Source organism: Cornus florida, unplaced genomic scaffold, assembly GCF_030987335.1.
Source record: "Cornus florida cultivar Cherokee Brave unplaced genomic scaffold, ASM3098733v1 CherokeeBrave_3.0.0_Hap2_Chr02, whole genome shotgun sequence".
In the NCBI taxonomy this organism is placed as follows: Eukaryota; Viridiplantae; Streptophyta; class Magnoliopsida; order Cornales; family Cornaceae; genus Cornus; species Cornus florida.
Window position 1 is genome coordinate 15,106,022 of NW_026775572.1, and position 60,948 is coordinate 15,166,969.

At 35.6% G+C, this 60,948-nt stretch overlaps 3 protein-coding genes, 1 long non-coding RNA gene and 1 pseudogene across 5 annotated transcripts; 3 read left to right on the forward strand and 2 right to left on the reverse strand.

Moving 5' to 3' along the window:
• Positions 1–4,687: 4,687 nt before the first annotated feature.
• Positions 4,688–7,004, reverse strand: LOC132293818 (uncharacterized). The gene is made up of 2 exons (XR_009477921.1): positions 5,397–7,004; positions 4,688–5,163 (listed from the first exon to the last, which is right to left on the reverse strand). It is a non-coding gene; the product is annotated as an uncharacterized LOC132293818 (long non-coding RNA).
• A 1,863-nt stretch (positions 7,005–8,867) lies between these two features.
• Positions 8,868–10,361, forward strand: LOC132293819 (24-methylenesterol C-methyltransferase 2). The gene has a single exon (XM_059791449.1). It carries the CDS (start codon positions 8,935–8,937, stop codon positions 10,024–10,026), a length of 1,092 nt encoding a protein of 363 aa, XP_059647432.1. The 5' UTR covers positions 8,868–8,934; the 3' UTR covers positions 10,027–10,361.
• A 9,293-nt stretch (positions 10,362–19,654) lies between these two features.
• LOC132293820 (pentatricopeptide repeat-containing protein At4g35130, chloroplastic) lies at positions 19,655–22,344 on the forward strand. The gene has a single exon (XM_059791450.1). The coding sequence runs from the start codon at positions 19,804–19,806 to the stop codon at positions 22,243–22,245; it is 2,442 nt and encodes an 813-aa protein (XP_059647433.1). The 5' UTR covers positions 19,655–19,803; the 3' UTR covers positions 22,246–22,344.
• Positions 22,345–34,323: 11,979 nt separating this feature from the next.
• LOC132295695 (patellin-3-like) lies at positions 34,324–40,898 on the forward strand (annotated as a pseudogene).
• Positions 40,899–52,643: 11,745 nt separating this feature from the next.
• On the reverse strand, positions 52,644–60,267 carry LOC132293822 (V-type proton ATPase subunit B 2). Of its 2 annotated transcripts, none has more exons than XM_059791451.1 (15): positions 60,182–60,267; positions 59,657–59,721; positions 58,396–58,451; positions 58,180–58,278; positions 57,282–57,341; positions 56,528–56,639; positions 56,230–56,438; positions 55,534–55,662; positions 55,247–55,384; positions 54,806–54,956; positions 54,610–54,692; positions 53,967–54,014; positions 53,396–53,449; positions 53,220–53,303; positions 52,644–53,120 (listed from the first exon to the last, which is right to left on the reverse strand). In XM_059791451.1, the coding sequence occupies exons 2-15, from the start codon at positions 59,712–59,714 to the stop codon at positions 52,935–52,937; spliced, it is 1,467 nt and encodes a 488-aa protein (XP_059647434.1). In that variant the 5' UTR covers positions 59,715–59,721; positions 60,182–60,267; the 3' UTR covers positions 52,644–52,934. The 2 variants fall into 2 exon arrangements, with proteins under 2 accessions (XP_059647434.1, XP_059647435.1); XM_059791452.1 differs by lacking the exon at positions 60,182–60,267 and adding an exon at positions 59,999–60,162.
• Positions 60,268–60,948: the final 681 nt, after the last annotated feature.

The following is a 60,948-nucleotide window of genomic DNA, read 5'->3' on the forward strand; positions in this document are numbered from 1 at the left end:
ATTTATAGATATTAGTGATAAAAATGATATCGACAATTAAAAACCTAAATAAAGCTGATACATAACAACAATTTGTAATTGTCTGAGTCTATTTAATCCTAGACCATTTAATAATTTCCCCACCTTAATACATCTTACATTGACTAGGATCATATGCAAAGTGTTTAAAAGAAGTTGAAAGATCTATATAAAATTTCTTGAAATCGAAAGAAAATTTTCATTTAAACATACGAGACACCTGCTTTTATAGAAAAATGATTACTTGTAACCAAAAAGTTATACCGGAATGAATTTTTTTCAAATTTAAGGTGAAATTAATTCTAAAGTTTACACAAGATTCTGTTTTTTTTTTTTTTTTTTAAAAAAGAATCAAAATCTAGTTTGATTCATTAGAGTTTTATGTAGATGGGAAATTTTTTAACATTGTGAGTTAGTTTGATCCTCAAGCAACGTGTTAGAAGATGTTGAGGGGAAAAAAACTTGGTTGCTCTAGGTGTCCCCACTAATGGTGAGAGTGCATAGGGAGCAAGTTTTTTTTTTCGCCAAGTGAAGTCCACATATTCCTCTGTTGTTTATAAATTAATGTTCAAACCCTTATAATTATGTTAGTAGATTGTTCAAAACCTTATAATTATGTTCGTAGATTCAAAAGTTTAATAATTAAAAGGTTTGAACATCTAATATTAATCATTAATATACCAAATGGTTGAAGAAGAATTAGAAATAAATATATGCCTTATATCTAATAAATCAATGTACTTGAGTGTGTCATTAATAAATCATATCATTACATGTAAGCAGTATAAGTTAATAATATTATGTCATTAATATAGTTAGAGCATTAAAGTGAACTTATAATTCAAATGTATACATTCCACCGGACATGGATGCTGTCAATGAATTGTATCTTATCTTGTTAAAAAATTAAAAAAATAAAAATAAAAACAAAAAATTTGCTAATTGCAGTCCCATTCCTAATTAGTTGAGATTTCTCAAATTACACGCTGCTTAATTAAGTGTCTCCTACCATTACGAGACATTCAAAATATAAATTTATAGGACAAAAATACCCTTTTAATTATTTACTCTCTCTCCTTACTTGGATGGCATATATATATATATACATATATATATATATATATATATATTTATTTATTTATTTATTGAGTATCTATATATATAAACAGCAACTTTCATACATATAAACAACAACTTTCTTTTTCTCTATTATGAATCCATATAATATATATATACACACTCGGTATATAGCTAAAAGACAATTTTAAAAAGAAAGAAAATAATCCATAAAAATAACCAAAAAAAAAAAAAAGATAGAAAGAAAATAATCCATAAAAAAAAATAGAAAGAAAATAATCATAATCATAATCATAATGAGAATGTTATTGATAATATATAAACACACGTGTTTACATATGTATACAAATTAACTTAGGAGAGAATAAATAATATATTAAAAGGGCACTTTTGTCCTATAAATTTGTATTTTAAATGTTTCATAAAGGTACGAGACATTTAATTAAGGAACGTGTAATTTTAGGGATCTTAACCAATTAGGAGTGCGACTGTGCAACTGCAATTAAAACTCCTCAAAACAAAACAAAAAATTGTATCTTATCTTTGTAGAGGATTAAGCCACCGGGCACATCTCACGTCATCATCGTCTACTCGAGCCAATTAACACTAACAACACTGGATACCTTGACAAACTAAAAAACCAAAAACTCACGCGCCTTGACTAAGACACTACTCATCTTATTAATGAATTTCAACTACCGCCACTTTCGAAGGGATGGATATTTAATGTGATAGTACATATCCTCAAGATAAAAGGACCTGAATACCCATATTGTGTTTAATAGGGCATCATTGCTACCCTAGGATAAGTCTCGAGAGACTTCCCCATTTGTGCAAGGACCTGGGCCTATAAATAAGGGCCGAGGCGCCCAAGCCCAGGGACTGATTTTCCTTTGATAACCGCTTCATTGTATTTTGTACTCAGAAATTATCCTTATTATTGAATATATATTGATTTATTTGAAAGAAGCCCCACAATCTTATAAGCAGAAATGCATTTATTAGAATGAGTACTATTATTGCATGCTAGCATTTAATTACTTGATGATACCATGTGATAATATACCAAAAGTATTACTTACCAAAATTAAACATGAACGTTACCAGGTTGCCTCCATTTCCATTTGAATCAGCTAAGTCAAAGTGAATTGATAAATTTACCTCTATTTATGATGTGAAATTTAAATACTTATTAATTGTTTTAAGAGTAATGATACTTGCACCGAATATTTCTGATGAATTATTTATGCATAGTACATGTAAGTGGAAGGCTTCACTTGTTTATTTATGCGATTTGTTGTAATGAATTGTCGGTTCATTTATGCATAAATAAAGAAGTATTTCTTTTAATCGGTTAATTTATGCATAAATAAAGAAGTATTTCTTTTAATCAGTCCATTTATACATAAACAAAGAAGTGGGGTCATCCACTTACATGTATTGTGCATAAATAGCCAATGAGAAACATTCGGTGCAACAAATCGGTGCAAGTATCATTACTCTTATAGTTTTGTACATCATAGACAGAGTATCCAACTTGAAAGATATAATACCTATAAAGATGGGGCTAGAGATGAGGATCAAAAATGAATTCTTATCCTAACTCCAATTGGATATAGATAACTCTATCATATTCAATTAATTACAATAAAGCACTACAATAATATTATAATTTCACTATAGGATTCAAAAATTATAACAAGACCCTATCCTACTAAAAAAAAAAACAAAAAAAAAAAAAAAATAGCCCTTCTACTACCGAATACCCATAGATAGACCAGGAAAATATATATCGTCACGCCTAATGCTTACTTATATTTTATATTTCTTGAGTAACTAATTTAATTCGTATGATCACTGAATTAAATTCTTTTATAAAATAATTTTTCAAAATAAATATTTTTCTAAATAAATAATAGAAAAATAATTTAGTAAACATTTTACTAAAAATACCTGGCCAGGTTCCAGTGATCAAATTTATTAAATTGCATCAATGGGATATTCTAACTATTATAAAAAGTGTGGATTCCATGTTAAACATTTTTGTTCCCATAGTTTCAACATTAGTCACCTAAGATACCGTGATATTGACCTTAAAAGATCTCACACGTTGGTAAGTCAAAGTGACCAATACTAAAACTTGAGTCCACTAAACCTCTTAGTATGTAGAGCTTAATGTATCTAGTAGATAAGACTCACACCAAAATACTGACAGTAATTTGTATAGTGTGATCTTATGGTGATCCAATTTAGTATACTCTAAGTACACTAACACATTGACTTAGAGTCAACTACCCTAATGGTCGAGACATACTATCATATCTCATAAAAGTCAAGTGTGTTATAATTATATAGATAAAAGTGCCAAACTTTTATCCCTAATTGCGAACAATGCCAAGGCGCCAGAAACTGATGAGCCCAAATCTCACATCACACCGACCTCTAGTAAAACCTCACATCACCACCTCATCCATTATATGTGGCACGACGACTACATTTACCACCACCGCACTGCCCAAAGCTTTCGTGTAGGGAAGTACATCCACTTAACATTCACTTCATCCGTTCGATTTAATGATGATAACGATTAACAGGTGTTGCTACTAGGCACACCCTGAGAGGTATTTTGGGTATAAAATGGATTAAACAAGAGCACGTGGCATACACATGCTCCCTTTGGATGGCAGTTTAACGAAATGGGGGCATTATGATAACAGGTTTTTAATTTAAGGGGCTGTTTAATTTTAGTGGAGGGCTTTTTTGCATTAATTTAAAAATAGAGGGGGATATGTGATTTTACCTCAATAAAGTATACCAATAGTATAATTAGTATTACAGTATTTTTTCACTCTAAGATATGTCTCTTTAATGAAGTACTCCTTTTGTCCCAATTTAGTTGTCCATCTTTTCTTTTTGGATTGTCCCAAAATACTTGTGCACTTACTAAGTTTAAACAATATATTTCACATCTTTCCATAAAATATCTTTAAAATTTAAAAAAATTCAAACTTGTTTATATTCAAACTTGAAAATGTAGTTTTGTATTTTTTAAAGGGGACAATGCAATAATTACATGTCCCTTTTAAAAAATTTATTCCTAAAAAGAACATTTAATATAAGACAGAGAAAGTATAATTATTATGTAATCAGTGACGTCACTTTGAGATTCTCCCTCACCTTCATGAAGTAATCGGTGACAACACAATAAGATTCTCCCTCACTTTCATAAATTAAATATTGACTTTATTGATGAGAAATTTGAAATTTGAATATCTCAAAAAAAAAAAATGTGAACACTTTATATTATGGCATTAGTAAAATTTAAAACATCTAAAAAAATTATAATGTTAAGGGTAAAGTGCAATAAATTCCCCTGAACTTTACTCTCTCTCTCTAAAAACCCTCTTGAACCATTTTTTTTATAGTTAATCCACTGAACTATCATTTTTTTGCAAACAATGCCCACTGGCGAAGTTCCGGCTATTTCTCACCGTTAAATGGGGGTGTGTTAATAACGCGCCATTGCAGAAAATAAAAAATGACAAAACAACCCTTTATAATTATAAAGGTATAAAAAATCAAAACTTATAAATAAACCCTAAATATATTTATTTTATTTTATATTTGTTTGCCTATACAACAGACAACAAAACAAAAAGAAAACAAATCCCAACTCTGTAAATTGAAACCACCACCAAATTGACCCCAAATTTGTCTGTTGGAAGTTGGAACCCTATCCCTACCAAATCACCAGCCAATCAACCATTACAAACGAACCCTAACCTTTCTCTTAATTTCACACACATATATATACAATTGCACCTCTTTCCATCTTTCATGGAGATTGAGAACGGAACAACCGCGACCCGCTGACACCGCATCCAAAACTGAGAACAGCTGATTTGGTTGAACTTATTCGTCACCGGGAGCAGAGTTGGAGTGTTTCAAACTCACCAAACGTGACACCACTTTGACGACGGAGCTCTGAGCTGGCACCACCACGTTTCTCACCATGGCCTACATCCTGTAAATTGATACAATCAGTCTTTGCTGCCTCTTGGTTTATCCCTGTATTCCCAAGATCGAAGTGTTTTTATGAGTTGAAACTCAGTAATTGATCGTTTTAGAGAGATAATAAGTTAACAAATGATTATGTGGCGAATTTAAAGAGACGATCTTATGAATAGCAAAAGAGAATTGAAGGCTGGCACAGTGCCCGCCAAAGGGGATAACACTGGGACTATTTACGGCCACTCCAATCAAAATGAAGGTTTTTCCATTAAAACTGGTGAAAGCCCAACCTCAAACTCCATGACTGCCGACGCTGATGAGAAGCTCTACAAATCAACAAGCAGCGAAACCGGCGAGAGCCCAACCTCAAATTCCATGATCGAGTAAACCAGTGAAGTCTCATTCCGGTGAACACAAATAGATACAGCCGACAAACCTTTTTGGTGAGCATCATATAGACCAGGCGAAACCTTTTTGGTCGACAAACGTCGTCAACGAAGGGAAAAATAAAGCGTGGAGAGAGAAAGCCTTGCGTATAAGGCCGTGTTTGGCATTGACAAGGTTGAGGTGATAAGGTAATGATGTGTTGTCACAATTCTATTGGATGGTTAAGATTTGAGTTAAGACAATACTAATACGTCTAGTTTCACTTAGTTTCACTTAAGGGTAATATTGTAATCCTCTTTTTTCGGTGCCGAACCTCACCTGATGTCCTCAACTGCAACTTTATCATACTTCAGATAGGCAATTATTAATTCGGAGAGTTTTGTGCAATTGACTAAAAGTTCAGGAGTTTTATGCACTTTACCCTAATATTAACGTTCCAAAATATATCGTGGCGCTCCACCCATTGTTTTATCAAATTAAAATGACAAATTTGACCCTGGCAATACGTGTCAAACCTCTCATATTTTCTCTCTTCCTAAACTATTGTTCTTTCTTTTCTTTCTCGAACCAAACCTTAGCATTTCCTTTCTCGAATCTGATCACATATGGAGGCTTTGAGCGGCGGAAGAGACGGCAGCAGTGGCCACCGGTGGCAAAATTCTGCCGGAGTAAGAGGGCGGGCCCAGTGGCTTTGAAATTTGTGATTGGGACATATTTTCACCTAAATAAAATAAGGGATGAAAAAGATTTTAAAAAATAGCTGTTCGTGCACCACACCATGAATAAGAAGCCCTTGAAATTAGAGTGAGAAAGTAGAGAGAAAAATGCGATTTTAAGAACGATAAATATTTCCAATTAGACAAAGTAAAAAATAAAATAAAATAAAATTGTACACTTAATAATAATTAAAAGGAAAAAAATCAAATAACCTCCTGTACGTTTTTGTCCAAAATACCTCCACTAAAATTAAACACCCCCTTAACACGAGTAACACGGGCTTATTAATTTATTAATTTTTTTTTCCCCCTAAAATAGGCCTTCCCCTGTCCTCTGCGTTATATATATATATATATATATAAGCGTGTGTACCGCCGGAGCCCACTGCCAAAAACTTCAGTTTGTGTATTGTGTGGGTTAATTCACAGCCATTTTGTTACTTGCAACTGTTGTACTAAATCATATTTTTTATAGAAGCTCTATGCCCAAAGTAGTGCTGTTATTTAGAACTGTAATGAGATAAGAACCATTTACAGAAAAATTGAAGCTAATTCATGTTTATGGGCTGGTTTGTTTTTGTTCTCAGTTTGAATTCTTGTAAGATATCAAATTCCTACTGTGAGTGAAGAAAAAGCCAGGCTCTGAGAATAAATTGACAATTTCATTCTGGAAAGTGCATTTGCTTATGGGATGTGAAAACTTTCTTCGTTTTTTCTTTTTTCCCTTCAACATCCATATTTTTCCTTTTAAGAAAAGAAGGGAGAGGCAAATATGTAGTTTACAACATTTTTATTGGCTATACCTGAGGAGATTTCTTTTTTCCCTCCAACAACATTTTTACAACGCCGCCGGACACCGACTCCGATGCGTTGCAACAGAAGCTCGAGGACGAATTTGAAAACTTCACCGCCAGCAAGGTAAGAACCAAAGTATTGTTGTAAACCCTTCCTTCTGCGGCGGCGTTGCCACAATCACCAACCCGGTCAAATTAAAATTTCGATCTGGACCTCCTTGAGCGACTACGGCAACATTTTCCCTCTGTTTGCTCCTCTTGTAAGTAGCTAGAAACACCCCAAATTGCTACGAGAGAAATCAACTGACACTTCTAGAAGGATTTCTCTCTAACTAAACCCTAATCAAGATCAAGAATATGTAACCCAGAAAAGTCACATGCTCCGGCCGCGGCTACATTCGACGATAACGGCAATAGAGAATCGACGGCGGTGAATTGAGTCAAGATTGTGGATTTTCTTCGAAGAGCCCAATCAAAAGATGATCGCGAAGGGCGAGCCACGGCCACTCAACTGAAAATCAATGATTTTTCGAGATTAAAAGCTTCAAACTGAGATGGGTTCGATTGCGAAGCTAAGAGGAGGCTTTCAATGCCGTAGAATTGGGCTTCGAAGATGTGGTCTTCGAACGGCTGCGCTAGCGTTGAGGACCGCCGGTTGGCTTGCCTCAATTTTGCTGACTCAGCATGGCGGCTGCCGGTTCTGGCGACGGTTGATGCCAAGGACATCCAGAAGGCTCCAACCGAGGCGGCTGAAGCTTTCCGGGTGTTGGAAGATCAATCCAACGAGGTTTCCGGTGATGACATGACGCCGGAAAGAACGACGATTGTGATCGGTTATTGTCTTTTGTTGACCGGCCATCTTCCAAGCAGTCACACACATTTTGGAATGTTAACTACTAAATTTCCTTTTTTTTTTTTTTTTTGGACTGTTTACTACTAAATTTCCTTTTTTCTCTTTGGACTGTTTACTACTAAATTTCTTTTTTTTTTTTAAAAAAAAAAATTCTTTGCTACTGTAATTGACAAAATAAAATTTATTTTGTATTTTTTATATTATATTATAGGGGGTATATTTGTCATTTCACATGTATTTAATGGATTTGGACGGAAATGAAACAATGTGATGTCGGTTTAGAGGTGAAAGAGTTTAATTTTAGTGAAAGTATTTTGGACGAAAACGGGAGTTCATGTGATTTTTTTTTCCTAATTAAAAAGATTTGGAAGTTTGAAGATGAACCCGGCAGTAATGGGAACAGGAGAGAGGGGAAGAAGAAGACGAAGGACTTTATTGATATAAAAATGATATGGAGCGCGAGAGTACAATTGTTGAGCGCCAATATCACTACTTAATAAATAAATAATCTTTGTAATGGGACATACAAAAAGGAAAAATTAAAACACTTAATTTGGACTGAGGAAATATTTTGCACTTCATTTTTTTATATTTGTACATTAGTAATTTTTCAAATTAAAATGATAAAATTTTATTAAAAGATAAAATGTGTCAAGTTTATCCTATTTTTTTTTTGAAATAATTGTAATGTTTATCCATAAAAAAAATTAAAATTATAAAATTTTATTAAAAGATAAAATGTGTCAAGTTTATCCCTTTTTTTTTTTTTTTGAAATAATAAAAATATCATTTCCTTCGTAAAATGTGGCATTGTATGCATAGGTCTCTTACTTGAGTCGAATCGGACCAATCGGCCCATAACGGACGTCCGATTGGGCCGGCAGAGGTTGCATCACGAGGTCTGTGCTACTTGATAGTTTTAAATTTGCCAAATTGATGTTGACGTGTCCAGACGTGATTGACGCTAATCTAATCGGTGAAACGTATCTCCACCAGAGCGACACAAATCCCTAACATAAATATAGCAAACCCCCACTTCCACTTCGCCACTCTCTCTCTCTCTACTTTCTCTCACATCATGGACTCTCTATCTCTTCTCTGCACCGGTTCTCTCCTCGTCGCCGGCGGCATCTACTGGTTCGTCTGCGTCATGGGCTCCGCCGAACGGAAGGGCAAACACGCCGTCCAACTCTCCGGCGGCTCCATCGATCGCGAGAAAGTGCAAGACAATTACAAACAGTACTGGTCCTTCTTTCGCCGCCCCAAGGAGATCGAAACCGCCGAAAAAGTCCCCGCCTTCGTCGACACCTTCTACAATCTTGTCACCGACATCTACGAGTGGGGTTGGGGTCAATCCTTCCACTTCTCCCCTTCCGTCCCGGGGAAATCTCACCGCGACGCCACTCGCCTCCACGAAGAAATGGCCGTAGATCTGCTCGGAGTCAAGCCCGGCGCTCGTGTTCTCGACGCCGGCTGCGGTGTCGGAGGCCCTATGCGCGCCATCGCCGCCCACTCCGGCGCGAACGTCGTCGGAATCACCATCAACGAGTACCAGGTCAAACGTGCCCGTATGCACAACAAGAAAGCCGGATTGGATTCCCTGTGCGAAGTCGTTTGCGGCAATTTCCTCCAGATGCCCTTTGCCGACGACAGCTTCGACGGCGTGTACTCGATTGAAGCCACGTGTCACGCGCCGAAGCTTGAAGAAGTCTACGCCGAGATTTACAGAGTGTTGAAGCCTGGGTCTTTGTACGTATCGTACGAGTGGGTAACAACCGAATTATTTCGATCCGATGATCCCGAACATGTGGATATTATACAGGGGATTGAGAGAGGCGATGCGTTGCCCGGATTGAGGAATTACACTGATATTGCTGAGATTGCGAGGAAGGTAGGGTTTGAGGTGGTGAAGGAGAAAGATTTGGCGAAGCCTCCGGCTTCGCCGTGGTGGTCGAGGCTGAAGATGGGGAGAATTGCCTACTGGAGGAACCATATTCTGGTAATCGTGCTGTCGTTTTTGGGGATTGCGCCGAAGGGTACTGTGGATGTTCATGAGATGCTGTTCAAGACTGCTGATTTTCTGACCAGAGGTGGAGAGACTGGAATTTTCACTCCGATGCATATGATCCTCTGCAGAAAACCCGAGAAGACGGCTTCTACTTCGGATTAGAAGCAGGCATTGTAATGGGTAGAGATGATCATGGAGGTTCTTCTAATGGTGTCTTTGTTTTTCATCCTTTTGGCTTTCTGTTTAATTCAATGTCATTATCTGTCTTTTGAGTTCAATTTGCTCTTTCTTGATAATTTTGAACTGTTTACTGTTTTTTTGGGTTAATTGTTGATGTTGGGTTGGGGACTTGGAATAGTGAAGTAGATGGGATAATCTTTAGTTGTAGCTGGAGGAAATATAGCTGGAACATTTGACAATGTCCTTTTTAACTTATCCAAGAACTTCCTTTAATTTTGCTTGTCTTCAATGTTACTTTGAAATTTCATTTTTATTTAGTTTTGTCCAAATTTTTCATGTGAAAAACTCAAATTTCCCGATCCAGTATATGTGTGGTTGCATAATGTATGAACTTGGATGAAATCCCAATTGAATTCATTGCTAATATGTTCTTGTTTCATCTTTGATTCCTGTGTTTTTTGGGTTGGAAAATTAGTGTGTTGTGGGGGCACTTGGTTGATTTAGTCGAGATTAAGATGCAATGATACTTGCATGTGGCTGTAAATTGCTGTAATGGTCTTGCTACCAATAAATTATTGACTAGACAAGGCACGTGATACACTTGGCTATATTACAAAATATCACACTGGCAGACGAGTCATGTGAGGTCCACTTTTGGTCTCTGTGTTCCTTGGATGGCGATGCAACCTACGAGAACATGGAAAATTAGTTCAGATAGAGTATATTTTTAGTTTTTGATTACTAGTTTTCGCTATAGTCATGAGTTTGAGAAGTAGGATTAGGATCTGCAACAATATGGTGACCAAAAGCAGGAACTTCAACCATAAGTTGTGGTTCCAGGACAACATTATGCTCTCTGTAAAATCGAAGAACGTTATTAGATATTAAGTGCTTATATGAGAAGGGTTTGCCATATTAGAAGATTAATGTAAGAAAATGGCTGGACTTGACCACGAAAATCTGTCGCCTTCCAAATTTTTTATACGTGTTTTCCTTCGTTTATACAGGGAATTCTGGCTGCATTTTGTGTGAAAGGCACCAAGTAATACACTAACTTAATATTATATGCTGTGTCACAAAAATCTCAATCTCATATCTGATTACAGATCAGAACTAGGGCTTGCTAGTTATATGGCCCATTATATGAATAAATCAGATCCACTTATCATAATTACCTGGTGTTAACTAGGGCTGCAAATGAGCCAAGCCGAGCTTTAGATTGCTCGGGTTCTGCTCGCCTCAGTCAGAGGGCTGCTCGGGCTCGGCTCGGTAATTTTTTGACGAGCTCGGCTTGGTTTGGGCTTGTTTGTGGGTGTGTTTGTGGGTGTGTGTGTGTCTATATATATATATATATATATATATACACTATCTATCAAATAGATCTAAAATTTTGGAACATAAAAACACAACCATCAGTTCACACATTCAACACTCGTCAATGTCCAATTTATCAATAATATTATATTAAAAATTAAGCTAGAGAGAGAGGGGGAGGAAAGAGAGAGAGGGGAGGAAAGAGAATGGGAGAGAGATCGACCTAACCTTGATGTTGCCTCAGGACCTAGGAAGAGAAGATAATCACTGAAGAGTAGAAATGGTGATGCACAGAAATGATTTCCTTTGCCGCCAATGGTATTAGAGAATAGTGGGATTGGAGAGGCGAGGTTGCAACACTTTCTTTTTAGGGTTTTTTTTATCAGATCCTTTTAAGTTCAATTCAATGGTTGAGATTTGAGAGGAATCTAATGGAGCTATTTAATTAAATGGGTTTCTAAGTACCCAAATACTAATTGGGCCAATGAAGAAATATATGTAAATTTGGGCTTGATTTGTACATATGGGCTAGATTTAAAATATATTGATTTATATTTTTTATATTTAATTCATATTTATGTAAACAGTTTACTCACGAGCTTAACATTGTTCAAATTCGACTTGTTTATTAAACGAGCTTGAAAATTGGACTCGGACTCGGATCGTTTACTAAACGAACGAGCCCGAACCGAACTTTTAACAAGCCAAGCTCGAGCTGTTCATGAACAACTTGATTCATCTGCAACCTAGTGTTATCCTTGGCAATTGTGATTACATCCACAATCTGTACTCATGGTCCTTTTGTTCTTTCTATTGTCGGTTCAATGCTTTTAGCTTGATTTAGACGATCCATTCGTTTCCGTACCACGTGGATGACCCATCTTAGATGGACTTCCCTCCCTTGTCTTCTTTAGTTGGTTGATGTGTGATCAACTGATGGCTGTCACTGCTCACTTTCTTTGCATTATAGTAAATTTTAATATGGCATTCACATGGCATGCTTTTGGATGTATACTTGGCAAAAAAAGAAAAAGAAAAAGAAAAAATGCTTTTTGATGGTTGAATAATTTATTCTTTGTGGATCTCTAAGTTTTATTTCATTAGGAAGGTGCATCTCATAAATCAATGTAGCGGACATAGTTTAATAAATCAGTGTTTTGAGCATAGAATATTCACCATATTATTTTCCCTTCCTTGTTGGGAGTAGAAGAGGGATCTATCTTGTACATTATCAATGTCGTACCATCCATTCTCATCAATTGGGAGATTACGGAAGTTTTGGAAAAGAATCTAGAGGTGAAAAATATTTATTGATTAGGTTTTAAAGAAAGTCTAGCAATAGTGGAAATGAAGCAATCAAAAGCCCATGTGTGCTTCTGAATATTTCTACGTGTTCCATTGCTAATTTAGCGATTACACTGGTGCTTTTTGAACTCGTGAAAGGCAGTAAACAACTTTTTATAGAATTTTTATGTAGGGTTGTTTGGTTCTCTTAATATATGGCTATATGGTGTGTGTAAAGCACTGAAAATTATTAAACCTTAAAATCAATCCACATTCTGTTATGTGATCTTGTTTTTACAGTCTGTCCATGTTTGTATAGCTTGAAAACTATGGTAGTTAAGCTAATTTGTACACTTTTCTTTGTGCTCATAAGCTTTTTGAGCTGAAAGTTGGTGCAGGTTGCCAGTCAGTCCATTCAGTTCTGGCAGATTCTCTCATTGCCCTAGGATCTGCAAGGATCAAATACAACAAAAGGAACATGTAGAGTATGAATCAGCTTAGATTCGTCTTTTTTTCACTTCCACTCTGGTGGGGGTTTATAAGGTGTGCGAAGCTTTTAGAGCTTGGGGACATGTGCCTCGTAAAAAGCACATGACCTGTTGAACTTGGTTGGCTTTGCCGGTTATTGTTGCTGTCTGATATAGGAAATGGCTGTGTCTTTTCCCCTGTTTTATCGTCTAGCACGTGCCTGTTGTTCCCCTCTCTAGAAATTTTATTTTTTATTTTATTTTCTACTTGCTTTTTGGCTGGGTGCTGTGACCACTAAATGTGCCCGAAAGCTAACAATCACACATATGACTGACTATTAGCAATGATTTTGAATCTCTCACCTTAGACGTCTTTACCAAGGTTCCACAACCAAGGTGGGATGCTGATACTTTTGTTTTGAATGTGGGAGTCTTTTTCTTAGGACCACGGTTTGGTACCACTATCGAAGGTGATTTTTCTTTTGTATAATAGCCTTCATCCTTATCTGATTTTAGGACAACTCTCTTGGAGCTATTGCACAGTTTGCACTCTTACTTTTGCTTCCAGGATCTTTCTTTTCTTCCTCAAAGCAGAAGCTTTTCAAAGCTTATTCTTATCCGAATCTAACTCCATTTCCTTTCTTATTAGCTCACTGGCTCTGTTCAAGAGCAAATTGGCCTTCTTTGTTTTTGGCATTTCTATATTGGGATGAAAATATGCACGGGGATGAGGATTCCTTAGGGATGGGAAGAGAGATGAGGGGGATGTGGATTCCCTACGGATGAGAAGGTGTCTCCCTCACTTTTTGTTTTGTTGTACACAAGGGATTGTGGAAATGAAGGATGGGATGATATACAAGGGATTGTGGAAATGAAGGATGGGGTGATAGGAATTTTTTGTTTGGTTGGAAGGGAGTAGGGAATGAGAGTTTTTTCTTTTATATATTTTTCACCAATATACCCTCATTATATAAAATTATAAAAAAATATTATTATTATTATTATTATTTTTTTTTGAAAAGGTTGAAATTGGTATTTTATATATATTTAGGAGTTATTCCCTTTTTTCTTCCTCTCTTCTACCCGATTTTGGACGGATGTAAAAACTAAAAGCTGTTTCATCACTCTCTGCCCTTCCCTCTCTTCCTTCCCTTCCAACCAAATACGAGAAGGCTCCCTCTCTTCCATACTTCCTCAATTCATCACTCCAACCAAGGATAGCATAAGGACCACATTGAAAGCTATAGGACAACGAATCGTGGGGCAGAAGAAGCTACTTCAGGACACCACCTACCTTAGGCTTATCCTTCTCAGGACCACTCTACTTGATTGAAGGACTCATATTTTGTCTATTATTTGTGGGGGCTGTTGAGCCACTAACTTGTAAACTTTGGTTGAAATGTCTAGAAAAGATATAAATTAAAATCGAGAAAAGGTGCTTGTCTTATTATTTTGGTTGAAAGCGGAGTCGAATTTGAGTCTGTTCGGGCTTGGCTCGTGGCAAGTTCAAAAAAATTTGAGCTTGGGCTCTATCTTGATTTTAAAAGCTTGGCTCAGCTCGATGTAAAAAAAAAAATTAAATATTATTCGGAAAGTAAACTTGTATTATAAATGTAAGAATAATGTACATCAAGTCCATTGTATAGACAAGCTCAAATAAGGCTTGCTTTCAGTTTCAATCAGCAAAACCCAACCCATTAGCCAAAAAACAAAGCTCAAAGTCGCATGTATTCTCAAAGTTACTACCTTGAATCATCATATTACTTTATATATATAAATTTGTATACATATATAACAAGTCCATGTTCATGAACCTATACGAGTGGAGTGGAGCTCAATGTTGTTTAGGTTCGGCTGGTTTACTAAATAAGTCTGAAAATTGAACTCAGACTCAGGCTCGGCTCATTTACTAAACAAACGAATCTAAGCTGTTGATGAATAGCGGCACTAAAAAAAGGTGCATGTCTTTTAAATGTCATTACATATAAAAGTGCCTGGTTAATCAGTGCAAATTAAATAATTGTACATAACAAAAGTTGATCTCAAATTAGATTTTACTCTCTTTCCTTGTGTGTTTCTATTTACTTTCTTTGAAGAGCTACATTTATTTATTCTGGTTCCGTGTGCATCGAATTAAACTTGTGGGCATCTTCGGACCCAACTGCGACAGCCACTGCTGTTAGCAGTCCTTAAACCCTTGAGATCAGTTTCTTTGTTTTTTTTCATGCTCCAATTAGGTTCGAGATCTTTTGTTATAATAATATAAATAATACTTACGTAATGTAGATCAGGTTTAATTCACGTTGTTTGATACCTCTGCCTAGGTTCAAACGCGTGGTCTTCTTGATTTGAACCCGTGCCAAGGCCCACTGTCTTCAAACCCAAGTTGGAGTGGGTCGAAAATTTTCAATCCCAGTCCAATCCGAGTAACACAAAAAGAAATTGTTGAAACCTTTCTAAAGAATGTTTTGGTCCACGTTGTTGTTCAGGTTGGCCTACATTATTATTATTATTATTTCTGACAAATTAGGGAGGGATACTCAAGCATAGGTACACCTGCCTAAAAAGCTTGGCGCTCAACCAACTAGGCCACTTAGTATTGCCCAAGTTAGCCGCTCAAACTGAAAGCACCTGGAAAAAAAAAATTTGTAAAAAGTAAAAAAATTTAACAATGTTCTCCTCCTCCCATCATTCTACTGAAATGGGTCAAGAGTAATGGCCATTGACAAAAACCATAGGAATCTGGAAGAGTTATAAGTTGGCCAAGCCTAAAACAGGCTGTAAGCATCACAACATTGACAACTAGCTTTAGGACCCACCAAAATTGAATCAAGAGGCTCCAAAATGACACCTATTTCTTCATCATTCTATAGCCGCCCTCTACTCTTTTTTCAACACAACCCTAACTAATCTCATATTACAATATAAAGTATAAACTCACCCTCCATTCATTTCATTTTCGCGCAACATTCGGCTTTGCATGTGAGCTCGTCGGTGTATAAACAATAAATCACTTATTATATATATATATCATCATCAAATATATTACTTATTAGCATGACAAATGAGCTTCATTTGGATGAATCTTCTAAGAAAGTCAAAATGTTACAATACTCATTTTGTACTCAAAGCTCATTCTTAAATTAACATAACTTTTCATTGTCTCTGTGGATTCTTTAATGCCCAATCTTACTATAAGAGACTCCATGAGGTTTGGTTCATTAAGTCATACACAGAGAGAGAGAGAGATGGAGTTGAAGGTGCTTTCGAGAGCTCAGAATCAGAAGGCCATGAGGAACAACATTTTGTTGGATGCAATAGCCAACGTAAATGGCGGGAGTGTTGTTTCGCAGACTGGTGAAGATGGCGCGATGAGGATGAAAATTGTAGTGAAAAAACAAGATCTAAAGCAAATGCTAGAAGTGATGAGAGGTGCCAAGAACATTGCTCGCCAATCGTCGCTTGTGTCCACGCCTTCTCTGTCCTTAGAACAGCGCTTGAATATTATGCAGCGAAGGCATCTTTTGAGAGCCAGTCAAGGGAGAGGGACTTGCCGGAGTTCTTGGAGGCCTGTGCTCCAGAGCATCCCTGAGGAACTTCAAACTTAGACCCTTCTCATTCTAATGCTATATTTGGATAGCATGGAATTGGTATTTCAAAATTGGAACTCGAGAAAAATTAGTTCAAAGTTTAAACTAATTTTTCTCGAGCTTCAATTTCATGTTACTAAACATAGCGCAAGTGTATTTAACATGTTAACACGTTATTCTCGGCCTTTACAGAAACTTGTATAGTATTGAATCTTGAAAAGTAATGTTCTTACTCTTTTCTTTCTTTATGTAAATTGGTTGAAATTTGAAACAACCCAAAGCTGAGGTGTGCAATTTTTTAAAATAATTGCTTAAGCTTATGTGCTGATGAAATCTTGTTATGGCTTATGTGTTGATGATAAAAACTTCTATATCAGGATAATTAAACAGCTCTAATGTTTGAAATTAGTATTATTACATTTTAATACCATGTTTTGGGATTTTTTCATGCTATTACATTTTAATGGGAATCTAGAACAAGTCTTTCAATGCAATAGGTTCTATTTTGATAAGTAATATTTATAAAATATGTTTCTTATATTTCAGGTTATTATTAGACATTAAACTTTGACCTGAAAATTAATGATGAAATAAAAATGAATAATATAAAAATGAAAAGATTAATGCAAACAATGAATTTCCTTTGCTAGTTTGCCACTCTGTTTTCTCAAATATTAAAGACTGACATCCTATGCATGTTAGCAGGCTATAGGTTCAGCTTTTCAATCAGTTGTTTGCCACATTATTATATCATTTAATATGGGAATAATATTTTCATAATAATAAATTTAAATGTGGTCCTTAAGAGTTCTATGATCAATTTTTTTTTCTTCCTTTTTGTAACCCAAACCCAAAGTTCTATGATTGTTAGATGAGCTTATTTAAATATTTAATTAGCCCTCATTTTGTTACAACTGTAAAGGTGTTGGCAAATCTGGTTTACTATAGTATCTAATCTCAAGAATAATTAATCCTTTTTAATATTCAAACTTATTACCCACTCTTGAATTTTTTACTACAATAAGAGGTTGTAGGATTTGAATTAAAGACTTTCCCATTCAAATACCACCACCAGACATCGATTATATGCCTAAAATGCTATAAAAACACAGCTCATACCACCCATTTTTTTTCATATATATGTTGGAAGAGTTAGGTGTAATATGACAGTGAAAACCAAATATGGTTATCAAAATCTTCTCAAATCCTTGCTCTTTCTGTTGGCTTTTCTACTGCTAACACGATCATGTGGATAGAAAAAAAGATTGATGTTGAAGATTGCTAACGAGGTCGTTGTTCATGGCATATCAAGAAGATACTGTGATGGAGCCGAGGATCAAATGAGCATTTGTATTCTAGTTAAGTCTTGTTGACTTCATTTGAAATTTTTATTTTGAATTCGTTATACGATTGGAGTTTCGAGTTACTCGGTAACGGGTTTTGAAATTTCGGGCCGTGAGTCATTCTTATCTGTAAACTCATGAGATGTATGGACTACACATCAAGAGATACTATGAACATATCGAAATGATAACATTCTTAATGTGGCGTAAGAAATGAAATGTATAAATACTGTAGCTGCACTTGAGAATATAAAACTTCAGATTAATCATGTCATGTCATGTGTTTGTCGTGAATATTATTAAGGGAGAAAGAAAAATCACACCATGTGGTTTATTAAAAATTATATAGTCATCTGCATGTGTTTTTTTTGTCACATGACTAAGGATTAATATTATTATATCATGTAATTATAAGAATAATATTTAAATATTTAACTAGCTCATTTTGCTCAACTGTAAAGTTGTTGACAAATCTGGCTTATTACAGTATCTAATCTCAAGAATAACTAACTAATCCTTTTTAATATTCAAACTTAATGGCATCTCTCTATTCATCATATACTCATATCTCTATTACTACTTTTCTTTCATGGCTGCTTTCTTTTTCATCATTCATGCCTCTTGTTACTCTTGTAAGCAATAAACATCAAATTACACAAGCCACATTTGCCCAATTTAAACAAAATTTTATGGCTAATAAAAATTAGTGCTCTCTCTATCTCAAAAATAATGTCTCTTTTAAGGAACTCTGACTCTGCAATTTATGAAAGGTAAGGTTCTTAAAAAAAAACATTCATGACAGAGGAAGTATTATTTAACTTTCTAGATTATAGATTAGAACCTCTAAAGTTTATATTCTAAAGACAAAAAATTTTATGCATGTTCTCTCTCTCTCTCTATATATATATATATGTATGTAATCATTCGCAAGCATGATGGATTCTCTTTTATAGGGATGGAACATTTCATGTCTTTTTTTAAATGACTAGACAATGGAAGGGTTAAAAAGATTAAAACTGATACAAGTTGCACATTATTCATTAAAGCCATCCACTAAATTCAAAATTATATCTTTGGCACTTTCCAAATTCAATTTGAGATCATATTTTGCAGGTAGTAATTATGGAATAGAGGTAAAAATAAAATTTTTAATTGACAAATTATAAAGATATTGTTTGAATTTTGAAAACTCGCATTGTAACTTGTATTAATAAAAAAAAAAAAAACTTTAAAAAAAAAAAAAAAAAAAACAAAGTTTACTAACTGATCTTGTTAAGTTTATCTTTTACGATCACAAAGATATCAATCATTTAGGTGAAGGTACATAATGTTAAGTGCATTTACAATTTCTGACAATTATGGCACAGTTTTACCATATCATCCTTAAAAAATAATAATAATAAAAAATCAAATCCAGTTACTTGAGGCCATAGTTTAAGAAATAGGGATATAAATTTACACAGGGTACATAATTGGGGGATCTAAAATAAATTTTCTCTTAGCAGAGACTAGAGAGAGTTTCTTTATGTGCTGAAAAATTATTTAAAATGGGACCCACCATATTCCTGAGTTTCAAGACAAGTGAAAAGAGAGAAAATGAGGTAAGAGATCACGTGTCATGATTCTATTGATTGTTTTTAGATAAAATGAATTCGCCATGAACAATAGATGGTAGTAGACATAACGGTATTAACCAACCCGCCAAAAAAGAACCGAGAGGAACTAACTCCACTCCATGATTTTTAACGGCTAGTTTTCCAAATGGTTGCATTCGTCAATTTGAAGATGGCTACCACATTAGCTCTTAACTACTCCTGCAGATCCGACTTTCATGAAAGCATCTGGCAGAAAAGAGCGAAAGCTTCGAAAGCCAACCAGAACCATGAGCTCACTGTCAAGCAAAGGATCTCCAAATCAGCTCTCACAAATAGTTATCAATCACAGACTGTGAAAACTCCGATTAAACAGCACTATCTTTCACTCGTACGAGACCTTTGTTCGTATGTGAATTCTGGGTCTATGGATGATGCACTCTATCTGTTTGAGAATATGAGTAAATGCGACCCCTTCGTTTGGAATGTTGTGATCAGGGGATTAACCGATAATGGGTTCTTTCAGGAGGCCATTGATTTTTATTATCGAATGCAATTTGAAGGAGTTCGAGCTGACAATTTCACCTACCCATTTGTAATCAAGGCATGTGCAGGGACATTTTCTTTGGTGGAGGGGCAAAAGGTTCACTCGAAGGTTATTAAGATGGGGTTTGATTCGGACCTCTATGTTTGCAATTCACTTATTGCTATGTATGCGAAGCTTGGGCATATCAAGCTTGCAGAGAGGGTGTTTGAAAACATGCTTGTTAGAGACTTGGTTTCTTGGAATTCTATGATTAGTGGGTATGTTTCAGTCAGCGATGGTTGGGGTGCTTTGATGTGTTTCCGTGAAATGCATTCGTTTGGAATGCAATCCGACAGGTTCAGCATGATCAGCAGTCTCGGTGCTTCTTCCCTCGAGTGTTGTTTGCTGAATGGTAAAGAAATTCATTGCCAAGTGATTAGAAGTGGGTTTGAATTGGACCTCATGGTTCAGACATCACTCATCGACATGTACGGGAAATGTGGGGCAGTGGACAATGCTGAGAGGTTATTCAATATAATTTCTCAAAAGACCATTGTGGTTTGGAATGCTATGTTAGGTGGATACGCTTTAAATGCACGCCCACTCGAGTCATTTGCTTGCATGAAAACGATGCAAGAGGTTGATCAGTTGATTCCTGACACGATTACATTGATAAACTTGCTTCCTTCCTGTGCACAAATAGGAGCTCTCTCGCAGGGTAAGTCTATCCACGGCTATGCTATTAGAACAGGGTCTCTTCCTCATTTAATACTGGAAACTGCTCTGGTTGACATGTATGGAAAGTGTAGGGAGCTGAAATTGGCAGAACGTGTCTTTGGTCACATGAGTGAAAAGAATTTGATATCATGGAATGCTATGATTGCTTCTTATGTACAGAATGAGCATTATAAAGAAGCATTGGGATTGTTTCAAGAACTATGGAAAGAGCCTTTTAATCCAGATGCGATGACAATTACTAGTATCGTAGCTTCTTACACTGAGATTGCATTGTTGCGTGAGGGGAAGCAAATCCATGGGTATATCACAAAACGAGATCTTGGTTCAAATACCTTCATCTCAAATTCAATTGTTTATATGTATGCAAAATGTGGAGATCTCCAAACTGGACGAGAAATTTTTGAGAGGATGTTGCCTAAGGATGTAATATCATGGAACACGATCATTATGGCTTATGCTATTCATGGTTTGGGGAAAACTTCAGTCAGATTGTTTCTCGAAATGCAGGAAGAGGATACGAAACCCAATGCAAGTACTTTTGTTTCCCTACTATCAGCTTGCAGCGTCGCTGGCATGGTGGATGAAGGGTGGGAGTACTTCAATTCAATGAAAAGGGACTATGAAATTAATCCTGGAATAGAGCACTACGGCTGTATGGTTGATCTTCTCGGTCGCACTGGAAATCTTGACCTAGCTAAGCGTTTCATTGATGAAATGCCATTGTTCCCAACTGCCAGGATATGGGGAGCTCTGCTGGCTGCAAGCAGACACAATAGAAACCTAGAATTAGCTGAATTTGCAGCTAAGCAAATATTATCCTTGGAACATGACAATAGTGGTTGCTACGTCTTGCTTTCAAATATGTATGCTGAAGTTGGAAGGTGGGACGATGTAGAGCGGATTAAAGGTCTTATGAAGAAAGAAGGGGTGCAAAAAGCCATTGGACACAGTACAGTTGAGATCAACGGCATGATTTACGGGTTCACGAATCAAGATAGATCCCATGTAAAAACTAATGTGATCTACAATGTATTAGATATTATTTCGAGGGAGATTGGGGAAGACATTTATGTTCACAGCGTCAAGAAGTTCAGACCACTAGATGTGTTGAGAAAAAGAATGAACTCGCCCGAGTGTCACAGTGTGAGATTAGCAATTTGTTTAGGCTTGATCTCAACGAGAACTGGGGAACCTGTTCTTGTTAGAAAAAACATTCGAATATGTGAAAATTGCCATAGTACTGCAAAGAAGATCTCGAAGGTCACTAAAAGAGAGATAGTAGTGGGAGATCCAAAGATATATCACCATTTTAGAGATGGTCATTGTTCATGTAAAGATTATTGTTGAACACAGTTGCTTCAATATTATGTATAATTTATTGTATATGTCAATGTAAAAGGTTCCTTGATTGATCTGTATATTTTCTCAAAGGTGAAATAAAATCACTTAAAACAATAGATTTGTTATCAAGTACGTTGTGCTAGCATCTTTGAATAACAATTATAGGTCATTGTCAAAGGTGAAATGTGAATATCAAAACAGTCACTAGGTGCAAATAATGTCAAAGATAATGTCTCAATACATCCCAATCTACCCCTCCAATCCCTTTCATTAGCAACGACAATCTTTAGTAATGACCTTATAACCTCGTCCTTGCACAACACTCGCTACTGCAAACATTTTACAGGTCCTTTTCACCACCTAAATTGTTGAGGATTTTCATTAACGCGCTCGTGCTGAACTTTATTCAATCGCTATGTTTGGTCTACCGAATCAACAGTTAGGATTTAAAATTAGATAGAATCTCGTACTAAAATGTTACAATTCCAAGTTCGAAATTTGTAACTCTTATCAATTTTTGAAAAGGAACCAGTTTGTTCAAATATCCTCATCCATCATTTCGTATAAATATAATACAACAAAAATGGTCCTTTTTCCATTAAATCAAGTAATGACGTTGTGGGGGTAAAAATCTCCCCTTCCAATTAAGACAGGACACATCAGCACATAAGGAAACCACCACAAACGCTGAGACTATTCAATCTTCAAATTGGGCTTATACAAGAATCTTGGGCCGGGTTAACTAAGTCTAATGGACAGAACTCATTAAGAAGGCCAGAAATGATGAGATCCCAAGCCCAAGTACGAATACATTACTAAACTCATTTTATGAACAATTCTATTAGAAGAAAGATTATAGTTTATGGAAACCAAATAATGTAAATCCTTATTATAAAGCTAATATGATGTGATTCAGATTCTTAAGGGACAAGTAATGCGAATCCTAAAATGAATCGATTAAGGTTTTTCCTATATAAAAAAGGCTTAGGACCCTCAATAAAGGAGACAGAGAAAAAAGGGCAAAGCCCCCAAAAATATAGATCCAATTCTCATCGCTAGAACTACGTTCCGACCTGATTCCCACGCTCCATGAAGCGGGATACGTAGGCAATTTAGGTAATCCTAGGTTCGGTCATATCATCAAAGTACCTCTTCATCTCTATACAATTTCTCTAGTTCATTGTTTTTCTATATTATTATTTTGGGTGTAGTAACTGTGGAGATTTCGACGACTTGTCAAAGTCGAACGAATTTTTGCACTTACACTTTGGCGCCGTCTGTGGGAAACGGAGAAACACAAAAGTCACTCCAAGTCCCAATTCCAGCAACGTGAATTGAAATTAAAATTTCCAAGTCAGCAACGTGACGAAGTCGAATAAGAGTATGGATTTGAATCCAACCCTTTTCAGACATCCGAAGCACATGTTCCTTACACGGCCAGATCTTTCTTTGCACAATAAACGCAAACGTCTGAAGCCCGTGTTCCACACACGGTGTAATGTTTCCAAATTTTACTATTTTCCAATTTTTGAAATTTTTTGATTTTTCTAAGGTATAATCGTCTTTTCTCATTTTGCGTGCCAGATACCGTAGGGTGTGTCAAGTGTATCCGAGAGTTAATTGGAGCATTTCATTGAGTTCAGGACTCTTTGAAATGTAAAGGTTGTCATTTTTGTATTTTTCTGTTTTTCGGGCCGGACGGTCTCGTGTAGGACCCGCTACCTGAACTATTGTGTACAGAGATTTTTAGTTGGGTCCATTTGCACCTCATGCATTTTATTTATTATATTTATGTAGATGTGAATTATTAAATGTGTATATATATTGTGTGGTACAGGGAAGGAAAAAAAAAGAGGGAAAAAGAAAATATTTTAAATTGCCGTGGGACTCGCCATTTTAATGGTCATTACAAATGACTTTGTATGATCATTACTTTATTCCTCTCTTTCTTACGCAGCCAGCAGCGAGCTCCCTCTCTCCTTTCTATTTTCTTTTTTCTTTTCTTACACTAAAGTCTTGATTTCTCCTTCATTATTGGGAATTTTTTGGTGCCGTTTGCGGCAAATCGAAGAGCCCGGTGAGATCTTCAAGTAGGTGTAAGCAATTTATCATTTGATGCACCCTAGGAAATTCAAAATCTAGGGTTCAAATTGGGGGTTTTCATCATTTTGAGGCAGGGGTGCTCTAATCCACAATTTCTTAGATTTCTTGTGAATTTTTCCTTTAATTTGACTCAAAGCATGCTTAATTGTAATTATCTTGATTATGTTTGTTGTGGTTGTTAGTATTTAAGGTAATAAAGGCGTGCTATGTGTTAAGTGAGCTTATGAATATGATTAAATTCTTGTGGTGAAAAAGCATGCTTAGTGTTGATGTATTATATGTCCTATGATTTTAAATTGTTATGAAAAGTGATGTTGTAGTTATGAAAATAAATGACTTTATTTTATGCCTTATATATTTAAGTTGTTGGATTGTGAATTGAAAGTATGTAAAATGCCATGATTTAGAAATATGAAAATGTGATATTATGTGAAAATTCATGGTTTAAACATGCTTGAATGATATGGATGATATGTATGAAATTTCTATATTGTCATGGCATTGAAGAATTTGCATAATTCATGCATTACCATTGGGAAAGTAAAGGAAAAAGTTTGTTTTAAAAACAAATGAAATTGTTTTTGGGAAAGTTTTTTGAAAAGTGTTTGTGAAAACCGGACGCCTAGGAGGCGCCTAGCGGTCCGTGTTGTTAGTGTAGTCTAGAAAGGAGTATGGTTGAGCTAACTAGGCCAGATGCGACGCTTTGGAGGTGCCTTGTAGTCGTGGATAGTTAATCAACCCTCCATTCGTGACGCCTTTGAGGTGCTTTGGGTTGGATTACACTAACGGTTTGGAAGTTGAAACGGTATTGTTTCGGAAAGGGGGAGCGACATGGCATGGCAAGGCATTTCATTGGCATACATTGTACATTTGGTGGTTAAACGACTTACGTATATATTTGTTGATATTATCGTTGTTTTGTTTGTTTTCCCCGAGGCATGATCCCATTTACTTGTACTCTATTCCTTATGTGAATTCACGGGGTCGTAAGAAGTGTGTCTTAGACACTTCCTATTGAGTGTTTAGTTCACCCCATTATTTTAACATTTTTCAAGATACGGAAAGGAAGTGGCGGACAATGCTCTTCCACAGGTTTTGATGGGTTAGTGGACTATTTTGACATACTTTGTAGCAATGATCTCATTTTATTATTGTTATTTATTTATTTTATTTTATTTATAAACCCTGGGATGACACGTATATTAAGTATTGACATAGGAAAGGACGGTAACGTCTTTAGTTGACCTCGGGTTCGGGTAAGAACCTGGTTAGCGATTTGGACCCTCGGGTTTGAGTCATTATAAATTTGGTATCAGAGCCATGGATCAAAAACCAGTAGGACGACAAATAGAGGCCTACCTAGGGTTGTGTGGAAGGTGGATTGCATTGTTTATGTGTTTATGTGTTAAAGTGTTTGTTATCTGAGAAGCATGCATACTTGCTTAATTGCTTATATGTTTACGGTTTTAAAAGACATGCTTATTTGCTAAGTGTTCACATGCTTACATGTTTAATTGCTAAAATGTGTGTTATATGGTCATGACGATGAAATATATAAATAATTGAAAATATATTAATTATTATATGATGACAAGTGTGACTTAGGTGGTAACGGCAAATGGTAGGCACGGTGTGTGCAATTTTATTTTAGATGATAATGTGGCAAGTACTAAGCACGGTAGGTTCAAGCATGTCTCGTATGTATTGTGATGGTTATTTAGGCATGGTTAAACAAGTATTTAAATATATATATATATATATGAAAAGACGTGGTGTTTCAATTTTTTTTTTTTTTTATGATGGGACACGATTATATCATAGTATGGGATACGGTTATTATGTATGTGTGTTCACGTGTGTACATAAGGTTGTGCACGGGATGGATGCTAGCACGATAGAGTACTTGTTGCGGCATTGATGGTTATGTGAATTTTGACCTGAGTAGGCGAGGAGCTAGGTTGCTCAAGGGTTGTTTGGGTGTCTATTCTTATCGAACTAATGGCGTAAGTCTTTCGCTCGTGGATCGAGCTATTCGGTGCATAGTTGCTTAATTTTTTTTTTTTTTTTTTTTTTTGGGATGTAGCGCTTGGGGCACGACTTTTAAACGATTGTGTATGGCACAATGCGATGTCTAGGGTGAGACGTACAAGTTTCAGGCGTTAATGTATGGGTTTTGTAACTGTGGAGGTCAGGTGTGCACTGTGGGGGAGAGGTATAACCTTAGGGGGTTAGTATTTGTGACTTGGGTCACAGTTTGGTACTGAGGTTCTCTTCGAGTCGGTTTGTGGTGAGTGTGATAGAGGTTGCTCGAGTCACGAGTGTAATCTATGGGTTGTAGACATGTATTTCGGGTATTCTAGTACGATCCAAGGAAATGTGTTGGTTTTGATTGTCAAGGGGACTTGTTGGACTCTGTGAGTCTAGGGTGGTGTAGGCATTGACTGGAGTCATGTCCGTGCCAGGTGATCGATTGTTTCATGTGATTCAGTTCGTGGGTTGTAAGGGTCTATTTTAGAGACTGGTTTGTCAAGGAGTGATTCTCATTTTGGATAGTTACAGGAGCGTGTTGTGGGTAATTAACTTTCGGCGAGTTGATTGCATGGCTCGGTGGATGAGCGGGGTTATAGGTTATCACGATTGTCGAGAGAGTCTCGAGGTGAGGTACAGTGGTCATTTTAGCTATATAGTGCAGGGTTACACGATAAGGCAGGTAGTATGGGGTCATTGAGGTGCTAGTTGTTTGAGGATCCGAAGAGATAGATTGATGATTAGAATGATTAGGACGAGGGTGATCTCGTAGGTTTAGTTCAGGGACGGAGCCAATGAAGGCCTAGGGGGGCACGTGCCCCCCCCCCCCCCCCCCTCGAGTTGGCCAGCAACCTATAACATATGTGGTAATTTTTAAAAAAATTTCCATATATATGAAAAAATTCATATAGCGCCCCCCCTCAAATTTGTAGTTCCTAAAATTATATTCGTATTTTTTCTTTATTTTCTCTTTTACTTTTTACATTCCTTAAATTTCTTTAGTAGAAAAAGTCAAATTTCTCTTCCTCAATTGAAACTTTTTAACTATTTCCTATTAAAGTTCTTTCATTTTTCTTTCCTTTTATATTTTAACAATTTTCTTCTTCTTTGTCTTTTTGAATTTTATAGTTGTTCTATATATATATATATACTCCGTATTGTTTTTTTTTTGGTAGTGTGCCCCCCCTCACTTGAAATCCTGGCTCCGTCACTGGTTTAGTTAGTAGCCCCATTTGATTTTTGTCGGGGCTAAGGGTGTTTAAAAGAACGATAAAGAGGGAAAGTAATGGTGTTGACGCTGGGGCGTAAGGTTTCTTTGGTTGAGTATGTAGATTGTTTTGGGAAGAATGGTCGGAGAAACAGATTAAGTGTTAGTGACTGATTGTGTTATAGATGGTTTGAGGAGACAGTGGGGTATTGAGCATTCTGGTTTTTGTGCTCATTCATTTTCTTTGGGATCTGTCGGCATGGCATTGTCGTGCAAAGGTTCTATCCTAGTGGTATGTAGTGGTTACTATGGGGAGTATCGAGAGTGAGGCATACTATCTTGTTATGATGGTGTTATCCTAGGGATGCTTGAGGAGAGATCGATTGGCGGTAGCCTGTTGAGTCGGTGAGACGTGAGTTTGAGTTGTCATTCGAGGATGATGGTAGCAGAGGCATTATGGCATGATGCTTAGTACTGATGAGCAGAATGGTTTCAGATATGATCCGAAGATGGATTAGAGATTGTGAGTTGTTTGTTATGTGTTGTCAGGTAGGTGATGGGGTTGTGCGCTAATCGAGGCGATTGTGGACTGTTTAGCCTTTTAGAGCTAGTGGGGATAAATACCTTTTTTTTTTTACGAGTCAGTGGGTTGTTGTGACTAAGGTCACGAGTCGGGTGTGCACGTTAATTGAGACAATATCGTCTAGGAAGGTAGTAATGAAACGGGTGATAAAGTGTCATTTTATGGCATATAGGTTGTCATTTGGGAATGAAGGGATGTGGTGTCCAATGGGTTGTGATCGTTTCTAGTGTTGGTATGTTATGAGCATTGATGCTCTTGTCTGATGGTTGTGTTGTGAGTTGTATCTCAGTACTCGACGAATGGGTGGTAGGGATCTGATTGGTTTTGGTTAGCATAGGCGTTGCAGGGTATCGTATGCGAGTTTTCTGTGTTGATAGTGTATGACGGTCCGTTAGTGGCGAGGGCGCCTAGAATTGAGTTCGTAGTTCTGTACGGGTATCCATTTGGTTCTTCTCTTTGTGTTTAAGGAGTTTAGTTCATCTCAGGTGAGATTGGGTGTCCATGGTTGGACAGTTGGTGTGTAGCATGTGACAAGGTGTTAGGTGCATTCAGGTGTGAGTCGTCAGTCTCTTGTGAGAGCGGGGTTTGTTACCCTTTCTGTTCGTTCTAGTCCTGCCAAGGACGTCGTTTGTCGTGAGTCTTTTTTCCATTTAGGAGTTGTGCGCGTTCGTGAGTGGACGGACCTGTGTGTGATTTGTTATGTTGTTGAGTTCATCGGTAAAGGTTTGGCTGATTTGGTCGACCCATGGAGGGAGATAAAATCATTGGTTTTTAGTAGTATTTGTTTTGAGGGTGGTTTTAACGGCACGAGTTGCCAAATAGGGATTGTGTTTCCGGTGTCTAATACTTTCGTGATGGCTAGGGGTGTGTTGTGAATTGTAAGCTTGAGGATGGTTAGGTGATATGATGCGAGTCATGCACTCGGATGTTTTTATAGGCGTTTGATTCGAGCAATGTCTTGAGGACAAGTGTTGATGTCGCATTAGAACTATGTGATTAAAGAAAGTGAATATGGGATTCCGTTGAGAAATAATAGGAATGATTGATTTTGGTTTTGAGGTTTCAAGCATGAGATAGTCATATTGTGTGTTTTGAAGAAGTAAGAATCTAAACTATGCTGAGGGTCTCAACCTGAATAGAAGGCAACATGCAAAAATGCACCTGAGTGGGCATGACTACCTAAGCCTAACAGGGTATACCTCAACCAACATAGCTAGCTATGCATCCTACTGCATATACGCTCCCTAACCGTCGACTATGAGACTCAAGCTCAGATCGCAGTACCATAATTATATATATAAAGTCCAATCCTATCCAACCATAAGAAATCCAGCTAGTCGTTCAGCTTGTTCAGCCGCACAGACTAACGTACATTAAGTGTATATACAACCCATCCAAATACAATGTTGAGCCGATCAACTATTCATCGTCAAAACACAACATATAATTAGGATTTAAATATTTTAATTAAATCCCTACCCTTCCTATTAACAGAAAATATAAACAACCATCTAATATGTCGTTCAACTATTTTAGTTGACAGGACATGAAACCATGTAGGATTTAACTATTTTAGTTAATCCATTCCGTATGTATGAATGGATTGGAATTAGCGTTTTGATCTAATCCATTCCTCCGTATGTCACCGTCCCATACCGGTACATACCATACATATGATCCGTAAATGATGCAACAATATAAGCAGTACATCAAATAAAGTCCACATTATCCATATAGTTGATAAACACATAATTTAAACAAGTTATCAACTACAAATCCAGAATCCATCCATGTAATCAAACAAGACAAAGTTTACTAATTCGTCAAGTTAAATTCCAGCATTCATCCCTGTAATTGACAGAAAATATATATTTAATTCTTCAATTAATTCCAGGCCAACATCCAATTAGATTGACAGAACCTAAGTACTAGTTCAGCAATTTAAGTCCAAACCCTAATCCAAGTAATTGCAGTGAAATGCTTAATGTTACCGCAATTAAGATTACAAGCTTAAGTCCATGCATTCCAGAAAAGTATTTAGTATTTCAACAATTAACATCCAGGATATGCCTAGATTAAACTTGTTAATTAAATGATCCTAGCATGGCACCCCAACAAGATTTATAAATATATACATATTCCGTTAAATTGCTAAACTAAAAAAAACAATTAAACTTCTTTCATTCGTTAACAACCTGCACTGCTGTATACCTTCCCACGCTTAAACCCCTGAGTATAAAGACCTTAATTTATTAAACATGGCTCTAGTATAGCATAATATAATGCTTGGAATCCATGTTCCAACTCTTTTTAATTTCTAGACGCAGTTTGCACAATTAAGTCCTTTTGGTCCGCTAAGTCCGTAAACTGCCTGCGTCTTGCCTTAGATTTTCCTACGGTTTAAAACCTTAGCATATAAATAAATTAATACATCCTAGGGCTTTAATATTTCTTGAATTAATATATAAATCCATCTCCCTAACCCAAACACAGCTCAGAAAAACCACCATCGAACCAAACAACACACAAACAGCCCCAGAACACAAATAGGATCACAGAGCCTTCTCCAAATAAATGGAGCAGGCTCTAACCTACCTAGAGCCGCCTCTTTTAGATGTAGAGCCCGCTCTACTTCCTCTAGAGCAGGGTCTACTCATGGGGGAGCCGTCTCCTCCCTCCGTGGAGCCGTCTCTTTCCCCTTCTGCGAGCTTCAGTCTGTTCCTGCTTTGTTTCAGTCCGTCCTCTTCACCTCTGGTCTATTCCTAACACTTTGTTGGTCTTTAAAACTGGTCTTAGGAGTTTAATTAACACCCAGTAGCATCCCATCAGTTTGCTATAACAGTAGGAATTAAAACAACAACAAAAACAACAATCGTCTTAACACGCTTTTACGATCAAACACTGAATACAATCTTGCAACTACAGTTCCATTCCAACCCTCTGCTCCTCTTCAAAACTGAACCTAAGATCTTATAACATCCCATTAACATCCCCATGACTTGTTCATAATAGTTCAATTCAATTACAGTGTTTAAAACCTTAACCAATTAAACATGCTTCCACTCCAAACTGCAAACCAGAGGTACCAGAACTTTAACAGAATAATTCCACACATATAGACATCTGATTTAGCATATAACAAACATGTATAATTTAATTATTGATCAATTAAAACCCTAGAGACAGTCTAAGGATGCACAGAACACAAGCAACGGGAGAGAGAAAGGAAAGAACTTGCCTTTACAGTTTTGGATTCAAAACTCTGTTGCTGTCGTTCTAAGTTTTTCCGGCGATCCTATTCACTATTAAATCTCCTATTGCTCCATCTTCCCTTCTCCTACGTCCGTCCTGTAAGCCACGGCCAAACCCTCACCAAAGTAGCTCTGTTTGTTTCTCAATACTCTGAACATAAATAAGGTCTGTGATTGCTAAAACCCTAAGGTGACATACTGCTCTATATATATATAGACTTAATTGAAACCCTATTCCTTGTAGGATTAAAAACAGAGCCCTAATCTAAATACTAGTCGGCCCATAAACAGAGCCTACGTTTAAAATCTATGTCGGCTACACTTAGGTGACGTCTAAAAACTCACTTAACTTAATTACAATAATTTAAACCCAATAATGAAATTTACGCAACCAATACCGATAATCACCAATAAATCCATTCAGTCAAATAATAATATCATTAACGCAAATAATTTCAAATAATTACAAATAGGTCCAACAATTCAAATAATAAAATAAAAATCCAATTAATTTAAATATCACAATTACCAATTAAACCAAGGAAAAATAAAACAACTAACATATCAATTTAATGTATAACTATTTAAATTCACCCAACACTTAATTTAATTCAGAAAAGCCTAACCACATAAATACCAAAAACAAATAAAATAAATAATGAAAACAATAAAAGGAATATTAAAATTCCAATTATAACCCTTTTAAAACTAGGGGTCTTACATAGTGAGAGCACGGTATTGCGCGTTGTGTCGGTGTGACAGTGTGGATTCAGATGATTTGTTTTGGGTGACGAAGTGTATTAGGTAATACCAAGTGTCTGGTATAGGGTTTGCGATTCGATCATTAATTATTGAATATTTTGTTTTGAGGATTTGTGACTGGGTACAGGATAATTGGTTTTATTGTTCTGGTGACTCATAATTATGTAGTCGTTGGGAGATTCATTATTTAGTCATCTTGAGAATGATAAGTTTAGTGATTGTCACTTGGTGTGGTGGTAGTCATTGTACGGGTATGTAATGGTGTAGTTAAGTGTTAGGTAGTGAGTGTTTGGTCTGACAGAGATGTGTATATTAGAGTTGAGCTTTAAATTGCTATGAAAAGTGATGTTGTAATTATGAAAATAAATGACTTTATTTTATGCTTTATATATTTTATTTGTTAGATTTGCGAATTGAAAGTATGTAAAATACCATGATTTAGAAATATGAAAATGTGATATTATGTGGAAATTCATGGTTTAAACGTGTTTGAATGATGTGGATGATATGTATGAAATTTCTATATTGTCATGGCATTAAAGGATTTGCATAATTCATGCATTACCATTGGGAAAATAAAGGGAAAAGTTTGTTTTAAAAACAAATGAAATTGTTTTAGGGAAATTTTTTTGAAAAGTGTTTGTGAAAACCGGACGCCTGGGAGGCGTCTAGCGGTCCGTGTTATTAGTGTAGTCTAGAAGGGAGTATGGTTGAGCTAACTAGGCCGGATGCGACGCTTTGGAGGTGCCTTGTGGTCGTGAATAGTTAGTTAACCCTCCATTCGTAACGCCTTGGAGGTGCCTCGGGTCGAATTGCACTAACGGTTTGGAAGTTGAAACGGTATTGTTTCAGAAAGGGAGAGGGACATGGCATGGCAAGGCATTTCATTGGCATACATTGTACATTTTGTGGTTAGACGACTTGCGTATATATTTGTTGATATTATTGTTGTTTTGTTTGTTTTCCCCGAGACGTGATCCCATTTATTTGTACTCTATTCCTTATGATCACGAGGTCGTAAGAAATGTGTCTTAGACACTTCCTACTAAGTGTTTAGCTAACCCCATTATTTTAACATTTTTCAGGATACGAAAAGGAAGTGGGGGACGCTCCTCCACAGGTTTTGATGGATTAGTAGACTGTTTTGACATACTTTGTAGCCATGATCTCATTTTATTATTGTTATTTATTTATTTTATTTTATTTATAAATCCTGGAATGACACGTATATTAAGTATTGACATAGGAAAGGACAATAACGTCTTTAGTTAACCTCGGGTTAGGGTAAGGACTTGGTTAGCGATTCGGACCCTCAGGTTCGGGTCGTTACACACGGCCAGATCTTTCTCTGCATAATAAGCGCAGGCGTCAACGCGCCGTGTTCCTCGCACAGCCGAATGATCTACCGAAGGATGTAGATCCGGCTAACGCGTTTCAACCACAACCCAACACCCACGTGGTGATGGGTCTCTAATCAGATAAGTTTCCCATTCCAAGTCCCAACTTCATTTTTACAATTAAATCTTTATAAAAAATTAAATTCATATTATATATATAATCATTATATATATATATATATATATATATTTCCACATGATGTAACCAAACTTCATTATATAATAAATAAAGTCTAATTTGGCGTGAGCCCTTGCTAACTCTCAGCTTCCTTAATCTTTATTCTTTTCTGTAAATGAAAAAGGATGTTGGTATAAAAAGCTGGGAAACTATTTATATATGGAATATTAGTTATTCTGGACAACTGTTTATTATTTTAGCTAGCTAGTTTTGATTCAGATTTTAATTTGATCTGGTAGCATAATTCAATTAATTCTTCATTATTTCTTTCCCAATATAGAATGTCATAAAAAAAAGTCTAGGGAAGAATTCTAATGAAGCTAACAGGATAACTGTAACCTTGCTTAGTCCATTATTATGTCATTCATAAATAATAATGAAGGAATACAATTCTTATTATGCCATATATTGGTATTATCAAATCAAGGAGTTGTCGTAGTGGCACTGCAACTACTCCCGCTACTTATTTATCTCCAAAAGAGTAGATAAATTCTGTTTTGCTATAAACATAAATGATGTAATTGGAAATTATATGCACGAATGCATTCTTTTAGACTTGTCTCTTCGTTTCAGTTATGGAGGTACATTTAAATTTACAAATCACGATTTTTGGATTTAAATACCCATAAATAGGCACTGCACTTATCAACTGATAGTACCAGTAGACTAATTTTATCCACTTAAACGTCCTTGTAAAAAAAAAAAAATTATGATTCATTCATTAATTTCAAAATTTTGTTATTTATTTTAAGTAATTCACAAGATGGCTTATTAGAATGTGCTAGAAAGATCAGGAAACCAACGTGGTCAGCTAACTTCCTGACTCACAAAAGAAGGCTTTGGATGAGCTCAAACACCTCATCCAAGAAGCCCTCAACAAGCACGAATTCAGTGCGCTGCCTATCTAAGGAAGAAGAGAAGCTCGCCGAGGCCGCTCCACCGATGGAGAAGGAAAAACCCGCCGCTGTTGTTATTGAAGAAGAACCAAAATCCGAAGAGAAAATAGAGTCCCCTGCTGAGTCAGAGGTGGTGCCGCCTCCACCGTAGCCTGCGGCGGAGGCTTTTAAGACCGCCGAAGCAGTAGAAGAAACCGTCTAACCAGCGGAGGAGGCGACTATCTTTGGAATTCCGCTTTTGGCAAACGAGAGAAGCGATGTGATTTTACTAAAATTCTTCAGAGGTAGAGATTTCAAGGTAAAAGACGTTTTCACCATGATTAAGAACATCGTTCGGTGGCGAAAGGAGTTCGGAATCAAACCCTTGCTGGAGGAAGAATTGGTGGCAGAGTTTGTAATACCCCTAATTTCAAAAGGATAGTCCTGGTATTTAATTTTTCAATTTATGTTTTAATTGACTTATTTTTGACTTATTTGACGTACTTGACTTATTTGTGTTATTTAAATTTATTCTTTGGGTTACTTGTTTTCTTTGATTTATTAAATTGTTGAATTCTCAGATTTATTTAGCTTTCATTAAGTGCTATATCTTTGTGACTGATTTTATTATCTGTTTAATTGTTAATATTGCTTAAATTGTTTATTTAATTTTGTTGTTTTTTTAATTGATTTATTTGTAATTGTTTTAATTATTTTAGAGGCAACTTAACTGTTTTTAATTATTAGGGTTTTTGTTAATTTCATCGTGTTTTATTCTGAGCCGACCTGTAGGTGGTTAAGGATTAAGGTTAGGGTTTCAGCTTAAGCCTATAAATACATATGTTTACGTCTGCAAAGGGTTTTTGTAAACCCTATTCACCATAGTCACGTATACAGTGATACAGAGGGTTGTGAGGGCAGAGAAACAGAGAGTGAGTAATTTACAGAGAGGGCTTAGGAAGGCAGAGCAAGGAAAACTAAAACTCAGAGACGTGGATTCAGTATTTCAACTTTGAAACTTAAGGCAAGTCTCTGTTCTTTCTCTATCCCTTAAATTTGTGTTCTGTGCATACTTAGGAAGACTCCAGGGATTAAATTGTTTGAACAGTTCAGTGTTGAACCTTATTATCGTTGCTATAAAAGTTGATGTTTAATTAAATTCTAAGTTGTAGAATTCTACCTTGTGATTAATCTGGGATGAGGATGGAACCTTAATACATGTAATATAACTGCATTAAAGGTCTGGAAACCACCGAGGTCGGAGAAGACAAACAATACAGGGGAAACGGCTCTTAAGGGTGTGAGAGACGGCTCTCAAAAGGAGGGAGCCGTGTAATACCCCTAATTTTAAAAAGGATATCCCGGGGATTTTAATTTAGTAGTTAATTGCATTTTATTTTGATTATGTGTGATTAGTTGAATTAATTTGATTATTTAATTGTTTAAGTGTTTTAATTAGTAAATTGATTTAATTATTTTAATTTATTTGAGTTAATTGTTTTGATTTAATTTATTTAATTATAGTTAATTATTTAAGTGGTAAATTTATTTGTTTTGTTTAATTTGGTTTTCACGGGACTGTATGGGACACATATAGTTATATTAGGGTTTCAGTTATAGCCGGCAATGTATATATCATAGGTCGGTTTATGGGCCAAGGAGGGCTCTGTCTCTATTAAACAAGGATTAGGGTTTGGGATTGGTACGCCTATATATATACATGCTTCTTGGTATTAAGGATTGGAAAAAAAAACTCTACTCGCGTAACATAAAAACAGAGAGATACAGAGTGAGGTTTTGAGAGAACAGCTTTTGTTTGGTGTGGGATTCAACGGGGATTTCAGGGTTGGACCTAGGAGAAGGGAAGGGCAGAGGTATTAGGAGGCTAGACAGTGTTGCAGTGGTTACCGGACGTTGGGAAGACGGCGACAAGTTTTGAGTCCAACACTTCAGGCAAGTTCTTTTCTTCCTCCTTCCCGTTGGCCTGTGTTCTGTGCACCTAGACATACTCTAGGGTTCTAATGGATCAATAATTGAATTAAGCATGTTTTTATATGTCAATTTAACCTTATCTTTGCCATGAATAAATTCGGTGATGGTTTTTTAAAGTTCATTACAGTAGTTGTTTTCCTAAGCATGATTTGTCTATAGAACTTGTAGTTTTTGTTTTTGATTTTAACTGTTGTAAACACTCCATGGGGATTATATTGGACATAGTTAGGACCCTTGGGAACAGTCTAAAACTAAATAAAATGGATGCGAAACGGCCGGCGTTGATGAAGAAGGTCGCAAAAGTCACAGACGGACAGACGGCTCTCAGAGAGGGAGAGAGCCGGCTCCATGGAGGAGGGAGCCGGCTCCCCCCTAGTGTAGAGCCGGCTCTAGGAGGTGTAGAGCCGGCTCTACCCAAGTAGAGCAGGCTCCAATAAAAATTGGAGCTGGCTCCCCCTTTGTTCATAACCTGTTTTCGCTCAGTTTGCTTCCGGAAGGTGTTTAATGCACTGTTTGAAGCTGTTGTGTGTTGGAACTGTTTAAAAAAAAATATTGGGACTTGCCATGGTGATTAAGAAGTTAACTTTGGGTATTAAGAGGTCTTTTAATTGATTAAAGTTTCCCTCTAAATTAACGGAACAAACTGTATAAAATTTATGCACATTGTACACGATTAAGGGATGGAAGAAGACTTAATTGCTCAAGCTTATTTTTGAGCATTCCAGTGGGATCTAATATGTTTATAAATTGTTCTAAATATATTATAGGGTCATTGATGTATTGAAGTTGACCTATGCATGCTTTGGAGGCTAATTGTTGAAATAGTAAATACTTTCTGCAATGATATGGATTATCGTTTGGATTTTTAATTGCTAGAACATCAAATATCTTCCTGCAATTATTTGGATAATGTTTTGGAATGTAATTTACTAAATTATGATTTCTATATTGTAATTGGCATTGATATGGAGGATTATATGCACCGGTATGGGACGGTGGCATATTAGGGATGGTTTAGCTTCAAAACGCTAAGACCTAACCTAATGGATTAATGGAATGGATTGTAAGATATCGAATCCTAATTGTGACTAAGTCAGATCAGCTGTAACCAAGTTGGATGACTTCATGGATTAACGGATGGTAGTTAAGTCATATCCACTGAATAAGTTGAGTGACTAACTAATTGGTTTATTGTAGGTCAGTTTAATAAATTGTTAAACTGCTTACCCTGGATTTGGACGGACTTTATATATATGTTTATGATACCACGAGTTGAGCTTGAGTCTCAGACTCGTTGGTTAGGGTGCGTATATGCAGTGGATGCGTAGCTGGTTATAATAGGTTGAGGTGTACCCTGTTAGGTCTAAGTACTCATGCCCACCTTTGGGTGCGTATTCGCATGTTGCCTTCTATTCAGGTTGAGACCCCTATTATAGACTAGTGAATGTCCCTTAGTGTGGATATATTTATACGTATGGACTAGATAGATATTGTGAGGTGTCTACGGTGTATCTGCGTATCGGGTCACTGTATGGATTGTAGTTAGATTAGAACTTGCTCGTGGGTCTGACCCACTCCTTTATTATTCTTTTCAGGTACAGGACGGTTCCAGCCTTAGAGCTTGATCGTGCTTATCGAGGACAGTCTCACTTTCACCGGATTACGTAGGACTTTCCCCGATGTTTCTAGTATTATCTATTTTCAGTTTCAGTCTCAGTTGAATTTTTAGTTAGGGGTCCATCAACGGATTCCCAAGTTGTAACTTTGAAGTTTTGAAGGATTGGAGTTTCAATTTTCAGTTACACATGGAGAATTTTATAATTATTATTTCTTGCAGTTTTATTCTATCTTTATTGTTCTTTTTGTCATCTGTGTTCGTTTTAAAATACTTTAATTGTTTGATATTCCCTCGGGTTTGGGTCTGGGCCTGATCAACCCGTGTCTCGGATCCGAGGGGTATCACAAGCCGCCTCCCACAAAGCTAGAGCCGGCTCTCTAGGGTTGATAGCAGGCTCTCAAAAGCCTAGAGTCGGCTCCCAAGGGTGGGGAGCCGGCTCTCCTTGAATGGAGAAGGCTCTCCAAGTTTCAGAGCCTTCTCTCTCTTTGGTTTTGCGCGTACTGAGTTTTAATGGACTGTTTGGCTGAGACTGAGTTTCTGGAACTGTTTCAAGGCTACTGAATGATGTAATACACTGCTTAAGACTTATATATGAATTGCGAAGCAAGCTTATATCCAAGAATTTGGGATGGAATTAGCCTAGGTTTTAAAATAAACCTGTACGGGGTAAGGTTTGACATAAATTGGTAATTACTCAATGTTTTTAGTAAGTTGGTTTCTCTGCATGTCTTGGAGTTATAAATCATGTTTTGCAGCTGTGTTATAAGCATACTGTTGTTTAATAATATGCATGCTTAGTGGGGATTAACTGATGATTAAATCTGTTATAAATTGTATCTACTATGACACTGTTCGAAGGAGTTGAGTGTATAGTTTTATTTTGCCATATTAGTGGACAGTAATTGGGATTCAAATTCTTATATTGGATGCATAATTTAGTTATACACATGTTAAACTGTAATTATGCAACTTTTGGAGTATGGTTGATTAGTATCTGATACTGTTTTCATTAACTGTGTTATCTGGAGGAGCTAAATGTACAGTCTTTTTATTTATAACAAGAACTGTGATGGGATATCTAAATGTTATATTGGATGCATATATTGGTTGTGTACATGCTAAACTATATTTATGTTTATTCTGGGATGTGGTTAATAAGTAATTATACTGTGTTATTAACTACGGAAACTGGAGGATGGTATGCGCCGGTATGGGACGGTGTCATACTAGGTACGGATTAGTTTAGACACTAAGCCCTACCTAAATTTGGATTAAGGTATGGATTAATCATAAAGATTAAGTCCATCACCAATATATGTCATATCAATTGTGAATTGAATGATCCACTATGGTTTCAGGATGGATTTGTTATACATATATCAGACCACTACACAGATGGATGGTATTATGTATTAGGAGGAGTACGGACTTTAAATATATATTATATAGTGCCGTGGTATGAGCTTGAGTCTCATGACCATGGTTAGGGCGCGTATATCACCTAGGATGGATAACTGGACATAGGTGTTGTTCCCTGGTAGGTCTGGGTACTCATGCCCACCTTAGGGTGCGTATTTGCATGTTGCCTTCTATTCAGGCTGAGACAAACCTACTGGACTAGCGAGCGTCCTATAGTGTGTACTATATACTTATATGGACTACTCTAGTTATTGTTGAGTCTTCCTAGGATGTATCTGCGTATCGGATTACTGTTTGGATTGTAGTAGATCAAGACTTGCATGTGGGCCTTACCCACTTCTTTATTTTTCAGGTGTTCGTCAGTTCCAGGGTTAGAGCTTGGACGTGCAGAGCAGATACAGCTATTCATTCCTCCGATTATGTAGGAACCTTCTCTATGTTAGCTATGGATTTTATTTTTATTATTTCGGTATCTTTTGGCGAATTTCAATAAGGGGTCCAATGGATGGATTCCCGAGTTGTAAACTTATGGAGTTTTGGATTGTTTTGGATTTCAATATTTATATCTTAAGGATTTTCAGTTAGCACTCTTCCAGCTTATTATTTTTATTTCTTATTTTATCTTGTATTTTGTGTTCGATTATATATTAATTGTTTGATATCCCTCGGGTTTGGGCCTGGGCCTGATCAACCCGTGTCTCGGATCCGAGAGGTATCACAGAGTTGGAAAAGGTGGCGTTCAAGAACGGGGTTGACAAAGAAGGCCACCCAATTTGATGCAACGTGTATGGTGAATTCCAGAACAAAGATTTGTATCGGAACACATTCGCTGATGAGGAGAAGAGGTAGAACTTTCTTCGATGGCGAGTTTGGTTATTGGAGAAGAGCATCAGAAAGCTTGATTTCAGTCCCGATGGCATGTTAACCATCGTTCAAGTCAATGATCTCAAGAATATTCCAGGACCGTTCAAGAAAGAGCCTCGTTCGGCCACCAACCAAGCCATCCAATTGCTTCAGGATAACTACCCTAAGTTTGTCACCAAACAGGCCTTGAAAATCTGTTGAAACCCTTTTCAAATATGTAGGTCCTAAGCAAGTACCAGCTTAATTTGGTGGACTTAATAGGGATAGTGAACAGGAATTCACTGCTGATGACTCTGTTACAGTGGAGACTATTAAGCCAACAAGTGAATACACTGTTGAAATTCTTTTTTTGAGCACTTTGATTAGGGTTGCCAATATTTGACACAATACGCTAACACGACACGAACACGACACGAACACGACACGAGATAAGCGGGTTTGGGTTGGGACTAATCATGTTCGTGTCATAATCGTGTCGACACGGATTGACCCGTTAATTAAACGTGTCGTATTCGTATTTGACCCTATAAACACGATTATGACACAATTAACCCGATTAACTAAATGTGTCAGATAAACGTGTCGTGTTCGTGTCAAAAATGACCCATTTAGTAAAATGTGTACAATAAATATGTCGTATTCGTGTCAAAAATGACTTAAACGTGTCTTTTCGTGTCGTGTCAAGTCTTGACCCATTTATTAAACAGGTTACGCGTGTCGTTTCGTGTTACACGTATAATAATTGTGTCGTGTTCGTGTCAAGGGTCTTAGATACGATTAATAATCGTGTCGTGTTTTTGTCAACCCTAATCGTATCCGTGTCGTAATCGTGTCGACATGAACATGACACGCCAACACGAATTGTCACCCCTAACTTTGATCCATCAAAGGTGGGTTGTCACTTAAAGCTACAAACTTAAGCAGACTTATCGGCCGGGTATGATTTCACACAACAGCTTTCCACCATTAGCCGATATTGTACAATCGCTTACACTGGTAAAGCTTAGAGCGCGGACCAAGAAAGCCGCTAGTTTCTACAACAACCAGTGGGCAACGCAGAAACAGGCCATCATGTTTGCATATCACAATTACTTAGCAAAGAAGCGTGGTGTTGGTGGTTTAGATTCGGGTACAACTGATCTAGGACATACGAATACAAAGGGAAGTACAGAATATGAACTAAACCACTTTTCAACTCCAACTCGCAACCACGACACATAACAATCTTGAAGTGATATTTGCCCAACAATCACAACACCGATAGAGGCAATATATTCTCTTCCAAAAGATAAGTACAATCATTGCAGCTGAAATTAAAATTTACTTTATTACTTATTACTTATTGATTCTACACTATTTTCTTAGAAAATATTAAATATATGTTTAACAGACCATGCCATGTCCATATAAATTCAGGTGGTGTTGAAGAAGTGCAAACGAAGTCTAACACCAAAATCGCAAAGTCAGCAAATTAGGGATCGCCAAATGAGTAGTCCCATACAATTTTGCAACAAATATTCAAAGGACTTAAAAGTATTCCAATGGTTTAATCTTCGATCAAGGTATGATTGCCGCCTTTATCGACTTTAATTAATGTTTTCTTCTTGATTTCTATTATTGAATCAAAACCCAAGAGGCATGATTAGGGCCAAGGTTTTTCTTATAGAAATTAAGAAGATGGTAAATCTATAGAATTTATATACGCATATTGGGACGTTAAGTTTATGCAAAACCAGTATCCTGTTGATCCACAAGGGTATATATCAAAATCTTGGTTTACCTAGATTATTTTATTTGATTTTAATCATGATCTTTAGAACAGTGGAGTACTCATTAACTTGGCATAAATGCTCAAAACTTTAGGATGAAAAGTTTTCTTTCAAAATTCAAAATTATTTTCTCTTGGAGAAGTACCCAGAGTACTAAGCTTTCTTGATTACATGTCTGGATTGTTTCAATAGCTCCAGGATCACAACCCCATCAGAATATACATCTATTTTTTCATCAATTTTGCCATACATCCTGTACTCCGGGGCTAAGTATCTAGAGGTTCCAATAACATGCGATGGTATTGCATATGTTGTAGCTTGCTGAGTTTATTAATGTACCATTGCCGCTCCAAAATCTGAAAGCTACCTGATATCATTACTTTTTATTTGCTTATATTTGTGTTCTAAAAAAAAAAAAAAAAAAAAAAAAAAAGAGACTATTTTTTTTTCCCTTAATAGGGGCAATGCCTTCCGTAATGGGGCAAGATGAGCAGCCCTAAAGAGATATTAAGAAAAGAAAATATATTCTCTCTTTTTCTTTCTTTAGACATCGAAACAATTACAAAGAGGGCACATTGGTAACGGAGGCGGCCCACGAGCAATCTCTAAGCACTGTGTCCAAAGGGCCTTAAGAGTCTAAAAGGATTAGTACCTTCCTCTAAGGCATAAACATCTGCCGAGGAACAATAATCTTCGGACCTCAAGAGTCCGAGGACTTTAAAATTCCTCTAAGGCACAAAATAGCTACCAAGGAATAAAATTTATCTTCAGATCTCAAGAGTCTAAGGACTTCAATTTTCCTCTTAGGCACGAAGAGCTGCCGAGGAATAAAATTCGTCTTCGAATCTCAAAAGCCCAAGGACCTCAAAATTCTTCTAAGGCACGAAGAGCTGTCGAAGAATAAAATTCGTCTTCGGATCTCAAGAGTCCGAGGACCTCAAATTTCCTTCAAGGCACAAATAGCTGCCGAAGAATAAAAATTCGTCTTCGGATCTCAAGAGTCCGAGGACCTCAAATTTCTCTAAGGCACAAACAGCTGTCGAGGAATAAAAATTCATCTTCGGATCTCAAGAGTTTGAGGACTTCAATTTTCCTCTAAGGCACAAAATAGCTACCGAGGAATAAAATTAGTCTTCAGATCTTAAGAGTCCGAGGACTTCAAATTCCTCTAAGGCACAAAATAGCTACCGAAGAATAAAAATTTTCTTCAGATCTCAAGAGTCCGAGGACTTCAATTTTTCTGTAAGGCACAAAATAGCTGCTGAGGAATAAAATTTGTCATCGGATCTCAAGAATCCGAGGACTTCAAATTCCTCTAAGGCACAAAATAGCTGCCGAGGAATAAAATTATTCTTCAAATCTCAAGAGTTCGAAGACTTCAAATTCCTCTAAGGCACAAAATAGCTGCCGAGGAATAAAATTTGTCTTCGAATCTCAAGAGTTCGAGGACTTCAATTTTCCTCTAAGGTACAAAATAGCTGCCGAGGAATAAAATTCGTCTTCGGATCTTAAGAGTCCGAGGACCTCAAATTTCTTCTAAGGCACAAATAGCTGCCGAGGAATAAAAATTCGTCTTTATATCTCAAGAGTTCGAGAATTTAAAATTCCTCTAAGGCACAAAAAGTGCCGAAGAATAAAATTACATGAAAATTACCTCAAATTCAAAGAAGTCGAAGGTTAAATTTTTATGTAAAATTCCTCTAAGGCACAGAGAGTGCCGAGAAATAAAATTACATAAAAATTACTCCGAACTCATTGAAATCGAAAGTTAAATTTTCATATAAAATATTCTAAGGCACAAAATAGTGCCGAACAACAAAATTACATGAAAATTACCTCGAAGAGTCGAATGTTTAATTTTCATATAAATCATCTAAGAGACAAAATAGTGTCGAGGAATAAACTTACATGAAATTACCTACGTCGCCGCCATCAAGGCATATTGTCCTAGCTTTTTCAAGTGACATTAACTTTTGGTTCACTACAGTTAATCAACACAATTCATTACACTAGATCCGATTAATCCCCTCTAGTTAATATTGCTAAATCAAACTAAAGGGAATTAAGGGCAAAGTGTGGGGGCAAAAATCTCCCCTTCTAATTAAGACAGGACACATCAGCACATAAAGAGACCACCACAAACACTGAGACTATTCAACCTTCAAATTGGGCTTATACAAGAAGTTTGGGTCAGGTTAACTAAGTATAATGGGCAGAACTCATTAAGAAGGCCTGAGATGATGAGATCCCAAGTCCAAGTACGAATACATTACTAAACCCATTTTAGTAACAGTTCTATCAGAATAAATATTAGTCTATGGAAACCAAATAATGTAAATCCTTATTATAAGGATAGTATGATGTGATTCAGATTCTTAAGGGACAAGTAATGCGAGTCCTAAAAGGAATTAATTAAGGTTTTTTCTATATAAAAAGGGGATTAGGACCCTCAATAAAAGAGATAGAGAAAAAAGGGCAAAGCCCCCAAAAAGAGAGATTCAATTCTCATCGCCAGAACTACGTTCCGACCTGATTCTCACGTTCCATAAAGCGAGATGCGTAGGTAATCTAGGTAATCCTATGTTCGATCATATCATCAAAGTACCCTTTCATTTTTATACAATTTCTCTAATTCATTGTTTTTCTATATTATTATTTTGGGTATAGTAATTGTGGAGATTTCATTGAACGAATTTTTGCACTAACAGACTATCGAAAGAGGAATATACAATCCATTCAGAATCAGAAATTGCAGAAATAGATGATATTCAAAAGAGTCAGAACAGTAAATTTTTGGGACAATCTGTCACCATGCTTTCATTCTCTCCTTAAATGTGATTATTGGTCAAATTATGGTCGGGACATACAGAAAAGACTTATAAATTGTATCAAATTGAAAGTACATCTCTATCTTAGTTAGAATTCAGTCATTATTAAATTATAAAAAGTGAAAGACATATTGTTATTTATAACCGACATACACAACCTTACAGAAAATAAATGGTTGTCAAATTATTTTATAAGTAAAAATATTAAGGGCTGCCCCGTGTCACGCAAAATTAATCATCTCTCTATTTATATAAAAAGGAAGATAAAGACGTGATTGACAATCAATGGAATACAAAATTAAAAGAGAAGATAGAAGGGAAGAGAAAATTTTAATCTCTTTAATTGTGAGAAGAAAGAAAAATAAAATAAAAAAACCTTACCTAACAAAAATATAAAGAAAAGAAGAAAACTTTACACAACAGCCCAATTCAAAGTAAGAGAATTCATCATACCTTTTTACAGCAGAAAAGAGAGATCACTTTTTAATTCTCTTTTTTCCCCTACCTTTCTCTTCTCTAAAATAATATTCCAAGTTCAAAAAATAAAAAAATAAAAAAATAAAAAAACATAACATTTTGAAGACAAAACAGAAGAATTAACTTTTTTCCTCCATTGTAATTATAGTGTACTACCGTAAACACAAGCTCTATAATCTGTACTCTTTTGATTCTATTTACATATCACCCACCAAAAAATTATAAATAAAAAAAAATAAAAAAAAACCCTATATTTATAAAAATCAAAAATAAAAATCCTTATATACAATTCCTATTCCAATCTCCATCCACCGGTCAAAACTAAACTTCCACATTCAGTCAACTTTTTCGTCGTCTTCTTCTTCTTCATTCTCTGTCTCTCCCTCCCAAAACAACTCCCTAAGCCTCACCAACACGACGTCGTTGAAGAACCCACCGAAACACCCGAACAACCCACCAGACTCTCCGCAGCACTTGTCCTTCAACTTGGAGAAGCAACTGCGACCGTCGGCCTCCGGCGCTGACGACATCGGCTGAAGGTACGCCCACGCCGCGTGCTTCACCAACGGGTCCCTGATCGGAATCTCCCGCCAACTGTCCCGGCGGTTGTACGTGGGCGACATGATTATGGGCGGCGGCGAGGCCGGCAAGAGGTCTTTGAGGCTGGTGTAAGTGAGAGACTGAAAAGCCACCATCTCTATGTCGGAGATGTTAAATTGGGCGTGCGATTTTTTGGTGCCGTTGGCTAGGAGGAAGCTTGAAGGTGGAGTCTTCATCAATGGAGACTCCACTGTGAATGGTGTTTCCATGTGAGTTGGTTCTTTTAATAAGTCAGGAACTGGGTTTGGATTAATATTTTTTTGTTTTGAAATTTGAAGATGATTATGAATCAACATCGACAACAAGAATATATTTTGTGGGATGAGAAGTGGAAATAGAGATGAGGAAAGATTATGAGGGTGTGAATAGTAATTAGAGAAGTGTTGGGTTGTACTGCTTAGGGGAGAGATTGGGGGAGTACTTTTGGCGTGAGTCACTGAAGTTTCATAAACTACACGCGCGTTCACGCGTCAGATATATAGGATTTGGAATTGCAGAGTAATTTCCTTATTCAAAAATACTTCATAGATTGTGTTTTGTACATTAATGTGTCTCAATAAGAGATTGATATCTTTTTTAAACTTTAAAAAATACAAACATGAGTTATACTCATCTTTTAGGGTTAAACTGACAGATTTATTTTTTTCCTATCTTTGCTCCCGTCTATGTATCTTCATCTGCATTTTTATTTTTCCTTAGCCGCCGATCATTCCAAACTTAAAATTCCCTACCAAGACCTCCACCACTCCGCTTCAGATTGGATTTTGATTTCGATTTGGTCAAAAATACCGTTTTTAAAAGAGGTGTCAACCTCTTATTCGGACACGTTAAGATGAAGAGAAGTCACTTCTCTGGTTTTTGTGAATCAAATTATTATGTGTCGTTACTTCTCTTTTAGAGGAACTCTTTCTTTATCTGTATTTGTTTTCAATCAAATTATTATTGTCTTGGAGGCAAAGCAAAATTAATACAAAGAAATCCAATTTCTCTTTTAAACAATTTATGTATTTGTGTGTATATCAGTTTTTTTATAAGAGTAATGATACTTATACCGATGAGTTAGGCAAAATTGTTAGGCTTACCACATTTTATTCGTCAATACATATCAAATATAAGAAAGTGGGACCTCCATCTTCTTATTTAATGCATTAATGACCAATCAAATTTAGTAAGTTTAACAATTTTGCCTAACTCATCAGTATAAGTATCATTACTCTTTTTATATTGATAAAAAAATTATGCACTCACTTTGTCTATGACAAATCACTAGACTGCATTCCGTGGCTAATTTCTTGTGTTAGTCTAGTGTCATTACTCAAATTTTTATTAATTTGAGCATATACATTGTAGAAATAAGATAGAAATCATAAAATTGTGTGAAAAAAGAAATAAATTTCATATATAACATGTATAAAAAACAGTTGAGGTAGATTTTAAAAAGTGAAAAATAGAAATGGTTACTTCAATTTTTTTAAGGATAGTTTTCTATGTTAAGAAAATTTAAAATGATATAATTTTCCATTAGTTAATTAAAAATAACATTCAAAGTTGATTAAGGAAAAAAAATAGATCGTCGGGTTTAACTATAAAAAAATGAGTATAACCCATGTTTTGTATTTTTTAAAGTTTAAAAGAGGTGTCAACTTCTTATTTGTATTTTGATGGGGCAAGACCGAAGCATTGTCTAACCCATGGAATTCAAGTCCAAAACGTTATAACCTTTTTTTGTTACTCCTTCCATCCCACAATACAGTCCTCTGCATAAGGAATCAACTTTTTATGGTTGTGGAATTTTAATAATTTTTTATTACATTGATAAGAGTGAAGTTTCAAATATGAGCTTACTAAAAGAGATAGTTTGGAAATATTATAAAAAATAGTACATTCAATTTTGGAATAGGATATGTTTTTTGGGATATCCCAAAATAAAAAGATGGACAACCATTTTGGGAAGGATGGAATATTATTTTAATAAATTTTGTAAATTTAATATTGCCACCCATTAATTAAAAATTACAGAGTTCTAATGGAGCAAAAAATGGATGAATCTAAAAACGATTTATATATATCTTTATTTTCAAGATTTATTTTACTCCAAATCATATCTTATGAAAAATTATAGACAAAAGTATACCAAAAATCTTTAAATTATTGAGTTGTTGCAATAGGCCCTCCTCAACCATTAAATGTTTAGCGATTAAGTCCTCAAACTTGCATAAAAAGGCTCACATTACTCAAAGAAATCAAAAATTACAGAAAAACTCTTACTAGTTAATATATATATATATATATAAAATAAAAACCCAAAATGACCTTTTTAGCCCTCCAACATTTAAACACGAGTCTGTTCTTCACACCTTGATTTAGTTGTGTTGTGTGGCATTTCCACGTCAAACCCTTATCCATAAGTGCTCATATTTTTCATTCCTAAGCTTTACGAAACTTATTGAATATGGAATTAAATGCAACAAAATGAGGCCTAACCTGCCCACCACAAATCTGATTTATATATTATAGAGCACGCAATCATAGTATTGAGTGTGACCGACAATACCCACCAATCAAAGATTTTGTAACCTAACAACATGGAGAGAACATATATATTGGCATCGAATTCAAGAAGTTATGAGTAGAACTAAGATTTGAATTTTTTTTTTTTTTTTTTTTTTTTTTGCAAGCAACTAAGATGACCCACTATGCAAAAATATGATATGATTGAATTGCATGATGACAGAAGAGCAGGGTAACCTTTGGAGATGGAGCGGATGAGGAGTTTGAAAGGGAGGTCAACACCAACACGGTTGGAGCGAGTGACTTGGGGTTGGTAGTGGGGCACGTGCCCCTAACCCGGCCCGGCCAGTTATAGTATAATATACTAAATTCATATATATATATTTTCATGTATATATTAGAAAAATCATACAATGTCACTCTAAATTTATTTTATTTTATTTTTTTTTTTCCTCTTTTACTTTTTAAATTCTTTTAGTTTCTTTTTAAAAAGTGAATGCCTTCATAGCCCAGTTATTCCTTTTTATATTCTAAGGAGCCTGATTTTCAACTTTCCCACGTCTAATTCCTAATCTAATATTATTGCCTTGTTAGATCCTTGTTTTCCAACCCCTGGTTGTGGAATTGTGAGGTCTTGAGATCTTTTAATGAGTCAGATTTGCGGTGGGCAGGTTTAGCCTAATCTGTTTACATTTAATATCATGTTTAATGGGTTTGCAAGCTTGGAATGGGAAAAAGGCAACATTTGGGATGGGGAGATTTAAGAGAGAGAATGTATTTTAATGTTTGAGGGTTAGAAAGGTCATTTTGAGTTTCTATTTTATTGTATATATAAAATTTTGAGGAGGCTATTTGCATTCCACTTTTCTACGTTTTCATTACAATCATAAATGAAATAACAATTATAATCTTAACTTTATAAATAAGTGATTATTACTTTTTAAATGACACAATTGTCCTTTTAAATTTTCTCTCTTTATCTCTAATCTTTAATATTTTAGGTCTCTTTTGGCTAGATAAATAAATATAAATAAATAAATATATATATATATATATATATATATATATATAATCTTTAATATTTTAGGTCTCTTTTGGCCAGATAAATATAAATAAATAAATATATATATATATATATATATATTGTTTCCAGGACCAAAAAAATAAATAAAAATAAGTTGAATAAATTGTTTTTTTTGACCGGACCAAAAATAAAAAAAGTAACCATTAAAATAATTATCTCTTTTGACAGGAAAAAAAACCCCAAAAAAATATTTATTGAAGAAATTATCTCTTTTGTCAAGATATATATATATAAAAAGAAGGTACCAAAAAAAGCTGATTAATATATATATATATATATATATATATATATATTGAATAAATTATCTTTTTTGATAATACCATTAAAAATATGTATATATTTCTATTGAATAAATGATTTCTTTTGATGGGACCATAAAAAATCACAAAAAAACAAAAAAAAATCAACTTTGTTGAATAAATTATTTGTTTTGATTGCACACAAAAAAAAGTCACGAATAAATTATCTCTTTTAACTGCCAAAAATAAAATTATCTATATGAAATAAATTATCTTCTTTGAGAAGACCTTCGAAAAGAAAGTATAGCACACGAAAAAAAAAATAGTAAAGGAACTAAAGAAAGTAAAAAAATAATAATAATAAATTGTATAAAGGGTAGTTATGACATTATAAAATAAGACGTAGTGTATTAATGAATTGAATGACCTTCTTGTCATTTTCTTTAAAAGAAAAAGATAAGTGTAATACAATTGGAGAGAAATAGAGTGCGAATATCACCTCCCAACCAGAAAGATTTGTTTGTGTTATTTTGGATCTCTTAAAGGCCTTTGAGCGATTTGTAGTTTGAAAACTTTTTTGTTTCTTTGGTAACATTTTCAATTTTGATTTTTTTGCTATGATTTTTAATTTTTTTTAAAAAAGGGCAATAAAATCCGCTTGGTAAAATTATTCTTCTTTGTTGTTCAAGCTCCAATAAATCATTAAATTACAGAATCCTAAGTATGACACTAAAGGATGAGAACACTATATATATATATATATATACACACACACACATATATTACGTGTATATACACCCACATTTTCACAAGCAAAACTGAGACAAAATAAAATTAAAAGGAAAAAACATATGATGGATGGTAATGAATCTGAGAATAGGCGCAAAAAAAAAAAAACAAAAAAAAAAAAAAAAAAATGGATTCATTACCATCCATAAGATGTTTTTTCCCTTTAATTTTATTTTGTCTCAGTTTTGCTTGTGAAGATGTGGGTGTATATACAGGTAATATATGTGTATATATATATATGTAATATGTGTATATATATTATATGATTTACTTGATGATGGTTATGAAAAAAATCTCCAGGGCTAAGGCATAATAAAAGACAAACTATCACTCATTGCCAACAAAATAAAGAAAATAAAATTTCTTCTTTAATTTTTTTTTTTTTCACCTCAAATTGAATCAGAAAAAAGTGAACTTATATAGAAAGCGTTGCTTTTTTTTCTTTTTTTTTTTTCCTGTTCTTTTTAGTTTCCTTCTATTTTTTAATTTATCAAAACACTATAGAAGAAAACAATTAGAAAATAAGTTAAATATATATTATGTTGAAAAAAAATAAGGAAAGAAAAATAATTCAATAATTGACTGTAGCAATAATTTCTTTAGAGTAGAATTAATTTTCTTATTTAGATCATTTTATGCGCATCAACATGTGAAAAAAATAACTTGGTAAAAATGATTTACATGGTAAAAAATAACTTAATTTTGTTATTTAGACCATTGTTTTGGACTTGTTTCATTGGTTTACATGGTAAAAATGCTTATTTGATTGATTTTTTAATGACATATTGAAACACTGTTACTAAAATTTTCTTAAAACGCAAAATAGTTTTTGCAATCTTTTTATTATTATTATTATATATATGGCTTGTTATAGATAAATTTGTTAAATTGAATGAAAGGCAAACTTTATTATGATTATTATTATATATATATGGCTTGTTACAGATAAATTTGATAAATTGAATGAAGGGTAAAATAGTTATGTTAGTAGTAAAAAAGCTTTAGCAAACTTTTTGCCAAACAAATAAAAAAACTTCTTACAACTTTAAAAGCTCTTCTACAATGCAGTTCTCAAATAATGACACATAAGCCAAATAGAAGTGATGGTTTCTGCTCCTCTTTTTATTTGGTGTAAAAGTAGAAAAAGCTATGACAAACGGGTCAACATTGGTGGTTTGAAAACAATTTTCGGTTTCTAAAATATGCTGTTTCTTTTTTACTTGGAAAAAAGTGTATCAATAAAGAAAAAAGCACTTTTCCTTCTCTTTCTTTCAAGTTTGTTCTAGAAAGAAGATAAAATAACTTTTTCCCGAGAAAAAATCAGGTCATTGAGGACTCTAGGAATGCAGCATGCCCATGGACCTTGGTCTGGCTTGGCACCTGGTCAAAATCCAGATCACTCTTGGCTATAGGAATACAACGTGGTTAAAAATGGAGTTACAGTGATGCAACCTCAGCATATTTTAAAGTGGCATTAATTAACAGAAGCTAAGTTTATAATAATGGTGAAGCTAGATTCATAACAATGTTGACTCGTTCAGCCGAAGGAACTGCTGTGCAGACTGAGTTGTAACGCACAACACCACAGCCACTAGTATGCCCATTTCTACCAAGTTTGAGGCTTCCTGGCACTGTCTATAACCAGTGAGAGAGAGAGAGAGTTCCGTCTTAATATTATTATGCATTACACCATCAACGAAATCCAAAAGTTCACACAACATCTTCACATTCAACAGATACTGAACAAGGAGTAGCATATTTCATACATCTGACCATCTCCCAACAATAACAATCCAAAAAAAAAAAAGCATATCAAATGCTAAAATAGGATGATCAAACAAGCATCATATATATTTGTTCCTGAAACTCAATATTTAAAGGCAATCTCATCCCTAACAGGGTAATACTAATTTTAAAACATTACAAAAAAATTACACACCTAGCTGGTCCTTGATGAAAAAATATTGGTGTCTACTAACTACCTAAGAGCACAACCTTTCTTTATTTAGCACAAAAAGGAAATATGCAAGCAGAGGGTGGAAAAGGTGGTGGAAATTACATAGCAGAAATCATACCATTGCCGTTGAACAGAAGACTAGGGTAGATGAGCTCATTTCTCCATCAGTTAGATGCATCTCGACTGTAGTACTGATCAAGGGTCTTTGCTGGTATACGGTGCAGAAGCTCACGAGGAAAGATCCTTAGCAGTGTCCATGCTAAATCAAGTGACTGGAAGATGTTGCGGGTATCATAAGCACCTTGTGCAACGAATTTCCTCTCAAATTTGTCTAGGAACTCCAAATATAGCTGTTTTATTCGAGAGGAAATGTGTTAGTTATTTCAGTAAGAATTGGTTTAATTTTAATAATCATGAAATTTAAAAAATGATTATGTGAAGTGACAGACCAAGTCCTCAGAAGAGAGTGCTTCTTCTCCAACCACAGCTTTCATTGCCTGGACGTCCTTTCCAATTGCATAATTTGCATATAGCTGGAAGTAGAAAAGATAAACAAATAATGAATGGAATAGGGAGGTCAGATAGATGTAACTGAACTAGTTCTATAATATTCTTGCTACTGCACCTGGTTGGACACATCAGCATGATCCCTTCGAGTCATCCCCTCACCAATGGCACTCTGCAATATTATAATTCAATTAAAGGCCCCAATTATATACACCACTTGTCTCTCTCAATAAAGAAGTTAGCACCATCTTCACCAAAAACCAATAAAGGAAAAGATAAAACACAAATATTAGAAGTTCATTGTTGTAGGTGAAGGGAAAACCATGGTTTAAAATTCACTGAATTTTACAAAAAAAAAAATGATTAAAAAGAAAATTGCACTCAAACTCAAACTGGAAAAATTTGGAGAAAATAAATATGCCATGAAGTCGGAATATTCGGTAAAAATCAGAAGATTTTCATATTTAAGAATTTAGGGGGATAACAGCAATTTAATATGTTTTATTAAATCGGCCAAATTTTGGCCAAAATTTCGATTAATCTCCAAATTTATTGAAAATGGTGTTTTTAGAACCTTGGTGCAAACTCCTCATAGAATTTTTGGCCTGAATTTGGATTGGATCTCCAAATTTACGGAAAATGGTGTTTTTAGAACCTTGGTACAAACTCATCAAAAGCCTCGTGCTTACCTTCATTAACCGAGATAGGGATGGAAGCACGTTGATTGGTGGGTATATCTGTTCAATTCAACCAGAAGACAACCTTTAGTTTCAAATCATAAGCTACTCATAAGCAATCTATCATTTCTAAACACTGTTTTATTTTTTTCCTTGGTAAATCATTTCTAAACTTAATACGGGCCAATTTATAAGGATCAGATAATCTGCTTCCTAAATGGTCTCAAGTATTTGTATACATACAATTAGAAAGTGACCCATTTCAAAGTTATACTTCATAGTTGCCAAGTTATTTATAGGCTTGTTCAGTAATTAAGCCAAATTTAGTAAGCTCTAGAACTAAAATTCTTTTTCCACTAACTCACACCTTGACAAACGAAACAAACATTCACACCACTTATGGAAATTCATTAGAGCTGTGCAAAGATAATGATGTGATTCAAGATAAGCCAACTTCTTCAGGAAGCAATTTTCTATTTATAAGTTAACAATAATTTGGCAGTCTCTCAAGCATTGCATAATTATGCACTCTCACTCAGTCAAAGTACTCAGCATTACGTCAATATGCCGGGTTAATTTTGAATCACAATTCCTACAGCCAAACGAAGAAAAATATAACAATGATTTTATGCAACCCTGGCTCAGAAAAACATACCTGCCGATTTTGGAGTTGTCTGTCAATATATATCTGTCCTTCAGTGATATACCCCGTAAGATCCGGAGTGGGATGCGTGATGTCTGATTAAATTAACAAATCATCCAGACAGAATATAACTATTACATCAAAAAGAAAGGGTGGAGGGGTAGATAATATGCCAGACAAGAAATGTGGTTAGATAATGCTGCATTACCATCATTTGGCATGGTTAAAATTGGAATTTGCGTTATGGAACCCTTTCGTCCTTCAATTCTTCCAGCACGTTCATAAATTGTTGCCAGATCAGTATACATATAACCAGGATACCCACGTCTTCCTGGCACCTCCTCCCTGGCAGCAGATACCTACAGTAGGAATTAGTAAGTGTCACACCACTAGTCTAGGATAGTACTCGGAAAAAATAATATAAAGAGCTCAACTGAGATTAATGAAAACTAAGTTTATATTTCTGATATAATTTTTGAAGCCCCTACAGTTCTGCAAAATCTTGGAATTCCATGAAAATTTAACGAAAAGACAAATTCACAAAAAAAGAAAATTGGTATGTTTGATATGAGATTGGTTGTTTTATTACAAAGGAACGTGCAATTAAGGTATGCTACAGACAGTGCAAAGTATATTCTTGCATGATTACCTCACGAAGTGCATCAGCATATGAACTCATATCTGTTAATATGACAAGAACATGCTTTCCACATTCATATGCCAAATACTCCGCAGTAGTCAGAGCAATCCTAGGAGTAATTATACGCTCAATTGTAGGGTCATTAGCCTGTACAAAAAGCATATCAGAAACAAATATTAGAAATATCAACATTTTCACCCTAAAATTACAGCATAGAATTTTCATAATAACAGAAGAAATTCATTGACAGAAGCAAATACCATAAAAAGGTTCCTAAGTTAATTTCATAAAATTACCAGGTTTAAGAAAAGGGTAACTCTCTCCATTGATCCATTTTCTTCAAAGTCACGTTTGAAAAATTGTGCCGTCTCCATGTTGACACCCATAGCTGCGAACACAATGGCAAAATTGTCCTCTTCCCCATCCTGTAAAATCATGGCTTAGGTCATGAGAATCATAACAGACAAATTTAATCATTAGCAAAAAATAAGAACTAAGAAACAGGAGAAAATTTAAACGACCACCTGACTAAATGCAAGAGAGAGAAGGAGCTACTAAGTTGATGGTAAGCAAAAAACGTCGCATAGCACCCAAGTCAAATTAGTAACCTCAAGCCATTTTGGCAGCACTTACTCATCCAAAGATTGCACTGTCATTTACCCAACATTGCAATATAGGATAATCTTCAAGGAAAATTATTTGATATTCACAACAAAAAGGAAAGATATTTGTGCTCCTATTTCATGTGTATTTTCAGTAAAACGGGTGAGCAATCATCTCTTCCACTTTTGGTGTCTTACCCTACAAAAAATTATGTCCCCCATGACCTTGCTAATAAAGAATCAAGTTCAACATTGGATATAGGTTCTTACTATTATGGAACAGAACTAGAATATGCTTAAAATTATGGATTTTTTGGTGGTTATTCATCACACCAAAAATGTTAATTATCCAATCGGTATTTGATGCAAAATATTGGTTGCGAGCTATACCTCAAGAAGATTTTCAGTTTTCTCCAGCCGCTTTACCAAACCAGCCTGACGACATATTTGAGCGGCTATTTCATTATGGGGAAGACCAGCAGCGGAAAAAAGAGGAATTTTCTGTCCTCTAGCTATCGAATTCATTACATCGATTGTCGAAATCCCTGTCTGTATCATTTCTTCAGGATAGGTTCTCTCACTAGGGTTAATAGAACTCCCTGAAGTAGACAAGTTATAGATCACAAAGTAAATAATGTAAAAACGTATTGCATTTTTTAGATGTCATCAGCTCACTAACACCACTTACCAGAGATATCCAAGTAAGCCTCAGGCAAAATAGGAGGACCATTATCAATGGGCTTCCCAGACCCATTAAATATCCGTCCAAGCATATCCAATGAGACAGGAGTTTTCAAGACCTGGAAATAATTTTTCACTGACATTCTTAGAAAAGCAGAACAGATGCTTGCAAAATACTACAATATAGATACAGAATTAATGGACTGCAACAAGGTAATTGAGCACAGAGTCACAGACTGACCTTTAAGGACAAACACAAAGTCTTAATTATCATGATAAAGCGACACAACAATTAATGCATCCTAACTTCCAAGCTACCAATTTATAATCCATTTATATTACAACTGAATGGCTGCTTAAGGGAATTTTCTTGTAAAATGAAAATAGCAGTGTAAAGTGTAAACAATGAGCGTGATTATTCCACTGGAACATAAAAAAGGAAAACCCAGTGCACGACGCTCCCACCATTGCGGGCTCTGGGGAGGGTCAGACCCGAAATCAGTGACAGTGGACTACACATAATACCAAAAGAAAATCTGGCATAGAACAACTTCAAAAAAAAAATTGTGCTGACATTCAAGATGTGAAGAAGACTTTTAGATGAGTAACGGTAACTCAAGATTTCAACTCACAACTGAGTCAACTTCTTGGATTCTGCACATTATAGTTTATGTCTACTAGGTTTATCAGAAGAATAGCATTATATCCTTTAAACTTCAATGTGAGAAGAATAAGCAGAATATTGCAGAATAATTTTGCACCTCCCCTGTGAATTGTACTGTTGTATATTTGTTGTCAATTCCAGATGTTCCTTCAAAAACCTGGTAAACAACACAAAACAAGCATAAGTAAGCGGTCGATAAATGCATTTTACTTTGAGGAATTCCGAAAGAATAGATTAAGGGGTGAATGCAAAGGGCCAAAATAGCAGGAGGTATTCATAACATGTATTATCCACCACAGATCATGGGAAAGGAGTATTTACACAGAATGGTCAACCACAAATATCACAAATAAGACCCAATATAGCTTCCTCCTTTGGAGATACACCTGTCCCCTATGGCCATAAGTTGTGAACTGGAAGGCTTTATCATATGTGTTCAATCAAAACCCATATCTGAACTAACCTTACAGTATAGGCAAATCGATGCAGATAAACTGAAATATGGAATAGTTTGCTATGAAAAACTAGATAATGCATCAGAACATACATTCCCACGGATCATATATGAGAATCGGAACCTACAGAAGATTGAAGAGAGTATGACAAGATATAACCGCTTTGCTTAGATTTTATCACATTAATGTAATGATGTAATCATAGAAAATGTATAGCTCAACCAAAGCAGCAGACCAGATAGACATTTAGCTTTCAAGTTCTGTAACCCAAAAGGAGAAATTAACAAATTCAAGAGGTACAAAAATACAATTACAGAAGAAGAAGAAAACAAAACTGTGCATCAGCAGCAGAGAAAAGGCAGAAAAATCATCCTTCCCCCAAGAGGATTCGAACCTTAGACCTGATGCTTCATGAGGCACTAGGACCAAGTTCTTATCCACTCGAGCCAACCCCTTGGGAGAAAATAGGAAGTCATAATAAATATGAATCATCTCAAGAATATACAGTACTGGATATGGAGGATGCCAAAGAGCAATCACCTGAACAACAGCTTTCTCTCCATCAACTTCTAGGACTTGACCACGTCTGGTTGTTCCATCTCCCAAACGGATATTGACAATCTCTTGATACTTGGGTCCCTAACATGATTAAACGGAGAAAAGTACATACAGCTTCACATTCTGAATATATGTAATAAATATTATACACTGAGAAAGCATAACATACAGTAATGGGGGACAGAGAGAAAAATTCACCTTAACTTTCTCGAGGATAACCAGTGGTCCAGCAACTCCAGAGACAGTTCTGTACTCTGCAAAAATGTAATTAAGAAACAATCTGGATTAATATTACATATTGTTTCTACCATGAAACAAAATTTTGAGTGAAGCACTAACTTTAGATTAATATCAACTCCACAGATGTATCTCAAACTGTAGACAGAATTCAACTAACTGTTGCAATCAACCATTAATGGGAACCGGGAAGCAAACCTGAGCAATCCATTCACATTAATACCCAGCCCAACCACTAGAATAATGCCAGCATTTCATCCTTCCATTGTAGGAGGTAAATGAAAGTAAACGATTTCCATGAGCAAGGTATGGACTATAAAAGTATTTGCATATCTTATGGCACCATAGGCGTGTACCAGTCAGCGGTTGGTGTTGACACACCAACCTACTCTGATGTTGAAACTGTTAATATCAGGCTCAGAGTACTGATCTTGCCGTTTTCTGCTTTTGACTTAATTTCTCACTTAGCACTTTAATTTGCTTGCAGTAGCTCCAAATCATTATAAATACTACCATTTTTCCCAGGCATATGAATTATCTCAGTCATTGCCTCGTAAAAGCAACTATGACCATCACCAAGAAGTTCAGCATAAGTTCATTTCTAAGCTATCGTCAACTAGGTGGCAGATAGGTCAAACTGAATTCTCCCCTTCTTGGACCTCATCCCAACCCCAACCCCAACCTCTTGTTGGGCATCTTTTACTTGATGTTTCATCAAAACTGCAGTGTTCCTTCTTTTTCCAACAGACCAAGAATATATCAATGTGTGTGTGTGTGTATAGTTCTCTTATGAAATATGAATATACAGCATCACATACTGCAAACTTTTAAAAATATATATAATAATAATAAAATAAAAATAAAAGTCTAATTGGTACCATAACATTTCCAATTTGTCCTTGAATCTCAACTCGGGATTGGCAAAGTTCTCAGTCAGTTTATGCTAGCAAGTAACTAGTCTAATGTACCAACTAATTTGGCACCCATGCTAAAATTTCCAACAACATCCAACGCCAAAAGACTTAAAGACTGCTTTTTAAAACATTTTAGAAATATTTATGCTGCTTTTGAGTGCAATAACCAGAAAAAATTGCTCTCGAACTTTGACAGAGCCATCCAAATGGTACTTAGGAATATTAAATTTTGAAAATAGATAAACTTTAATAACAAAAACAGCTCTACATAATAACATTACACAACAAACACATATATAGTATATTACCCATGCCAACCTCCAAAATTCCCTCCTCCATGTTGAAGTTGTCTAGCTCCACACCCATGATCTACCTGTATAGACAACGGAGTTCCAAACAAAATTGTCAATGATAAGCCACTAAAACCACATAATGCGAACGTTGACAAACAGTAACATCCCAATGGATACAACCCCAGACAATACATATTCCATAATCATCACTGCCTAAATCATTTTTTCGATCTTCCTCTACACATAAACGCAAGTAAGTACATTAAGTGTTCAAATGTGTGTGCAACTGTGTGTATAAATATACTTTCCGATCGATATAGATAGGCGCCTAGGGCAAAGCAACAGAAGATGTCTTACGGAGAACGAAAGGCTAAAAATTAGACGATTGAATGAGCACAAAATTCAGATTCGATGTGATCAGAACTTGGGGGTGGATTCAAAAATTGTGATACATATAACTATACATATAGCAGTGGAATTGTAGAGCGCTTGAGTGAAATTTGAGTGAAATTTCGTGAATGGATCTGAAGAGGAACGTACCTTTCTCAATCCGTGAATAGAGTGAGAAGCGAAGCTGAGATGAGATCTAATGGTGGAGATTAAAAAAACTAGAAAGAAAGAAATATACTCTAAATAATTTGAAAAAATAATTAATGATAATAATGGAGAAAAAAACAGTTCGTGACAAAGATGGTATCGCCTACGTCAGTGCTTATTTTTTTTTATATCATCGTGGCGATTTTTTATTGGCCGGGTTGTGACCATCCGTTGCGTCGACAATGTGAGGAAAATCGTGGCACGTTCTTTATTGCATAGATGGATTTGGTCCACAGAGTTATACACTTGGTCCAATTGATGATGATGTCGGGGCATAATATATAGAGATTTTATCATAAAATCTTCGCTCTAACCTCACTTAGACACCACTTTTTTAGTTAATTACCCAAACAGTTTCCGTTTCACTTGAGAATCCAAATTCTCTCATGTGCTATATTTTTTATGTAACAATTTTATATTGTTTGAGAACAGTTATGTTATTTAGTTTATGCAATTATTTTTTTATTTTTTATTTTTATTACGCTATAATATAGTGTGTTGTATTTATAATTTACAAGGACATATGTTCAAAACATATAATTCTCCCTGAATTTTTATTCTAAACGTAAAAATCGTAGATAAAAGAATAATATTTTCGTAAAGTCACCTCCGGTTTTATGAAATGGGAGCCGTGTGGGTCTACCTCTTGTGAATTCAAAGGTTGTCAAGTCCTATGTATGCCAGTTGTGGTCACCTAAGACCCAATAAAA

Coding starts and splice junctions, on each gene's coding strand:
- LOC132293819 (XM_059791449.1), top strand. CDS start 8,935: ATGGACTCTCTATCTCTTCTCTGCACCGGTTCTCTCCTCGTCGCCGGC.
- LOC132293820 (XM_059791450.1), top strand. CDS start 19,804: ATGGTTGCATTCGTCAATTTGAAGATGGCTACCACATTAGCTCTTAAC.
- LOC132293822 (XM_059791451.1), bottom strand. CDS start 59,714: ATGGGTGTGGAGCTAGACAACTTCAACATGGAGGAGGGAATTTTGGAG. Junction 57,342..58,179: donor GAGAGAAAGCTGTTGTTCAG/GTGATTGCTCTT, acceptor GTTGTTTACCAG/GTTTTTGAAGGAACATCTGG. Junction 54,015..54,609: donor GACAACTCCAAAATCGGCAG/GTATGTTTTTCT, acceptor TGAATTGAACAG/ATATACCCACCAATCAACGT.